The sequence below is a fragment of the Homarus americanus genome, unplaced genomic scaffold (genome assembly GCF_018991925.1).
Source record: "Homarus americanus isolate GMGI-L3 unplaced genomic scaffold, GMGI_Hamer_2.0 scaffold54879, whole genome shotgun sequence".
Taxonomy (NCBI): Eukaryota; Metazoa; Arthropoda; class Malacostraca; order Decapoda; family Nephropidae; genus Homarus; species Homarus americanus.
In genome coordinates this window covers 139,229-211,317 of record NW_024733523.1, presented here as the reverse complement: position 1 = coordinate 211,317, position 72,089 = coordinate 139,229, and the positions used below count along the sequence as shown (strand labels likewise).

The 72,089-nt window shown below is 45.5% G+C and overlaps 1 protein-coding gene across 2 annotated transcripts; it reads left to right on the top strand.

The window, feature by feature from the left end:
• The first annotated feature begins 53,449 nt into the window (after positions 1-53,449).
• On the top strand, positions 53,450-69,215 carry LOC121869832 (homeobox protein araucan-like). 2 transcript variants are annotated; one of them, XM_042371404.1, is made up of 6 exons: positions 53,450-53,766; positions 63,653-63,849; positions 64,026-64,141; positions 64,874-65,030; positions 66,502-66,673; positions 67,021-69,215. In XM_042371404.1, the coding sequence occupies exons 1-6, from the start codon at positions 53,763-53,765 to the stop codon at positions 67,614-67,616; spliced, it is 1,242 nt and encodes a 413-aa protein (XP_042227338.1). In that variant the 5' UTR covers positions 53,450-53,762; the 3' UTR covers positions 67,617-69,215. The 2 variants fall into 2 exon arrangements, with proteins under 2 accessions (XP_042227338.1, XP_042227336.1); XM_042371402.1 differs by having other exon boundaries at positions 64,026-64,186.
• Positions 69,216-72,089: the final 2,874 nt, after the last annotated feature.

Sequence of the window (72,089 nt, the reverse complement as noted above, 5' to 3'; positions counted from 1 at the left end):
ACCAACACGCCCCCCACCCACCAACACCCCCACCCACCAACACCACGCCCCCCACCCACCAACACGCCCCCCACCCACCAACACGCCCCCCCACCCACCAACACGCCCCCACCCACCAACACGCCCCCACCCAGCTTGCCCCCCACCCCCGCCACGCCTTCCCCACCCACCAACACACCCTTCCCCACCCACCAACACGCCTCCCACCCACCAACACGCCTCCCCACCCACCAACGCCTCCCACCCCTGCACACGCCTCCCACCCACCAACACGCCTCCCACCCACCAACACGCCTCCCACCCCACCAACGCCTCCCACCCCTGCTGCCCCCACCCACGCCTCAGATGATGTTTGTAAATAAAAGTTGTTATGGGAGAGAGATGACCTAAGGTGAACACCCTACTGTAATTAACTACACACACACACACACACACACACACACACACACACACACACACACACACAGGTATTAATTTACTCCTATAAAAGACATCGTTATTTAGTAGTACAATACAATGTCCCCATAACTCGTTCTTCACTCTCCAATCCCTCTCCAACCCCCCTCTCCACCCCCCTCTCCATCCCCTCTCCACCCCCTCTCCATCCCCCCTCTCCCCCCCTTCTCCCTCCCCTCTCCATCCCCTTCTCCACCCCCCCTCTCCACCCCCCCCGCTCCCACCCCTCTCCCCCAATGTTTGTATTTAGATGTCGGTGTAAGATGAACTGAGGTAGATAGTTGTTGAGTTATAGGTTAGTTTAGGTTAGGGGTGGTTAAGTGGTGGTGGTGGTGGTGGTGATGGTGGTGGTTGTGGTGGTTGTGGTGGAGGATGAAAGCTATGGAGGTGACGGTCGCCCTGGTGGTGATGGTTGATATTGTGGCAGTGGTGTTAATAGTGGGGTGGTGGTTATGGTATAGTGGTTGTGGTGGGTGTGCCCCGCCCACCTGGGGGGCCTGCAGGTACTCGGCCTACACCTTGTACTGATTAGATAATATTAGGATAATTGTTTACCTGCCTGAAGGAGGAGGAGACAGAGGAAGAGTCGAGTGGGAGGTGCAGTAGTGAAGGAAGGGGAGGGCGGAGGAGGTGCTGGAGTGGTGAGGGCAGGGGTGAAGGATGGATGGATAATAAACGGTACTAAGAAGGGAGATTAAAAGAGGGAGAGGAAGAAAGGGGGATGGGTTATTAGGAAAGGAAATGGAGTCGTTTTGTTATTATGGGAAGGGAGAGTAACTTAGTACGCGATGGGGTAGAGATTTAAGGAAGAGAATTGGAAGGGGAAGAGAGAAGAGAGAGAGAGAGGTCATCATCATCGTGGGACAGTGATGGGAAAGGTAAGAGACGTGATTTAAGGGAAAGGTGAGGTGGTGAGATAATTAAAGCGAGAAGCCCTATATTGTTATCAGTGTGTCCGTGGGAATGTTTGGCGTCTGTCTGTTTGTCTTTCACACGCATTCTTGCCCACGCTGTAGAAATGGTGGGTCAGTGGGCGTGGGCTACCTCGTGTTGGTTGGTGGGCGTTGAAAAAATCGTGTGGTCTGGATGCCGTGGGTTACCTTGTAGCAGGGTCTTGAGGGCGTGGGTTACCTTATGTGAGTTTGAAACCATGGGCTACCTCGTATGGGTTTAAGGCTGTGAACTACCTCGTTTGGGCTGCCGGTCTACTACGTGTAAGGAGGGCGTGGGCTACTCCTCCCTCCCTGACCTCACCTTCAACAGAGGTCTGAATCAGTTTGTCCGTCTATCCACCTACCCATCTGTCTGCCTACTCGTTTGTTTATCCCTGCAGCCATCCATTTGTCCCATCCATCCATCCATCCATCCATCTATCCATCCATCCATCCATCCATCCATCCATCCATCCATCCATCCATCCATCCATCCATCCATCCATCCATCCATCCATTTGCCCCATCCATCCATCCATCCATCCATCCATCCATCCATCCATCCATCCATCCATCCATCCATTTGCCCCATCCATCCATCCATCCATCCATCATCCATCCATCCATCCATCTATCCATCCATCCATCCATCCATTGTCCTTAAACATCAAAAGTAATCACCTCCTCCCATAGTGTTCGGTGTTGCTTCCACTACCACTTAATACCTTCATTTTCTCACCTTAATCCTCTTAATTAACACCCTAACTATCCTTACCTCACCCCAGAACCACCTCATTCCTAACCCCTTCATCCTCAACCCCACCTCTCCCCAAAACCAGCTTCTCCCCAAACCCAACCTCTCTCCAACCCCAACCTCTCCCCAACCTCTCCAAACCTACCTCTCCCAAACCCAACCTCTCCAAACCCAGCCTCTCCCCCAAACAACCTCTCTCCAACCCCAACCTCTCCCAACCCCAACCTCTCCCCAACCCCAACCTCTCCCCAACCCCAACCTCTCCAACCCCAACCTCTCCCCAACCCCAACCTCTCCCCAACCCTACCTCTCCCCAAACCCAGTAATAAACAAACAGAAGCCCAGCCGACGCAGAAGGAGGGAGGAGGAACATGGATGATGCAAGTAATGATACGACACAATGACAGTGAGTGTACAGGTAATGGTACAGGTAACCTAGAGCTAATAACGGTGCGGTAGGGTGTGGAAGAGCATCTAAAGGTGGTGGAAGGGTTGAACTGGGTGCTGGAGGAGGTGGAGGACTGGGAGTGGGCTGCGGATGAAGAAGAAGAGGAAGGAGGAGGAGGAGGAGAAGGAGCAGGAGGAAGAGGAGGCCAGAGGACGTCGCCCATCTTCCTAATGACCAGCCTCTACCACAATCCAAGGACCATCTGCTTTAGATAAATTTTTACACGCCACAGTTTGTTGTCCTGTGAGGGCTGACCCGCCTAGGTGGAGCTGGTGGACCATTTCCGACGCTAACTTTTGGTGGAAACTTTGGGGACATTTTATGGGGATATTTGGGTGTTTTAGGGATGATTTAGGACGTTTTGGGACGTTAAGGAGGCGTTTAGGGATGTTTTGGGACGTTAAGGAGGCGTTTAGGGATGTTTGGGACGTTAAGGGCTTTTTAGGGATTTGGGGGACGTTAAGGAGGCGTTTAGGGACCATTTTAAAACGTTTAGGGGACATTACGTGCGGATTTAGGGACCCTTTTAGGACATTTAGGATATTTTCAATGTTGAGGAGGAGTTTAGGGACATTTTAGGATATTTATGGGTGTTTTAGAATATTCAGATAAGCTTTGAAATTTGGATCTTTTAGGGATATTTCGGGACATCTGAGACACATGGGACATTTTGAGTTGATTATAGATATTGAGGAGAAATTATTTGAATGTTTTGGGGACATTTATGATGTTTAAGGCTGAAAAATGGACATCCTTGATAGGGGTTTGGGGGAATTTTAAGTAATGTTTAGGGAATTTTGGAACGTGTAAGTTTTTTATGATTCTTTAGGGGTTATAGAAATTGCACTGGTATTATTATTATGGTAATTATTATTATCGTTATCCTCATTATCAATACCATCATCTTAATTATTCGATTCATCATTATCATCACCATTACCATCATCATCATCCCACCATCTTCTTCACCATCACCACCATCTTTTCACCTTCATCACAATCACCACTACAACCACCAACATCATCTTGGCCACCAACACCATCTTGGCCACCACCATCTTCTACCACTGTCACCATCACTATCCTCTTCACCAACACCATGACTTCCCCTTTCTCTCGTTCCTCCCCTTCCTCCTCTTCCTCCCGTTCCTCCCATTCCTCCTCCTCCTCCTCTTCCTCACCTTAAGTCTTTTTTCATTCATTTTTTATCTTTCTTATTCCCCTTTTATCATTATATATTACCCTTCAATCGGTTCTTATTACCACATCTTCTCTCCTTCTCTTTCTTCCCCTCTTCCTTCCCCTCTCCTTTATTCTTCCTTACTTTCTCCTCTTATTTTCTTCCCTCCCTCTCCCCTCTTTATTTTTGTATGATTTTATTTCCTCTTTTATTCTCTCTTTCTCTTTCCCAGGTTTATTGTTTTTTCTCGTTCTCCTAACACGTTATTGTAGATTTTTCCTTATTCCTCCCTTCTCTTGTTATTTCCTCTGATTCATAATTTGCTATTCTTCTTTTTAGTTCCTTTCATGGCGTTAATCCTTCTCCCCTTGTTCATTTGTTCTCTCTCCCTCTTTCTCTTTCTCTCTGTCTCTTTCCCTTCCCTTTCCACCCTTTCTGTTTAATTATTCTCTGTTTGTTATATTCCCCACTACACTTTCATTTTCCTCTCTTTATTGTCTCTCTTTCGTCTCCCTTTGTTACCTCGTTCCGTGGGTTGTATTTTTTTTTTCAATTCCTCGTTCGCTAATGAAACAGGAGGGAAGGTTAGCTTTGGCGTCTGTTTGTTGGTATGTCGATTATAATTGGTATCTTGGCGGCCATTTTTTTTTTTTGTTGTGAATTGGTATCTTGGCGGCCATTTTGTTTTTGTTGTGAATTGGTATCTGGCGGCCATTTTTTTCTTTGTTGTGAATTATATCTTGGCCATTTTTTTTTCTTTGTGAATTGATATCTTGGCGGCCATTTTTTTAACATTGACTTTAATAGATCAGGTAATGAACACGTATGGCTGTGTAGTACTGTTTGTTTGTTTGTTTGTTTGTTTGTTTTCCTTTGTTTAATTTACTCTGTTGCTTCCTATTTCTTGCAATCGTTCTCTCTCTCTCTGCATCCCTTCCTCCACATTTTTACCTTATTTTCTTTTTTTATTAATCTCCTTTCTTCTCTTATCACGTACTCTCCCTCTCCCTTCTGTCCTTTCACTTTTTGCTTTCTTTCTTTATTGTTTTTATTTATCATTTCTCCTTCCCCTCTTGTGGTTCCTTTCCTTTCTACATCCTCCCTCTCATCTTTCGTCTCTCCCTCAGTTCTTTTTTATCGTCTTATCCTTCTTTCTCTCGTCATTCTCCTTCGACTGTCTCTCCTTTCTTCCTTTCCATTGCTCCCTTTCTCTCTCTCTCTCCATCCACCTTTACCTTTCTCCCTTTCGCTACTTATCTTCACTTCCTTTACCCATTTACCCTTTCTCTCTCCCTTCTCCCTTTATCTCCCAACTTCATCCCCCCCCTCTGCCCCTTATACCCCTTTCTTTTTATTTCTCTCTACCCTTTCTCCCACTCTCTCTTTTTTCCCTACTTCTCTCCTCTTTATTCCCTTCCACTCTCTCTCTCTTCACCTCTCACCCTCTCCTTTCTTTTCTACCTCCATATACATCTCTCTTCCTCCTCGTCCACCCTATCCGCCCTCCTCCTCTTTTCTCCCCATCCTCCCTCTCCCTTCTATTCTCCTCCCTTGCTCCCCTCCCCCTCCTCCATGGCTAGCAGCGATCTGTCACCCAGGGCAGGAGTCACACCCGGGAACTTATCACCGAGGTATTATACCAGTATGGGCGTGTGTTATAATCCACCCAGGGTTGTCCAAGATCCCCCTGCCCACCCCGACGTCACGTGCGCCACTATGAACCCCTCACGCCCACGCCCACACACGCCCATTCTTATCAACAGAGGGGCCGTACTTGATGGTGTTCAGGCCTGTCATAGCCAGATGGTCAGATGTTGGCGGTCGTTCGCATCTGAGTGTTACGAATGTGTGTCGATTTGAATGTCCGTTGTTGATGTTGGCTTTTTTTTTTATACCTCTCGACCCTTCCATGTCGAACCTGTGTGAGGGGGGAGGAGGGGTGGGCTTAGGGTGATCGGCGTTGTGTGCGAGTGTGTGTGACTGTCTGGCCGCCCGTCTGTTTACGTGTGTGTGTATGTCTGTGTGTCTGTCAGTAATCATAAGTCTGTATAATCTGATCCTCTGATGTAGAGATATACTGTTGCTGGGGTTGCTACTAGGCGGTGGGTGGGGACCTCTAGTGTTCTTCTTGTTGGTGTAAATCGACGTTAGTAAACTATTGCTCCTTCCTTAAGTTTAACACCACAACATTACTGACTATAGGAGGCAGCCAACACCACTCCCACCACTATTACCACCATTACCACCAACTTTACGACTACTACCACCACCACCATCACCACCACCACCATCACTATCACCACCATCACCACGACTGCCACCACGATACAAAACATCACATATATGTACACAACAACCTTCTCCTGCTAATAATCTCTACGGACACCTGGAAATCTACTGGTTACCTAAACAAAATATCTACCTGGGTGTTAATTACTGTGTCTATGCTACCCGATCACTGTATTGACTCACCTAGGGATTTATTAAAGATTATAGAATTTAAATGGGTTCACCAATACCTCTGATGACGTCACCGCCTGAAACTGGGCGTAGGGATATTTACAATTATATTTATTTAATCATATTTACACTACAATTATATAGGAATAAAAGTTGTTTTCTAGGTTTTAGTTTTTTATCTGTTTTAGACAATAACCGACAATAACACTGATTAAAGGATCAATATCGAACAAAACTCTAACCTAACCTAACCTAACCTAACCTAACCTAACCTAACCTAACCTAACCTAACCTAACCTAACCTATCTTTAACTTAACTAAATCCACACAGTTTTATCGTGAGAATTCGGACACAGTTGCCGTTCAGAAATCAAAGACGTGTTCAGGTGAGTTTCTCTGCTGTACACAGGTAAAGGTGTCTTATTGGGTGGCCATAATTACCTGGTTTAACGTGTGTGTGTTTTTCTCTTGTTTTTGTGAAGTGTGATGCTTGTTTTATGTCTTACGGAGTTGTTTTGTTTATTGTTGTTTGTGTTTGTTTTGTTTAATTTATACTCCCGTCACTACACTCCCGTCACCACACTCCCGTCACCACGGCACCATCACCACGACCTCATCACCACGCCCAATCACCACGTCCCCATCACCACGCTCCCATTACCACGTTCCCATCACCACGCTCCCATCACCACGTTCCCATCACCACGCCCCCATCATCACGCTCCCATCACCACGTTCCCATCACCACGCTCCCATTACCACGTTCCCATCACCACGCCCCCATCACCACGCCCCCATCACCACGTCCCCATCACCACGCCCCCATCCTCACTTGTTCCGGTCACTTGGCTCTTGAGGGAACTCTATACTGAGGGGAGATTCACTTAGATTTCCCCTTTTATTCGGCATTAAGAGAGGGGAAACTGGACACTTAATATTTATTGTGGGAATCACTTTGCTGCGGTGGCTTAGTGGGCAGTCGTGGTCTCCGTAAAGCGACTATACTAGGGGTTCGAACAAGTGTGTGAGGGGTCTTGGCTTGTGTTGTGAAGGTTTAATATCTGTAACTTGAGTACCCCCAGTTCGATAGTATGTATTCGGTCTTGGCTGTGTGGAGAAAAGTATGTCAGTGCTTAAAGGTTAGTGTTCAGGTTCGATTCTTAAGTAGCTGGGTGTGGTTGTGTGGTAAAGGTTCGGAGTGTCTTCCTAGAGTACTCAAGTTCGATCTTCTGTATTAACGATTGTGGCTGTCTGGTGGTAAATGTCCTTGCTGTACATACGTGTAGACAGACAGACAGACAGACAGACAGACAGACAGACAGACAGAGATATACCGTACCAACATTTTTTTGCGACAATAGATCGGCCCTTTGATGACCTCCAGAGAAGATAGTTAATCGGAATTAAGAAATGTATCTGAGGTGACATCCTTATTCTCACTCCTCCTCCCTTACCCCCTCCTCCTCTCCCCCCCTATAGGCCTGGTTAATGAGCCTATGGGGGAGACAGCTACAGGACGACGGGGCTGGGGACACATAAATGGATTATAAATTTGTAATGGCGGTCATGTGGCCCTGTGGACCCTGGCCATAGTGACGACACACGGGGGTAGTGGGTGCAAGATAACAATGTGATTATCCTCCCTTACCCCCCTCTTCCTCCCCCTTACCCCTCTTTTCCCTCCCCCTAACCCTCTTTCCCTCCCCAACCCTACCCTCCCCCTAACCCCTCTTTCCCTCCCCTTAACTTCTTCTTTTCTCCCCTATCCTTCTTTCTTTCCCCCTACTTCCCACCCGATCCCTACCCCTCTTTCCCTCCCTTCTTGCTCCCCTACCTTCCCTCCTCCTACCCTCTTTCTCTCCCTCTACCCCCTCTTTCCGTCTCCTCTACACCCTGCTCCTCTGTAGTAGTTATTATTATTATTATTATTATTATTATTATTATTATTATTATTATTATTATTATTATTATTATATCCATCCATCCAATAAAAACAACAACAACAATATCTGCAACAACACTCCCTCGACCATGCAACAACCAATAGACTTTCAACCTTACGTTCCTCATCCCCTCCACCCCCTCCCCCCCTTGACATAACACTTTCCTGCCCCGATAAATTCAAATTCAGGAACCCGGGTCACAGGCAGGGTATTGATTTGGGAAGAACCGGCCCCAGGGATTGTGTGTGAAACGTCAAAGCTAATCTTCGCCGCGCCCAATACGTACGTCCGGTTTTAGCGCATTACGGACACCGATAAAAGTCTCCCTAATCCGGACACCACCACCTATTGTTGACTCTGGTGTGTATATATATAAATGTGTATGTGTATATATATACTGTATGTGTGTGTGTTTGTGTGTATATGTGTGTGTGTGTATGTCTGTGTATATGAGTGTGTATGTGTATAGATATTTCCGGATATGAGAGATATTTCAGCTCTAAATTGATATATGTTTCAGTTATCCGGAAATATATCAGTTAAGGACTAATATATCACAAAAGACAAAGATATAACAAGGGAAATATACTCTAGATACGAGCATATATTTCAATTAATACAAAATATATCGCATAATGGACTATATATCAGATAATAGGAGATAATATTCCGGATAAGCGATAATAAATCAACTAACGGGAGATACAATCGGATAAAGGGGGAAGGTGAGGAAGAGACCGTTTGGCTTGTATTTAATGGGTTTTGGTGAATGGGTGAGGGACAATGGGTGGCAGGAGGAAGTTAAGGGAGGGTGGATGGGGGGGGGGGTATATCCGGGTTACGTTAACAAGGTTCAGACAGGTTACGTTCCCGAGATGAATATATTTGCGGATTTGTCAAGTAAATCTGTACAAATTGGTCCATTATGTATATTTATTTGTATTTAGTTGTCTGTTTGTTTGTTTGTTTGTTCCGTTTGTTTTTGTTTTTTGTTTTTTCTTTTCTTGTCATTTATTTTTCGTTAGATATATTTTTTTTATTTTTTTTATTTTATGGATTTAAAATATTACTCATTTTTTTAATTGTATGAACTTCTTTAATAAATATACTCTTTAAATATTTCAATAAACATCTTCAATAAACATCTTCAATAAACATCTTCAATAACCATCTTTAATAAACATCTTCAATAAACATTTTCACCGTAAAGAAGTACAGGTAGCTTTACGTTGCCAAGTTACCTCCTTCCCTCCCTCCCTCCCTCCCCCCACACTCCCTTCCTCCCTCCTTCCTTTCTCCATTCCGCCACGTTCCTTCCCTCACTTACTCGTTCTTTCTCCCTTTCTCCACCACACTCCTTCCATCCCTTCTCCTCCACACTCCTTCCATCCCTTCTCCTCCACACTCCTTCCCTTCCTCCCTCATTCCTTCCCTTATGCTCCCACCCTTCCTCCTTTCTTCCCTCTCTTCACCACTCTCTTTCCTCCCCCATCCCTCTCTCCCTCCTCTGCCACTCTCCAGGACCCCGGATGATCTCTTCACTGTCTCCTCACTCTCCCCTCCCAGACGAGACCTCTTCCATCTCCCAGTCCACTGTAGCGTCTCTCAGCTCCTCTCTAGCGTCTCTCAGCTCCTCCCTAGCGTCTCTCAGCTCCTCCCTAGCGTCTCTCAGCTCCTCCCTAGCGTCTCTCAGCTCCTCTCTCTATCTCTCTCACCTCATAGTATCTCTCACCTTGGTCTCGTCCGCGTCTTCAGCCTTCTTAACCCAGTTGCCGAGACGCTGTTCCTCGCCTTGGCTCTTGATGTTGGTGGGTGGGTGGGTGGGTGGTGGAGGTGTTGGAGGTGGTGTTGGAGGGTGGGTGTTGGAGGTGGTGTTGGAGGGTGGGTGTTGGAGGTGGAGGTGTTTGTTGGTGATGGAGGTGTTCGTTGGTGATGGAGGTATTTGTTGAAGGTGGAGGTATTTGTTGGAGGATGGGTGTTAGATGGTGTTTGTTTGAGGTCTTTGTTGGGATGTTTGTTGGAGGTTGTTGGAGGGTGTTTGTTGGAGGATTTTGTTAGGGAGTTTTTGTTGGTGTCGTTCACTAAAGTTTTCTTCTACACAGTTCTTGGCTGGGAGTGTTTGCTGATGATGTTATGAGACGTTCACTCAACCTAAACATTCCTAGCGCTTCACTAATATCCTCCTGTAGACTCAACACACAAACGTATTATTAATCAGTCGGTCCTAAATCATTGTTTTTGTTATATTTTTTTTGTATTTGGCGACGCTGAGTGATTTTTATGCATGAAATACTCTGGAGTCTTTTTGTTTATTTGTTGCTGTTCCTTTACTCCCCTTCCTCTCCTCTCTTCTCCCCCCCTCCCCTCCTCTCCCCCCCAAAGCGAAAACAAACTGGTAAACCATTATTAGTGGATTAAATATTCGCGTGTGTGAAGTCGTAGTTGTTGTCTAAGGGAGAACTTGGCGTCACCTTCTATATATGTTTTTTTTTTTTTCGGGGGTTGATAAGACTTAACCCTGGTATCTGTGTCACTCAAGTCTTAACAGATTGGAAAGTTCGTCCTGTCATTTCTTCTTCTGTGTAGATTTTTAAACCAATTGAATCATTCCCAACACGCCACCTTCATCAGTCCCCCGCTGCCAGATGATCACAACACGGCGGCGAGATATCTCAACTATCACGCCGTGTCATTTTTCCCGCGTCTTTATATCCATCATGTTCGATGTAAACAGTGTGTGACGTCACGCGTGTCAGCTGGTTGTCTCTCGCCCTCCTCACTGTATTACATCAACCCTCTGATGATGGATCCCTCAAGACTCTCACATTTCTCCCGAGATCAACGAAGGTTTCCGCGACTACCGAAGTTCCCGGACAAGTTGTGATGAAAATTCCAAGAGCGCTAGGCATTGACGCCAAGAATGTATGCAACCCGGTGATAAGCTCTCAATATGTCGCCGCGTCACGACCCCTCCGCGCGCTTTCTGGCACTGGCTTCTACCTGTTACCACGCTCAGGCTTGATGCCAGTACATCTTTCACGTTACCTTTCTCCGAGGACATTTATTTAAAGATATACAGAAGAAGTATTTTAATAGAAAGCTTTGTTCTGGCCATGTAAAAGTAATACAGTTTAGATTAAGTAAATTCAGTAGTTACAAGTTAAGGTAGATTGGGACATTATTTAACATCTAATAGACTACTCCTTCTGTGCTGTGCTGACAGGACACAACACAAACCTGCCGACAACACTCCAGTAAGCAGACACCCTTGACGAACACCCGTGAGGATTTTCTCTCCCATCTCACGAAGTCACAGCCGGGGGCGAGGATAGGGACGCAGGTGGGGAAGCGCAGCAAAGTGTCGTATAATAGGCAAAGGTAGGACACGTGTTGGCCCTGATTGGTCGGTGCTCCCATGTGAACCACCATTATGCGCGGTAAACCATGGGGAACCGCGCTGCCCCGACGCCCTGCCGCCCTGCTGTCAAATGGATGATGTTTGTGTTGTGTAATTGAATTTAGAGGCGATGGTGTGTGTATGTGTTTTGGTTTGTGATCTTGTCTGTTTTGGTGTTGTAACCGACCACCGCATAGCTAAAAATATCCCATCGTGTTGTTGTTGTTTTTTTTAAGATATTCAGATTCAGTCAACACTTCACACCTTTTCACTACACCTCAGTGAATAATACTTTGAATATCCCGTGGGGTAGTAAATCCCTTCCCTCCTCCTCACCCCTTCCTCTTCCACCAACCCCCTTCCCCTTCGACCACTTCTATTCCTCTCCCCTTCCCTTTCCATCACTCCCCCTCCCTTCCCCTCCCCCTTTAAAATATAAATATATATAAATCCCAGAAGAAATAATATCCACTCCCCGAGGCCGATACGAGAAGACACGAGGAAGCAACCACGGGAAAAACACTCGACTCTCTTCTTTTTTCTTAACCTTGTGTGGGCAGGTGGAAGAAGGTGCAATATCTGCAACACGGCGCACCTGTGGGCCCCGGACAATGAGCCGCTCCCCCTCCCCCGCTGGCAGCTCATACGGAAAATTAAGCCCTGGGAGGAAGAGCTCGTGTTTTCCGGTTTTTGGTGGGTGGAGTTCCGTGTGTGGGGAGTGTTGGGGAGAAGTGGGGAGAGGGACGAGGAAGAGGAGGACTGGTGAGGATTGGGGACAGGAAGAAGACGGAAAGGGGGAGGAGCAGAAGAGGGGACGGGAGGGGAAGGAGGAGAGAGGAGACGAAGAGGGGAGGGGAGGCTGACCCACACACCAACCTGGTAATGAGTGTATTATGGTTCGACGGAAACTGTATTGTGGTGCAGTTGTCGTTGTGGACACACCTGAGGGGAGGGATGAGGAGGAGGATTATTTCACCTGATTAACTCGACTTGAAGGAGGAAGAGCAGGAGGAGGAGGAGGAGGAGGAGGAAGAGCAGGAGGAGCAGAGGAGGAGGGAGGAGGAGGGAGGAAGAGCAGGGAGGAGGAGAGGAGGAGGGAAGAGCAGGAGGAGGAGGAGGAGGAGGAGGAGGAGGAGGAGGAAGAGCAGGAGGAGGAGGAGGTGGAGAAGAGCAGGAGGAGGAGGAGAGAGCAGGAGGAGGGAGGAGGAGGAGGAGGAGGAGGAAGAGCAGGAGGAGGAGGAGGAGGAGGAGGAGGAAGAGCAGGAGGAGGAGGAGGGTTGTCTTACCTGCATCACATAATAGTCTCTGAGGACGATTATTATACTTGCCTTTTACGTATTAGAATAGGAGTTTTACTTTTACCTGTGTTAATTAATAGACTTACCTGTGTTAATAGACTTACCTGTGTTAATAGACTTACCTGTGTTAATAGACTTACCTGTGTTAATAGACTTACCTGTGTAAACAGACTTACCTGTGTTAATAGACTTACCTGTGTTAATTGACTTACCTGTGTTAATAGACTTACCTGTACTGATTGACTTACATGTTTTAATTGATAGACTTATAAACATAATTATTACACACTCTTGACACACATACACTTCAAATTAATATATAGCTCCCAAACACACTCCTGCTAAACACAACACACACACACGCACCCGCTATACACACGTCAACACGCACCTCCTACACACACACACACACACACACACACACACATACACACACACATACATAATCCAGGCCTATTTACGAGTCAAGGTAAACCATTTAACAATTGAATAAATACATAACCTGCAACTGTTGTAATGTATCAATGTATGACCTCCCGTGTATGACCTCCCGTGCATGACCTCCCGTGTATGACCTCCCGTGTATGACCTCCCGTGTATGACCTCCCGTGCATGACCTCCCGTGTATGACCTCCCGTGTATGACCTCCTGCATGACCTCCTGTGTATGACCTCCGTGCATGACCTCCTGTGTATGACCTCCTGTAGACCTCCTGTGTATGACCTCCCTGTGTATGATTCCTCCCGTGCATGACCTCCCGTGTATGACCTCCCGTGCATGACCTCCCGTGTATGACCTCCCGTGTATGACCTCCCGTGTATGACCTCCCGTGTATGAGATCAATACAGCGACGTCCCCTGGCTTGTATTATACACTGTCTTGTATACCTCCAGTTATTATCCTTTTGTTTAGTGTGTATGAGTATTAGAATCACCTGAAGATTAGGCACCCCAGATTACCGTATTTTACCTGATGATTAAACACCTTAACACAAACCTAACCTAGCTTATCTTGACCTGACCTAACCTAACCTAACCCCTCCAGGAAATGCCGGTAAATCGTGTTAATAAAAGAACATTGTGCTGTTATGAACCATTATGTAGGCGTAGTTGTGATTTATTTATGAACAAAGACAAATTGACCCTACGCCCCTGTTACTTTCGACCCAAATTTCCCCGCCAAAAATCTGTCCTCACAAGCGATTATTCTGATTAATTTCAAGATTTTAGATATTGGATTCAGTAATTTATTTGTATTCTGGAAATTTTATATTGTATACCTTTGTCATGTTTAAAACTATCATATCCTTGTGTTTCTTGTTACTGAGGCGTCTGACCTGCAGGTTACTAGGGCAGAATCCTGGTATATTAGGAAATTCTTATATTCTGGTGAAAAAAAAAAATACCGAGAAAGGAACCAACGCTCCACCTCCCACTAGTTTTCCCCACCAATATGTTACATGGGGAAGACACCGGCTGGGGGCGTCCGGGACCCCTCACCTACTACACCAATACCCACCTTCCTCACCCCTGCTACAAGGCTCATTATCCCTCCTCACTCATCATCGTGATCTTTCCAGTACATTTTTCACCTGTATTGCCTTGCTTGAAACCTTTTTTTTTTCTTTCATGCTCGTCTGTTTTAAGGGTTAAGTATATTACAGGTGCCTTGTGTGTGTTTGTGTGGTGGCGTAGCTGTGTAGTTCAGTACACTTAGAGGAGACTGAAGAGGCATTATAGTCGTAGTTTTTGAAGCATTATTAGTGGTGAATGTTTAAATATGCGATTTTCTGCAACATTTCTTACTATTAGTTTAAATATAAGGATTTCAAAGTACATTTACGTCAGTGTAGATTAGTCCTTATTATGAAGCATCAAAGTGAAGCATCAAGTGAAGCAGGTGAGCTACAGTGACTAGTGTGTGTTGATGTTTCGAATGATGCGTCGATCCTTGTTCACGGACGTATGATGAATGATGGTGATGAACGTTGTGGAGGAGAGGGAACGATTGAACGTGTTGATGGACCCTGCATACTAAATATTACTGAACGGCTGAGAACTGGTCAACTCAAGGGCAGAAGCGGGTCGTTTACTGGGGACAGGTGAGGGTGTCTTGTTAAAGGTAGAGTCACTGGTCTGGTTTGACGCCATTTCGATTACCATCTTATCGTAACTTGAGTAAAGGGAGTAAGGTGTTTTCTCGTTCCTGGAGTGATTAGTCTATGATAATACAACTGTCTTTCGTTCCCACTCAGCCCTCTCCCACTCAGCCCTCTCCCACTCAGCCCTCTCCTCCCGCACCCCCACGCACACAATCTTCCCTGAGCCTTTATCAACCCCTCCCACGACATGCCCTCAGATGACCCATCCCCTCCCCCGCAGACCTGCCACCAAGCACCGCCATGATAGAGAATGTCTCATCATCCCACACGCTTTTGACCTCTACCCACCTGCCTCACCTCCTCCCCAGCCCCTGCCTCCACCCCACCCAAGCCTCTGCCGCACCCCACCCACTGCGCCACCCATCCCCTCAATACTCATTCACCCCCCTCCAATACCCCTCTTACCCCTCAATACCCTCTCACCCCTCCCTTATACATTCACAAGCCCCATTATATTTCCTGCACCATTATTCCATTTATATATCTTAAACACACACACACACACATACACACACACACACACACACACACACACACACACACACATACACACACACACACACACACACACACACACACACAGGTTAACCTTCTCTTTCCTCACCTCTCAACCCCTTCCATCTCTCATACTCCCTTCCTCTTTCCTTTTCCACCTCTTAATACCCCTCTCTCTGCTCTCCCTCCTCCTGCTTCCTATCTCTCTCCCTCCCCCATTCCTGCTGCCTCCTCTCCCCCCCTCCTTCCTGCCTCCTCTCCCCCTACCCTTCCTGCTGCCTCCCTCTCCCCTCCTTCCTGCTGCCTCCTCCCCCCTCCCCTTCCTGCTGCCTCCTCCCCCTCCCCTTTCCTGCCTCCTCCCCCCTCCCATTCCCTGCTGCCTCCTCCTCCCCCCTCCCTTCCTGCTGCCTCCTCCTCCCTCTTACCCCCCCCAGCACCAAGATTTCACAGGCCATTGCCTAGGCTGTGTTACAGGGCCCCCCAATCACCAACAGTGTGAATCAGCCACCAGACATCGTTGACGTGATTAACCGACCGACGGCACAGACACCCAACACCCCCCCCATCACCCCTCCCCCTCACCCACCATCACCCTCACCTCCCCCTCACCCCAAGATGGACGCTCCACACACCCCCATTCTTTATTCATTCTTCATTCTTCAACTAGTGCAAGTGAAGGGAGTGAGTTATTGCTGGGATGGGGAGGTGGGTGGAAGAGGTGGTCGGAGGTGGAGTGGGGTGTTGGGAGGATTGTGGGTGGATGGGTGGAGGTTGAAGATGAAGAAGAATGAAGTTAAGGAGGGGGAAATGGAGGAGGGAAGAGAGGGAGGCTGGAGGTGAGGGGTGTTGTGTTGTTTTTATTCATAGGTTAATGCGTGTGATTTTGTACTGCAGTGTGTGTGTGTGTGTGTGTGTGTGTGTTTTGGTTGTTCGTTTGTGTGTGTGTGTGTGTTGGTTGGTTGATTGGTTGGTGTGAGGGTTTTTTTCCTATCCGTAATTTTACTAATTTTTTTCACTCCTTAAATAACATCGTAAAACAGTGTATTTCCTCCTATCACACAAAAATATTTCCAACACAAAATCTTGACTAAAGACGAGGTGTGTGTGTGTGTGTGTGTGTGTGTGTGTGTGTGTGTGTGTGTGTGTGTGTATGCTGTGTGTCGCGTGCCAAGGAGGAGATGGTCGCTCGTGGTCTGGTGTTGTGCTGTGGCGAGGCACGGTCCTGACACCCAGCCACGCCTCCTCTAGCCTGGCCACGCCCCCCTAGCCTGACCATCCCCCTCTCTGAATAACTTGCCCTCTATAGCCTTGCCACGCCCCCTTCTGCCAGATCTTGCCACGCCCTTTCTATAACCTTGCCGCCCCATATATATACTCTGGTCAGGCTTACTCCCATCGTAACCACGCCCCCATCTAAAAGTGACCGCCTCCTCCATCTCACCATGCCCTCTTCAGCCACCCCCCCCCTCCCCCACAGTGTCAGGTAGGCACCAAGCAGAAGAATATGTCACTTGTGTCATCAGAGGGGTGGGGGAAAAATGTCATCACCTCCTGGTCGTGTCATGGTGTATGTTCATGTAATTTCAGTGTCTCCCTCCTGAGTGTGTCGTATCTCCTTCCCATCATCAGATGCTTTCTTTTTTATATTATTTTTTGAGTCACATTCGCCGTTCCTAAAATTTGGGTGGAGTGGTATAAGATCTGTTCCCCTTGTTCCCCCCTCCTACCCTCCTCCTCCCTTCCTTCCTCCTCTCTTCCCCATTCCCCTTCCTTCCCCTCCCTTTCTTCCCCTCCTCCTCCCCTCTCCTCCTGCCTTACCTCCCTTCCCCCTCTCTTCCTCATTCCCCTTCCCACTCTTCCCCTCTCCTCCCCCCCCACACCCCCCCATCCCTCCCACCCCTTCAGAAAATATTGTAAACAAAAATGTTGGGAGAAAATAATAATCTCCTTATGCACTGTGCCGCTCAGCCTCCGCCCCCGCAGTACGGACCATTCTCACGCTCATCCCGGTAGAAAAGTCGACCTTGTTGTCCCCATGTGAGGTATTAGAGCATTGGGGGAGGGTGCGGGGAGGGAGGGGGTGGTGGTGTAGTAGGGGGGTGGCGATGGCAGCAGGGGGTAGGGGATCGAGGGGGGGGAGAGGAGGTGTTTGGGGAAGGGGAGGGGCAGAATGGAACCTTCAATATTTTGTGGTTCAATAAATAATGTCGTAAATTATGCCCAGACTTCTCCTTCTTTTGTCCTCCAGCGCTGGAGATGATGGAGATGGAAGGAGGGAGAGGGAGGGAGGGAGAGGAGAGGAGGGAGGGTGATGATGATGATGATGGTGATGATGATGGTGATAGTGGGGGCTGGGCAAGCGGATGCAAATGTGGTGTCTGTGGTTGACATAGATGTATGGCATCTACACTTCCTCCACCCCCCCCTTCTCTCTCTCTCTCTCTCACTTTCACTTTCTCTCTCTCTCTCTCTCTCTCTCTCTCTCTCTCTCTCTCTCCTCTCTCTCTCTCTCTCTCTCTCTCTCTCTCTCTCTCTCTCTCTCTCTCTCTCTCTCTCTCTCTCTCACTCTCTCTCGTCTCACTCTTGCCAGGACAAACAGCCAGCAAGGGCCTGCCACCACCCCTCATAATACCTGCATGTTATCAGCCTTTGGTGGTAGTGGTTGGGTGGTAATAGTGGTGGTGAATTTGGTGGTGGCAATGGTGGTGGTAATAGTGTTGGTAGTTGTGGTGGTAATAGTAGTATTGGTGGTAAAGACCGTTGTGGTAATCATGGTGGTTGTGGTGGTGGTAATAGTGATGGCTATGTAAGTAGTAGTAGTAGTAGTAGTGGTGATAGTGGTAGGAACAGCCTCAGCACGTCCCCTCACCTACCACTCTCACATACTTAAGCTTCCTCTATTACCACGCGTTTAATCTGCATACAACTAATTATATATTCATGTGCGGGTGACTTACTGGCTGTGGCCCGCCTGACCTCTTCATAGGAGTAAATGAGAGGGTTAATGTCGGTGAGTGTTGTGGAGTTCCGTGTTCGCCTCACCTCTGCCTTAGATAATCTCCATTTTTCTTCTCCCCGCTGAGGGTCTCGGATCGTTTATTGTAGTGCTGGTCGGATCCCGCCACCTAATGAGATGATTCTTCACGTGGGGGGGAGGGGAGGAGGGAGCCAACACTTTAAATCATGCTGTAGTAGGCTAGAGTTTACACCAGCTGGAGGATGAACCACTGAGGCGGCCATTATGGTAGGTTGGTGGTGGGTTGGTGCAAGACGTCAGCTGATGCTCCTGGTTCTTACACCCGCAGGTGACATTGACAGTTGAGGTGACATGTATGACAGTAATCGTCATGGTGACACAGGTGACAATGGTCGTCATGGTGACACAGGTGACAGGGTGACACCGGTGACAGTCGTCTTCGAGGTGACACAGCTGCATCACTTTAGGACACCTGGCATGACCACGTCACTGTCTTCTCTTTGACCTTGCAATGTGTATCTCAAGTCCTTCTGAGACCTTCATGAGGACGGACGTGCAAGATGTTCACATACTATCACTCCTACACGACTAATAACCTTCGCTGTCCTCCCTGCTAGTGTCAGGAGCCAGTAGTTGCATGGCCTAAGAAGAATGACCCCCCTTCTCCCTTCCCCCTTCCCTCCCTTAATGACCAAGAGTATAATATAGTAGAGTTATATGATAATCGCCCCACTAACCTCGTTCTCGCCTTGTATTAGTGAGTTAGTTCGGGTTTCCACACATTCTGGCGACTCATTGCCTCACTGGACATCTTCCTTCACCCAACTATATGCTGTACCTCCGCGTGATTATATAAGGTGGAAAAAATCTTAATTCCTATTTCCGGAGTTGCCAGCTGTATGTCACCACCAGTAGCTGTATGTCACCACCAGTAGCTGTACATCACCACCAGCAGCTGTACATCACCACCACCAGCTATATGTCACCATCATCTAGAAAATAGACTTAACTCAGTCCATAAAAATAGTGACCGTATCCCAGCCATTACCAAGAGAAAGGGAGACTTACCTCACCCGGGAAGGTGTTGGAGGCAGGAAACCGCCATCACCTGGACAACCCAATAGAGGGGGTGGGGTGGTAGTCCTGGGATCCTCTCCGACACGCCCATCACGCCCACCCACGTCCACCTACGCCCACCCACGTCCACCCACGACGGACTGGTGAGAGTAGAAGAGGGTGTTGAGAAATTCGTCTTAGGTAATAATGGGGCAACTGAAGATTAGGTAGACATGGTTATTTCACCTCATGATTAATTATACACCTGGATGCTACCTGGGAATGGGGGGTTAGATATGTTTGGTTAGTGTAAGATAGAGTTAGGTTAGGTTAATGTAAGTTAGGGAAATGATAGGTTAGGTTAGAGTTAGGTTAGTGTATGATAGATTAGGATAGGTTAGATTAGATTAGCATTAGGATAGGTTAGCATTAGGTTAGATTAAGGTTTGGTTAGATTAGCATAAAGTTAGGTTGTACATTTGATAAGATTTGCATTAAGTTAGGTTAGTATTAGGTTAGGTTAATATTAGGTTAGGTTAGGTTATCATTAGGTTAGGTTAGGCTAGCATCAAAAACCCAACTCAGAGCAGCCAGGATAGGAGACACCAGCAGCCCCGTAGTCTTAAGATCCTGCTTAGTATAAAAGTACACCGCTAAATCGTCTTATTACATTCTCGAGAGGAAGGAAGGGAAGAGTTTTTACCGCGAGATCTTCACTTCAAAGTTTGGAAATTTTTAGTCAGAGAGAAAAAAACTAGAAATGGGAATAGGGGAAAGTTTTAAAGGTGCTGTGAATGAGGGTGTGTTGGTAGGTCAGTGTATACGGAGCAGCACGTCATTAGTCCACCCATTTATGCCTTCACGCCCACCCATTTATGCCTTCACACCCACCCATTTATGCCTTCACGCCCACCCATTTATGCCTTCACACCCATCCATTTATACCTTCACACTACCCACTATGCCTTCACGCTCACCCTTTTATGCCTTCACGCCCACCCATTTATGCCTTCACGCCCACCCATTTATGCCTTCACACCCACCCATTTATATCTTCACACTACCCACTATGCCTTCACGCTCACCCATTTATGCCTTCACGCCCACCCATTTATACCTTCACACTACCCACTATGCCTTCACAGAAACCCACTCATGCCTTCACAGTTTCACACACACACACACACACACACGCCCACCCATTTATGCCATCACGCCCACCCATTTATGCCTTCACACCCATCCATTTATGCCTCACGCCCACCCATTTATGCCTTCACACCCATCCATTTATACCTTCACACACTACCCACTATGCCTTCAGCTCACCCATTTATGCCTTCACACCCATCCATTTATACCTTCACACTACCCACTATGCCTTCACGCTCACCCATTTATGCCTTCACGCCCACCCATTTATACCTTCACACTACCCACTATGCCTTCACAGAAACCCACTCATGCCTTCACAGTTTTACACACACACACACACACACACACACACACACACACACACACACACACACACGCGCGCTCTCGCTTTTACGCCCACCTACTCACGCCTTCACACTTTTAGCCCACCCACTCACGTCTTCATGATTTTTCGCCCACCTACTCACGCTTCCACGCCCACCCACTCACTTCTTCACGCCCATCTCACCCCTAGTCAATATCCCACGCCCACTAAGACCCACGCCGGGTTGTTAAGTACCACTCAAGGGTGATTTTTGAGTAGTGTGGCGCAAGGTGGCGGGGTGAAGGATGACAGCGGGGGAGACGTTTACTGCTCTTTAACACACAGCAGCGAGGGGCGGCCCACCCTTGACGTCTTCATCCTCACCAGCTCAGTTTTTAACGTCCCTCTGCAAGTCCTCCTGACGGCTAATAGGGGTTTGCTGACGGCTATTAGGGGGTTGCTGACGGCTATTAGGAGGTTGCTGACGGCCATTAGGGTTGCTGACGGCTATTAGGGCTGTTGACGGCCTAGGGTTTTTGACGGCTATTAGTGCTGACGGTTAGGGTTGTTGATAATTAGGGGTTGCTGACGGCTATTAGGGTTGCTGACGGCTGTTAGGGTTGCTGGTTTGGCTGTTAGGGTTGCTGGCGGCTGTTAGGGTTGCTGGCGGCTGTTAGGGGTTGCTGACGGCTGTTAGGGGTTGCTGACGGCTATTAGGGGTTGCTGACGGCTATTAGGGGTTGCTGACGGATACTAGGGATACTGATAGATGCTAGAAAATGCTGAGAAACACTAGAGGCTGATTGTTGACACTAGAAACTGCTGACACATGCTAGAAACTGCTGACGGATACTACAGATTGCTGACAGACACTGCAAACAGCTGACAGACACTACAGACCGCTGACAGACACCTAGACCTTACCAAGAAGCCGACTTACACCATAGGCTGTATTGGACAGATCACTTAAATTACTTTCTCACGTCAAATCAGAACTAACGCTTATGTAAACCTCGAGACCTGTAAAGTATTTAAGTGACAGATGACCAGGAGACTCGAGTGTAAGGTAATTATGTGTAGGAATTTTAACACGTGGAAATGGCTGAAAACTGTGAGGGAGATTAGCCATTTTTAATAACATTCCAGACATAATTTAACTATTGTGTTATGTCTTATTCATCATCATATTTTAATTTAGTGGTCACCTTCCTTATCTTCCTCCTCTTCCTCAGTTCTTGGTAGATTTGGGGTTCTTCCTCCTCCTCCTCTTCCTCATCTCCCAGCAAACTAGGAGAACTTATACAGGTCTCTTATCGTGCCACCACCTGCTGAGATGACAAGGAGGACATAGAAGAGATATCTCAAACGATGGTAAAGACGTGGTCCTTATTTTCCTTCCATTTTCCTCCTCGGCTGTTGTAAGAAACCCAACCACCACCTCCTCCTCATCATCTTCCTCCTTCCTCCTCCTCCTCCTTCTCCTCTTCTTCTTCCCCTCCTTCTTCTTCTTCTTCCTTGCTCTTCAACAGCTTCTGCAAGAGGACTTATATCCTCGTAGGTCTCCCCATGCCAGCACCAGCTATCTCTCCCCCCAGTTGATGAGGAAGACAAAGTGAATATTTTCTTCTTCTTCTCTCCACCTCTCTTTATCTTCCTCTGGTGTAGAAACCCCTGGGTAAGATCGTCGTTGTCTCCCCTTCCTGCTCCTCCTCCTCTAAGCTGTGTACAAAAAATAAAGATCCTCCCTCCGTTCTCCTCCTCCTCCCCCTCCTCCTCCTCCTCCTCCTCCTCCTTCCACCTAAGGTACAAAAAATCCAGAGAAAGATCCTTCTCTGTCTTCCTCCTCCTCCTCCTCCAAGCTGCAGATACAGAAGACGTAGGGAAGATCCTGGAGGCCGAGTCGCCCCTCCTGCAGTGTTACAGAGAGAGAGAGAGAGAAAGAAAAGAGAGAGCCTCGCTACCAATCACCTCACTCCGGTTATGGCCACTCTATTGGCTCTCCAGCTCACATATGAATTTCACAGGGACGGACATTTTCCTCTTATCGTCCCCCTAATGTGAAAATTATACAGGAAAGTAAGCTAACACAGGCCACCGGACTGGGACAATGGTTCCTTCGTCAGAGTCATCGTTTTCTTTCGGGCGCTTTCCAGACCTTTCGCCTCCAGGCAGAGTCTCCGAGTACCTTATACCAACCCCTTTTTCTTTCGTTGTGAGGCGGTGGTGTGAACGAAACTCTCTGGAGGACTTTATGATGTGGGAGTCATAAGTCTTGGAGAAGCTGGACGCGGCCTGGACCTGTGTTGAACATTGGGACAAGTCTCCTTCTTGGATGTTGACATGATGCACAAAATGGACACCGCTGATGAACATTTCTTTCCCCCCCCCCCTCCCCCTCCCCTTTCTCTCTCTTTCTCTCTCTTTCTCTCTACATTATTTTGACTTTTATCGTTGATTTCGTTGTCGTGTGATGTCTTGAGGCTGTAGTTCGGTTTTTTTTTTATGGATAGATGGAGGTGTGTCGTGTAACTCGCCCCTGTCTGAATATTCCTTAGGGTTGTGTATCCTTGGAGAGATGATGATGTGTTGTGTTGTGTTGTGTTGTGTTGTGTTGTGTTGTGTTGTGTTGTGTTGTGTTGCTTTGTGTGGTTGTATTTTCACTTTGCTTATCGACTGTTATTATCATGTGTCTCTTGTATTTCAGTTCGTATTTTTCTATATAATTTTCTTCTTGTTTTCTATTCTTCTCTCATTCTTCTTTCTCCTACATTTATTTTTGTCTTCAACTTGTTATTACCTATTTGTCTGTCTTTAAGCTTCCAAAGGGATGTTGTCATTTCTCCTCCATCCCTCCTCCTCTTCCTTCTCATCCTCTTTATCTTCATTCTCCTCCTCGTCCTCTTCCTATTCTTCTTCCCCCTCCGCCTCCTCCACCCTCCTCCTCCTCCTCCTCCTCCTCCTCTTCCTCTTCCTCCCACTCCTCCTCCTCCTACTCCTTCTCCTTCAGAATTATCACCTTTTCTGAGTTTCTATTCCATCTTCCTTTATGTGACCTTCATATTATTCAATGTTTCCTCGTCTTTATAAACAAAAATTCTGGGCAGCTTATTTTGTATTTTTTCTTTTTATTCTTCTCTTTTCTTTCTTGTTTCCTGTGTTCGTAAGTTTATTGTTCTTTCTTTTGTTAGGGATTTTTTTAAGGCTATTTTTATTTTTATTTTCCCATACTATCTCCCAGCATCATCAGCCTTCCTTTGTTATCTGCTTCCGTTATTATCTTTTCTTTATTTTAATTTTTTTTCGTTATCATTCCTCTTATTTCTTATTTAACTCGGTCATTCTTCGCTAATTCATGCTCTCTCTCTCTCTCTCTCTCTCTCTCTCCCTCTATCTCCCTCTCTAAGCTCCTGAATACATAAGTCTCCTTCTCCCTGGCTCAGTAACGCACATGTAGGGCGATTCATCCCCTCCCTCCCTCTCCCCTTCCTCCGTCTTGTACACTTAGCACTTCCTTGCCCCAGCATAGTACTGGAGTGGAGGGTGGTGGTAATGGTGGTAGTGATGGTAATGGTAGTAGTGATGGTAGTGATGGTAGTACTTGGCATGTCGCATTTTTCGTGTGCCTAGAAGTGAAGGTAGGGAGTGAGGGAAGAAATGGGGGGAGGATTCTTCGCCGTGGGAAATACCAAGGAGAGGAGGAGGCGGAAAAGAGAGAAGAATGGGAGGAAAATGAGGAGGAGGAGGAAGAGGGGCAGAAGGAGGAAGAAGAGAAAGGAAAAGGAGAGGAGTAGCAAGGAGAGGTGGAGGAAGAGAAGGAGGAGGAAGAGGAGGAGGAGGAAGATGGGGAAGAGGAAGAAGAAGGAGGAGGGATTGAATACCTTCGGGTGACTCCTCCAGGTTGTTGTGTCATGCTGTTAAAAGAGTTGATGGATGGATGGACATGGAGCCACATACCTTCAATCCAAGTGTTGAGTGATGGAATAAGAGGAATTAAGCCATGAATAAACTGGATTGATGAAGGGGAAATAGAAAGAGTGATTAAGTCAAGTGAGTTGGCGGATGGATGGACAGGGAACGAGATACTGTCAAGCCAAGAGTTGATGATTGAAGGTGAATAAAATGTATTAAAGTCTTGGACATCGTTGACACATACATGGCTAATAATGGAGGGGGAGGAGAAGAAGGAGGAGGCGGAGGAGAAGAAGGAGAAGAAGAAAAGGAGGAGGAGGAGGAGGGAAGAAGAAGGAGGTGGTCCAGGGAGGTTAAAACACACACACACACACACGGTAAAAAGAGGAAGAAAAACTCCATTGAGGAACAAAGCTACACAGGGAAAGGCTCTCTCACGGTGCCGTAAATCATAAGTGTTGGCATAAGTTTCATGCCCACACAAGTACAGACAAAGGAGAGGAAGAGCTCAATGGTGCGAGGATACAAGTGAAGGCAACAGGGCACCGCGCCGCTGGCTGTATGACAACGATGGCAACCCAGGAACATGGAGCGCGGTCACGAAGATGGTGTCCAAACATTGTCCCCCTCATCTGACGGTCTGTTAACATTACCATATTTTCTTTATTCAAAGTCGGTTTCCATTAACATTTCTATGTGAATTCGACGCTTGATAATATTTTCCACATCTTAAATATGTAAATGTCTCGCCTATCGGAGCCCCAGCGAGGCAAAAAACAACAAGTGTGAAATCTGGACTCACGGTTTCGTTTCGGTACCCCGTGGAAAAGTAGGAACTTAACGATCACGGGCGGCATGTAAACACGGCCAACACGGCAACACGCGAGGAGCCAGCCAACACGCCCCGTATCAACCCTCGTCTGATTCCACCGCCACAGATCGCTAGAGATTTCTCTTAGAAATTCTTTGGCGGCCAACACCGGGAAAACAACGGAACCCTTTTATCACAAGCTATTCCACCGTCACTTTCATACAGTAACCGGATCACGTGAAGACTACACACCTCAGCGTATTTCAACTCATGATTAAACACACTAACGCTACCTGAGTGGTTAGGTTAGGTTAGGTTAGGTTAGGTTAGGTTAAGTTAAGTTAATCTTAAGGTGAAATAACCTGGGGGAGCTAATCTTGAGGTGACTCCATTAACTATGAGTTTTATATCACGTAAAGCCTTGTACAAGTCTTATAAAACATAATATATTGTCATAGAGAAAATTCCCCTCACCAGACGACACAGTACAGGATAATAATGTGGAGTTACTGACGTTTATACACCCAGTATGTCAGGTGTGTACATGAGGCCCCTACAGGTGTACACACATGAGACACTGTACACGTGACACTAAAAACAATAGTGTTTTCTTAATTAACTTTGTGTCTTGTCTTAACACACACACACATACACACACATATACACACAGACCCTTCCACACACACAGACCCTTCCACACACATACAGACCCTTCCACACACATACAGACCCTTCCACACACACGCCCTTCCACACACACAGACCTTTCACACACATACAGACCCTTCCACACACACAGAGACCCTTCCACACACACAGACCCCCACACACACACAGACCCACACACACACAGACCCTTCCACCACACAGACACACACACAGACCCTTCCACACACACAGACCCCACACACACAGACCCTTCCACACACACAGACCCTTCCACACACACCCTTCCACACACACAGACCCTCACACACAGACCCTTCCACACACACAGACCCTTCCACACACACAGACCTTCCACACACACACAGACCCTTCCACACACACACAGACCCTTCCACACCCTTCCACACACACAGACCCTTCCACACACACAGACCCTTCCCACACACACACACAGACCCTTCCACACACACAGACCCTTCCACACACACAGATCTCTTCACCACACACACACAGACCCTTCCACACACACAGACCCCTTCCACACACACAGACCCTTCACACACACACAGACCCTTCCACACACACAGACCCCTTCCACACACACACACCCTTCCACACACACAGACACCCTTCCACACACACAGACCCTTCCACATCCAGACCCTTCCACACACACAGAGACCCTTCCACACACACAGACCCTTCACACAGAGACACACACACAGACCCTTCCACACACACAGACCTTCCACACACACAGACCCTTCACACACACACAGACCCTTCCACACACACAGACCCTTCCACACACACACACACACACACACCCCCCGACAACAGCCACTCGTCCTTTCTAGTAATTGAAGTTTTGTGCAAGTATTTGGCTAGTCTCCACAGTCGCCAGTCGCTGCGGCCACCCTTGTTGACACAGAGAGTGATCCTCCTCTCTCTCTCTCTCTCTCTCTCTCTCTCTCTCTCTCTCTCTTACCTTATACTGTTCTTATTTTTATTCCATCTTCCCTCTCTTCCTCCTCTCTCTCTTTCTCCTTCTGTTCCTCCTGTCTCTTCTCCTCCTCTTCCTTTTCTCTCTCTTTCTTCATGTCTTCCTCGTCTCTCTATCCTCTCATTCATTATTCTTCCCTTTGTTCTTTTCCACGCTTTATCGCCCATTTCTCTACCCCCAGCATCTCTTAATATTCTTGTCTCTTCCCCTCTTTCTCTCTCTATTTCTCTATTCTCCTCACACACACTTTCTTCCCTCTTGTATTCCTCCTTCCTCTCATTTATTATCCCTTCTTCCCTTTCTCTTCCCCTCTTTTGTTCTCTCACACGGTTTTCTCCCCTTCTTCTTCTTCTTCTTCGTCTTCGTCTTTTATTCTCCTTATATTCTCCCCACTTTCCTTCCCTCATCCTCCCTCTTCCTCCACACATTATCTCCCCTCTTCTTCTCCCTCGTATATTATCTCCCCTTTGTTCCTCTCCCCCATTTGTCTCCCCTGTGTCGTGGTACTCCCTCCTCTCCCTCCCACCCAACCTCAACGCCCACCTGAGAGAAAGATGGAGGTGTGTGTGTGTGTGTGTGTGTGTGTGCGTGTGTGTGTGTGTGTGTGTGTGTGTGTGCGTGCGTGCGTGTGTGTGTGTGTGTGTGTGTGTGTGTGTCCAAGATTCACCATAATTCGTAATTTATTCCTAATTTTTACTCATAGTTCAGGACAACAGACTAAATAATTACGCCAATTAGAGTCTCGGGGACAGATTTGACGCCATTTTAGCTGCCATTTTGATTATCTTTTATGGTTGCCCTCTCACAACATCTAATGACACAACAAAACAGAATAGTCATGGAGCAATATTTCCGCCATTTTGAATTTGGGTTCATTGTGGACTTGGTGAGTATTTGACCCATTTAATGTGTGAGCTGAGGTAATGTCTTGGTTAGGTGGTGATGGTGGTGATGGTGGTGATGGTGATGATGGTGGTGATGGTGGTGATGATGGTGATGATGGTGATGATGGTGATGAGTTGATAATGGTGGTGGTAGTGGTGGTGGTGGTGGTGATAGTGGTGGTGGAGGTGGTCGTAGTGGAGGTGATGGTGGTGGTAGTGGAGGTGATGGTGGTGGTGGTGGTGGAGGTGATGGTGGTGGTAGAGATGGTGGTGGTAGTGATGGTGGTGGTGGTGGTGGTAGTAGTGATGGTGGTGGTGGTGGTGGTAGTGATGGTAATGATGGTGATAGTGGAGGTGGTGGTGGTGGTGGTGGTGGTGGAGGAGGCTGCTGGGGAGACAACCATCACCAGGTCTCCCACAGCCAACACCATCACCAGGTCTCCCACAGCCAACACCAAGAACTGGCAGTTACAATGTGAACACGATCAATCATCCTTATGTGGGAGTGTTGGTTGGTCATTATCACACGTTGAACGAAATGACATGTGCTAAGCCCCTAGTTGTCAATCAGGGTTTTGGGAACGTTTCGACCTGTTTCATAATGTAGTGGATCCGCCCTGACGCCACTTCTTGGGGAATCTTGCCTCGTATAGAGACACGGCCGGCGGTCATCTCCAACTCCGAGGTGTATGACTAACCCCGGTAAATCCCGGCTTAACACCCCGTGGTTAAGACCCCAGTAAGCGTGCAACATGGCAGACAATCAGATTATTTGCTATGAGAACCAGGCGACGTGACCAATCCGAGTGAGAGAGGGTAAGCATCGCGCGGACAATATGGCGGCGGTGATTACAGCGCCATCTCCCCTCATAATCTCAAGGTAAACAGAGGGAAAGCGCGGGAAACCGTGGGGAAAGGGCGGGAAACCGGTTGTGAGTGTGGGCACTATGGCCTGTCTTGTTAACGAGGGATCCGTGTGGCAGTTATTGCTCCTGCAAGTTATTTGATGCCTTGTTGGGAGTACCTAGTGGCTCCTCTGCTGCCAGATAATGTTGCTGCCGCCTGCCACTGTCTGCCGCCGTGTAAACACAAGTACTGAGGATATGTTATTGTCGCCTGATCATTCACTCCTCCCTCGTGGCTGGTGCTCTGAGGCGGCCAGTAATGGAGCTGTTGTTATATTATTATTATTTTTATTATTATTATTATTATTATTATTATTATTATTATTATTATTATTATTATTATCTTCAAATGACAGAATACATCCATTGCTCCTCTCCTCCCTCACATCATCAGTTCAGTGGACCATAGTCAATCTTTACTGTACACGCTATGGAGGAAGAACTGTATTATAACGTAGGTAAAATAGTGAAGAAAAATCAACTATAAAAGTCTCCTAACTGGATCTACAACACAACACGATATAATGTTAAGTCAGGAGCAAGAGATTAAGACAATGGTTTGTGGATGTACTACCTAACCTAACCTAACCTAACCTAACCTAACCTAACCTAAGTGACTACCATGGCGATACAGCAATGCCAAATCATGGGTTTTTTTCTATATTAATAACATCTCTTTAATTAATGCCCAAATGGTGATCAAAAACAAAGCATTGGAACGAAGGAATTACAGAAAGGTGAGGAAGAGAGATATAGTCACTGGGGGTGGGGGGGGTTACCTTCTGGGCGTTAAACATTATCAGTTAAGTCAGGAGGTGGAGGAGGTGTTATGGTAATGGACTTGACTTACAGTATAACCATCACGACACACACACACACACACACACACACACACACACACACACTTTCTCCTTTGGACATGACTGTGGTGAGTGTACCTTTGGACATGACTGTGGTGAGTGTACCTTATGGACAGGAATATACTGTACTGGCTCTCGGTTCATCAAGTCCTGACATAACCCACCCACCCACCCACTGCCCTCCCACCCATCATTGTCGCCCACCAACATATCACCCACCCACCCACCCACCCACCGCCCCACCCACCCACCGCCCCACCCACCCATCACCCACGTAGTATATGGCGTGTTATGGCATTTTTAACATTGGGAACAAAATATACTTTTGGGAGTAAATGACAAACACATTCCTCTTGTTTCAGAGTTATGGGCTTTTCATCCCAAATGTTGGCAATAATCATAACGAAATCAGTGCCAGTAGTTGTTGCTCGTTAGGACATCAATTGCCATACTCATTGTAGTAGCAGTTGGCACTTCACGCTGCAGTTATTCTCGTAATTTAAACAGCATTTATGGCAACATTTGTAGTGGCAATTGCGGCCGTATGTGTAGCAGTAATTAATTGAAGCATTTGTAGCGGGAATGGCAGTAGCAATTGAAGTGATTCCTCTAACTGTTATTGTAGCAAGGGATGAATAATTAGCGACGCTCCCGGCCGTATTAACCCTCTATAACCTCACTTAAGACCGTCTTTGCAACAACACACGTACCGTACCCAGCTGTTGTTAGCGGTCCCTTACAGGATAAGTAGCAGAACTCGCTAGGGGTGTGAGGTCGACCCCAGCGCCCCTATCGGCGGATCTGGGCTATACATCAGCAAGAACAATGAGAGGGAGGACCTGGCTCCTGGCTAATCCTGTGGCTGGCGGAGCCGATAGCGATAACCAAACACCAGCAGAATCATGCCGGGGAATCACAGCTCAGGCGTCCTGCTAAACGGATTTACATGCATATTAATTGCGTCTGGGATATCAAAGAGTGTAGGGACGAGAGATGGGAAGGAGCGAGGGCCTGGGAGAGAAGAGGGAGGGAGGGAAGAGAGAGGGCTGGGGAGAGAGATGGAAGATGGGAAGCAGGAGGCCGAGAAAGAAGGTGGAGGGGAAGAGGGAAGGAAAGAGACCATGGAGAGAGAGGGAGGAGTAAGAGAAGGAGAGAGAGCGAGAGAGAGACTTAGTGGGTGAGTGATTATGGGGTGCATATAAGTCAGTGAGTGAATAAGTTTCCCTTATCACAATGTTACCACACTATACGTCACCCATGTCACCCCATGTTATTCCACCATATCTCCCCATATTACACCCCCTATCACCCCCATGTCACCCCATGTTATTCCACCATATCTCCCCATATTACACCCCCTGTCACCCCATGTCACCCCATGTTATTCCACCATATCTCCCCATATTACACCTCCTGTCACCCCATGTCACCGTCGCCTGGTCCCTGAGGGCTTAGGTAGCTTATGTACGGCGGGTGACGTAGGAACAATGACCGGTAAGGAGATTAACTTCACTTGTCTAGTGAAGATAAGGAGTGTCACTGTACTGTCCCCGCCACCAGTTGATGGTGTCACTGTACGGCCTCTGTCACTGTACGGCCCCTGTCACTGTACGGCCCCTGTCACTGTACGGCCCCTGTCACTGTACGGCCCCTGTCACTATTGCGGCCCCTGTCACTGTACTGCCCCTGTCACTGTGGCCCCTGTCACTGTACAGCCCCTGTCACTGTACGGCCCCTGTCACTGTACGGCCCCTGTCACTGTACGGCCCCTGTCACTGTACAGCCCCTGTCACTGTACGGCCCCTGTCACTGTACGGCCCCTGTCACTATTCGGCCCCTGTCACTGTAGCAGCTGTCACTGTACGGCCCCTGTCTTTCTTACGGTCCCCTGTCACTGTACGGCCCCTGTCCGCATACGGCCCCTGTCACTGTACAGCCCCTGTCACTGTACAGCCCCTGTCACTGTACAGCCCCTGTCACTGTACGGCCCCTGTCACTGTACGGCCCCTGTCACTGTACGGCCCCTTCCACCATGAGTGACTCGCATGGTCGTAGTGTGGGGTAAACATGACCTTAACCATCTCGGTGGCGTCACTCCACAACCTGAAGAGACTTAACCTCTATCACATCCCTCACGTGCGAAAAATATTCATCCGTCAGATCAGGAGAGATGGGTCTTGGGTTGACTAAGACGTGACCAGAATGTTTATATGTTGACGTCTGTCTTCTTTAGGCTCACGAGTCGATTGGCACCACTGTTGACTCACAGATAATGGAGGGTTCCTTCCTCTCTTCCTCTCTTCCTTCCTTCCTTCCTTCCTTCCTTCCTTCCTTCCTTCCTTCCACCAAACAACCAAAAAACCTTACCTCCATCTCCCTCACGTCCTCCCTCCATCCATACTTCTGCTTCCTCCTTGCCTCCCTTCCTCTCCTTCCCCCCTCTCTAACTACCCTCCCAGTACATTCGTCTCTGTCTCTCTCTCTCTCACTCTCACACACACACACACACACACACACACACACACACACACACACACACACACACACACACACACACACACACACACACCGTCCTTCCCTCCCTCCACACACCCCAAATAATCGCAGGACTTAATCTGTGCGAGATGTGACTTTGACCGACACAATGGTATTAGTAAAAGGCCTGCCCTCTCTCTCTCTCTCTCTCTCTCTCTCTCTCTCTCTCTCTCTCTCGATTTATTCTTCTCTTCTCTTTTATTTATTTATTGTTTTGTTTTGTCTTTTTATTACTTGTGTATTTTTGTCTTGTTCTTTGTTTTCTTGTTCTCTCCTCTCCTCTCCTCTCCTCTCCTCTCCTCTCCTCTCCTCTCCTCTCCTCGCCTCTCCTCTCCTCCACAACGATGCGAAAAGCAGATCAAAAATGTCCAGAAATTTCGCTAAAGTTAGAATAGGAACAAGTGATGATAATAATAGAAGGAAAACAAATAACGAAAAAGGAATTACTTGTAAGCATTGATAATTGTGATGTCAAGAGATAATTGGTGAAGACAGACAGACAGACCTGTGGATGTGTTGATAGATAGATAGATAGATAGATAGATAAGAAGGGATAGGTAATGGAGAAAATAGAGAAAATGAGAGGGAGACGTAGAGAGAGAAAGAGAGAAGAGTGGGTAGAGAGAGAGGGGAACCGGATATGAAGGCAGGACTTTTAGTGATCCACAATAGTATTAGCGCTGAGTATCCGCCGCCCTGGTGATAAGCAGACGGTGGTGCTCTCTCTCTCTCTCTCTCTCTCTCTCTCTCTCTCTCTCTCTCTCTCTCTCTCTCTCTCCTCTCTCTCTCTCTCTCTCTCCCTCTCTCCTCTACACTGGGTTTCTGAAACATCTTCCTGTTTATGCACGACCCTCATGCTGTCAAGATTCACACAGCATCATCATCACCACAGCTGTCACACCACCACCATCACAGCATTACCACCACCACCATCACAGCATTATCACCACCACCATCACCACTACCACCACCACAGCATTACCACCACCACCACCACCACCACATGATTACCACCACCACCACAGCATTACCACCACCACCACCACCACATGATTACCACCACCACCCAGCATTACCACCACCACCACATTATTACCACCACCACCACAGCATTACCACCACATTATTACCACCACCACCACAGCATTACCACCACCACCACAGCATTACCACCACCACCACCACCACCACCACCACTATCATAGCATAACCATCACCACCACCACCACCGGCATTACCACCACCCACCACCACAGCATTACCACCACCACACAGCATTACCACCACCACCACCACCACCACTATCCTTAACATATCCACTACCACCATCACACCATTACCACCACCATCACACCATTACCACCACCATCACACCACCACCATCACAGTATCAGTGTGGGTAAAAGAAACAGTGTCTCATATAAACATCATAAATTAGCACCACGGGAGCTACATCAACACAAAACACCTGTAGTAGTAGGCACAGCAACATCCGCAAGAACAGCAATCCCAGTAACAGTAAGGCCAGCAGTACAAAACAGTAGTAACAAAAACAACAACCACTACAACAGTATCCAACCACAGCAGCAGAAGATACAACAGCAGGTGGAGCAGCAGCAGGTTGGCGACACCCCCCATGCACCACCCGCCGCTAATACCCATATTGTGGGTTTGCGCATAAAAATACCATTTCGTGCAATGTAGGTATTTTTGCTTCCCTTGTCTAGCTCTTTCTCTCTCTCTCTCTGTCTCTCCGTCCGTCCGTCAGTCCGTCAATTATGTACTGTCTCGTACGTATCGGGAAGTAGCCAATTATCGGATTACCTGCATCATAAAAGTACTTTCCGATATGCATGTTCCCCGGTCCAGAACAGGGAAGTAAGAGATGAATATGCAGGGGGGGGGTGATGAGAGAAAGAGAGAGAGAAAGAGAGAGAGACGGAGAGAGAGAGAGAGAGAGAGAGAGAGAGAGAGAGAGAGAGAGAGAGGAAAAAAAATATATATCCTTTGCATAAAACGCACCGAGCTGGGATTGGTGGCCGGCCATTAAAGCAATTTCGGTTCAGTTTTTAAACAACTCAACGATCATTAATGGATTAACACACATTAAAATTGCGCCGGGACAGGACCGGATTTCAATTCACACACAATAAAAATCATTCGCTGACAGTGGAAATAATTTCAGCTGATGTCCACTGGAAATTATATTCTATCATGAGGGCTGACCCGACAAGCTGTAGGTACACGCTCGGGTAAACACAACTATTTATATTATTAGGGTGAAACTTTCCCTCTCATTATAATACTGTTTATTCCTCTATTGTGAGACTTATTACACATGTACAATAAAGCTCATTTTATTAGTATCTTTCCCCTATAATACTCTTTATTGCTCTATCTTCGCCCCTACACACACACACACACACACGCTCATTATAGCTCACATTAACCATATCTTTCCTCATGGTAATTCCAGTGATCAAAGTTGATTTTTTTTATTGCTATAATTTTTTTTTAATTTCTTCCCTCCAGCAAACGAAGGAAAATAATAGGGATCTTTTCTTATTATTTTTTCCTATGTTTTTTTCCCTCGGCAGGTAAAAGTTTGACCTACATCCTCTGTCTTCACCTGGATGCACATAATCGCTGCTGATCATTTTGAGGTTAAAATTATATAGGTGTGTGTTTCCGCTCTCATGTTGGCACCGGAGGGGGAAGGATTGGGTGTGTGTGTGTGTGTGTGGTAGTGATGTGTGAAGCGACGACTGACTAATGTGTTGTATCTGACGAGGCTGGTGATCTCTCTCTCTCTCTCTCCTCTCTCTCTCTCTCTCTCTCTCTCTCTCTCTCTCCAAATATATTCAGAGATTTACATTCCTTTGGTTCTACTGTGTTATATTCAATCCTGTCATATCATAAATTTATCATACTCGTCCCTGACATGACACACATATAATACTCGTCCCTGACATGACACACATATAATACTCGTTCCTGACATGACACACATTTACTCGCCCCTGACATGACACATACATATCATACTCGCCCCTGACATGACATACATACGACTGACATGACTTATGTACATCATGCTTCCTCTTCGACAAAAAATGCATCAGTTTCGTTCTTGTCATCGTTTTAGTAATCTTGACCTGTCTTTTGTCCCTGTAAGTGTGCCATATTCTCTCCTGTACACACTCTTCTTTCCTCTCCTCTCCTCTCCTCTCCTCTCCTCTCCTCTCCTCTTCTCCCCAGATACCCAGGAAACACGTAAACATGAATGACATTAAAGAACAGTTCGCTTTGTTTACATTTAGTGTCCATCTGTTGGTATCCGGCAGAGGGAGGCGCCACCTTCTGTATGTTGGCTGCGTCAGCATCTCAATACCCTCTTTTCCTGATCTGCTCAGTGTTTTTCTTGTATTGAGGTAAACAGTCAGGGTATTTTGTGTGTTTTAGGTCAAGTCAAACAGTTAAGTACATTGTTACATCTTCATTTACGAGGAAAATTCACCGTGAGAGCCTTTTAGAATCAAGACTCGGGTTATACTGTACTTATAGGCGAGTTTATCATACTTATCTGTTCTTCGTATACTGTACTCACAAGTATCAAATATACATATAAGTATGACGTATGGTCGATATACTAAGCTCCTTCTATCCCAGAACAATATTGAACTAACCTACATGTTGTGTTAATGAATGTCGGGGCATTGTTGTGGTGCTGACTTAGCGCTTCCCGCTAATAATGTAACACAGTCTATAGACAAACCGCTAAATTAATAAGCGCGGGAGTGGACCCTCATTGAGTTTAATTCCGTTGGACATTATCCTCAGTGTCGTAACGTCGTTGCCATTTGTGTGTCGAGGGCAAATTGTCACAATAACTGCCGACAAGTCCGCCTGGCGACTAGGGTTAATTTACTCGCAAAATGAGATAGGAGTTTACAAGCCATTCAGCCTGGAGAGTAACGCACTGTTGCCACTCTAGCGGTCGCTCAGTTTAGCGCATATTGCCGGCGCTGTATCAGAGCCCGCCAGATAATGGCCATGGTAATGAAAGCCAGCGCTGTTAATAGCTTCATTAGAGACGAGATTCAATGATTTAATCGTCGGCCGGGAACTGGGAGCCGGATGAGGGTTCTTTCTGGGAGCGGAAATAAAATGTTAATCGGACAGCACCATCTCGGCACCCTCCTCCCTCGGCCGCCGCCTAAGTTTTAGATTAATGTCTGAGGGAGTGATGGAGGGCTGGCAATTATAATATTTTCCTCACCTCTTGCTCTGTGACGACGTGGTGGAGGCAGTTCCTGGGTACAGTGATGCCTCGCTTCTGCTTTGATGAGTTTTGTTTATTATTTAGGACCACCTGAAGATTAGCCCCTCTGTGGATTTGATGGGTGAGGGTGGGGGGGTAGGTTCAGTGTATCGTATTCCTTAAATGACTTACTGTACGAACATTAACGCCGTGAATCTCTACCTGGGTTCCAGTATCGTGTCGATTACGTGATTCTTTAGGTTACGTTTTGTTACGTTAAATCAGTTACACTACACTATATAGTGACTTTGGTATACTATAATTTCACTAACTTGGCGATTTTCGTATCTTGTGTTCGTCCGTGTGTGTGCGTAGCGTGTGCGTGCGTGCGTGCATATGCGTGCGTGCGTGTGCGTTCGTGCGTGTGCATGAGTATATAACTTTATATTTTTGTCAGTGTTTTAATTTAAAGTGTTGTCTTTGTTTACTGTTCTCGCTACAGCCTTCTTAATCTACATCATTTCCTTCGTTTCTTTAATTTTCTTCGTTCACAATAATTGTTTTCTTCCTTTACGGCATGTTTATTAGTTTCTACTTCATTTCTTCATTATTTACAAAATATTCTTCATTTACAGAATATATATAACTTTTTTATCCATATTCACATTTAAAAATTACTCCTGATACTCTACTTAAATAAGCTACGTTTAAGTATATAAGTAACGAGGAAACATCTATCACAACTCATAAGTAATATTAAGTAACTCGACAAATACCTCCGTTATACAGTAATATAAACACGTATGTAACTTTACCCTCGATCATCATTCACAACTTTTCACTTCCAGTCAAAAGATTAATAAAAACAATAACAATATTCTGGAAGGGGATTGATAATGAGGAAAAGTTTTAAACTCCGATGTGGAACAGATGTTACGTGTATGGGGAGGGTTACTGTGTGTGGACGTGGAGTTACCGTGTGTGCTCCGGGATTAGCATTGTACTCAAGGGGTTAAATCATCGTACTCAAGGGGGTTGAATCTTCGTACCCAAACTATAAAACTATCGTACTCAACCATCTCACTTATTGTACTCAAGGAGGTTAGCATCGTATACTCAGTAGGTTAAATCTTCAAGTATTCACTACCCTATTCCACTCCCACACCCTCACCACCTCCCCATCCCACTCCCACCCTTCCCCATCCCCCCCTTCCCCACCCCTCCCCTCCCTCCCCCCCCGTGACCAAGCAACAGAATCTTAAGGTGCACATCATGAAGGTCATACTTAGAAAATCACTCTTAAGTTACATTAGCGTAAGGGCGATTCTGCAGTATTAAGTGAAATAAAAATAGGTTACATTTATTTGAGGATTTGGCTATTCCATTATGGAGAGGAGAAGGAGGAGAAGAGGAGAAGGAAGGGAGAGGAGGAAGAATGAAATGATGATGAATGAATGAAAACAAGAAGATTATAAGAAGATGAAGGATGAAGAAGAGAAAAATTGAGAAGAAGACGACGACTTGAAGGAGAGAAAAATAAGAGAAAAACTAAAAATATAAAGAATAGAAGAAGAAAGAAAAAAGAAAAGATGAAGAAGAAGAAGAATAAGAAGAATAAGAAATTAAAGGATCAAATCTTAAAAGACAGAGAGACAGACAGAGAAAGAGAGAAAGAAAATCACCTCCAGGTTAGGGCCATTATCATTCACCCAATTGCACAACTCAACACCTCCGCTTCTCTCTCCCTCCATTGAAACCTCCTCATAAGGCGTGTGGATTCCCCGGCGCCCGAGCCAAGGAAAATCCCAGACAAATTAAATACCGATCGTTGGTTCCATGACACGATCCATCATACGTCTCGCGTCTCCCCCTCTCTCCAACAATCTCAATCTCTCTGAAATTACGTTCAAATGAAGAGAGATGAGACCAGCGGACCCACCCCCTCACCTCCCCCCCTCTCACCTCCCTCCCCCTCTCACCTCCCCCCTCTCACCTCCTCAATATGTCTTAGTGATCGTGGCTCGAGGAGAATCACGCCATGTTCTTATTTAATCCCCTGATATACTGCTGGCTACGGCTATCCTCTCCTCTCTCCTCCGCTGCCTTATCCCTCCTCCCTCCTCCCTTTCTGCCTCCCCTCTCCCTTCCTCTCTTCCTCCTTCCCTCTTCCCTCTCATCACACCTACCCTACCCTGCCCTGCTATCATGTCATGTCATGTCATGTCTCCCACACACACATTCTCACTCACTCAATCACACTCACATGCCTAACTCACTCACACTCACATATCTAACTCATTCACTCACTCAAACACACGAACACACACACACACACACACACACACACATAGCTCACTCACTCGCACTTTGACTCACGCTAATGTCTCTTCCCACTGTATTCTTGTGGTGTTGAGGGAAGAGGAGCCCCCCCTCCCTCTCTCTCTCTCTCACTAATGTAACCTAACTAGCAATGGGAATCAATAATGAGTAATTATAGGCCTGGGTAACAATTATAGGCCTAGGTAGTGAAATGACCTCCCTTTTTTTTTAATGTCACGGATTTTAATGGTTGTTGGTTAGATCATTTAGTCTGTCAGTCTGTATGTATTGTTTCTATGTACGAGAGTTTGGTGTGTGTGTGTGTGTGTGTGTGTGTGTGTGTGTGACGTCACCGTACCACCCACAGCTCTCGAGCACTGATTGGTAGGAAATGCTTCAGTAATTCGTCTTGTTACCTGGCCAGCGGCTTAACAGGTGAGTATAATCAGTACCAGGGAGCCATCACAAACTATAATGACATGTCCGTGTAGTAAGTCTTGGCCTCTGTAATTACCGAACAGTGAAGAATGAATGAAATTTTACTGTGAGAAGGTGAGCTGTGGTGTATATACTGATGTGCTTGGCATTTGTCTCTCTCTCTCTCTCTCTCTCTCTCTCTCTCTTTGAATGTCAGTTTGTGTGTCTGTAACCGCACATGTTTTGGAGGGAAATTGAATACGACAGATGTAACGAGGAAAAATAATCGATAATACCTAAATAATAGCAATAGCAACAATACTAATACCAATAACAACAATAATAATAGCAGTAACAACAATAACAATACCAATGACAATAATAACAATAATAATACCAATAACAAAAATAATACCAATAACAACAATAATTATAGCAATAACAACAATTACAATAGCAATAACAGACTACTTAATTATCAAGGCTTATTATCGTTTACTAATATCTCCTGACTATTATTATCACTTATCTTTCTAATGCAAGTTTCATTTATCATCATCTACTGTTGCATGATGTTGCATCGTGAGTTGCACGGGACGGACGACAGCGGTGGAGCGACGGGTCCTGCAAGAAGCGGTCGAGATTATAAACGTTTCGATGATTTTGCAGTTTTGTCCGAGGTTACAAACGTTTCTATGACTTCCTACTTGCGATACCCATTTCTGCGATACCTATTTCTACAATACACACGTCTACGATACCCATTTCTTCAATACCCACGTCTACGATACCCATTTATGCGATACCCATTTTTACGATACCCATTTCTGCGATACCCATTTCTGCGATACCCATTTCTATACCAATTTCTACAATACCCATTTCTGCGATACCCATTTCTACGATACCTATTTCGACGACATCTTTTTTCTTACGTTTTCCTTTATATATGCTGAAGTATACCATCTGCCGCCACCTACTGCATCATATGGATGGACCACCTCTACCGTACCTCACCTCACCTCACCTCATCGCACCTCATCGCACCTCACCTCTTCAAAACCAAAGTAAGTTTCAAGTGCCTTATTGTTCCTAATTGTATTGTATTTCGTTGTATTTTCTAAATTGCTTTTCTCCTGTAATTTGTTGCAATTTATTGTATTTCGTTGTATTATGTTGTATTTTATTGTATTTCGTTGTATTATGTTGTATTTTATTGTATTCTATATTGCATTGTATTTTCAGGTACTGTTTTATATTACTTGAACTAAACTACACAGGACTAACACTTAACAGGTAAGTCTATGTATTTTTCTGTTCTTAATTTATTATGTATTATGGTACTGTATTCTGTATTGCCTCTTACTGTATTCTTCAACCCAGGTAACCCTTGTTAAATTGTTTTCCGGTTTTTACGATGTTGTATTTTATTGTATACTGCATTGCATCGTGTTGTGTTTGTTTTGTATGATGTATTATACTTTCGTGTGTAGTATGATCGTGTATTGTTGTGTGTCTGCGTGTGTGTGTGTGCATATGTGTGTGATTTCATTATATACACATATTAGAAACCTTAGAACCAAGAATTACCACAACATAAGCCGGAAAAAAAAAACACGCGATGCAAAAAAAAAAAAAAAACACGTGCTTGAAAAAAGCACGAGGTAAAAAAAATCACAACAGAAGCAGAAAACACACCCACCCAAAAACATTCACAAGATACATATTAAAAAAACAGAGAGGAAAAAAGACAACAGAGGCAGAAAAAGGTTTGGTGGATCTCCCAGCAATTAAACCAGATTTGTATCAGTATGCTAATGTGACGTAAGTTTTTCCCAGCGCGTTATAGCGGTGACAGATGCGCCTACCAATAAAACATTCTCTCATTATGCCCTACGGAGAGTGAAGAGAGAGATGAGGGGGGTGATAGAAGGGTGTGGTGAGAGAGAGATCAGAAGGGGGTGGTGAGAGAGGGAGGGACATACCAGGCTGAGAGAGAGAGAGAGAGAGAGAGATCGTTGGCCGTCACTGTTAATTTATGAAGAAACTAATTTTTGCTTCAGAAGTTGGATACTATTTTTCCCATATTTATCCAGAGGCATTTTTTCCACATCTGAATACTTAAAAAATTTATATATGTGCTCTAGTTGCAAATGTCCGTTGGCGAATTGTCCAAAGGCGTTTTGTCCGATGGCGTATTGTCCGATGGCGTAGTGACCGATGGCGAATTTTCTGATGGTGAATTGTTCATTGGTAAATTGTCCGATGGCGAATTGTTATGTACATTGGTAATTGGTTATGAAAGGGAGATAAAATGATTAGAAGCTGTTATCTGTCTGATGGAGGACCTGCCTGATGGAGGAGGACCTGTCTGATGGAGGAGGACCTGTCTGATGGAGGAGGACCTGTCTGATGGAGGAGGACCTGTCTGATGGAGGAGGACCTGTCTGATGGAGGAGGACCTGTCTGATGGAGGAGGACCTGTCTGATGGAGGAGGACCTGTCTGATAGAAGAGAACCTGTCTGATAGAGGAGGACCTGTCTGATGGAGGAGGACCTGTCTGATAGAGGAGGACCTGTATGATAGAGGAGGACCTGTGTGATGGGAGGACCTGTGTATGATAGGGAGGACCTGTCTGATGGAGGACCTGTCCTGATGGAGGAGGACCTGTCTGATAGAGGAGGACCTGTCTGATGGGAGGACCTGTCTGATGGGGAGGGACTGTATGATAGAGGAGGGACCTGTGCAGTGGGGGGACCTGTCCTGATGGAGGACCTGTCTGATGAGAGGACCTGTCTGATGGGGAGGACCTGTCTGATGGAGGAGGACCACCTGATGGAGGACCTGTCTGATGGGGAGGACCTGTCTGATGAGGGAGGGACCCAGCCTGTCTGATGGAGGAGGTTCTGTCTGATGGGGAGGACTGTCCTGATGGGGAGGACCTGTCTGATGGAGGACTATGTCTGATGGAGGACCTGTCTGATGGGGAGGACCTGTCTGATGGAGGGACCTGTCTAGTGGAGAGAGGACCTGTCTGATGGGGGACCTGTCTGATGGGGAGACGCCTGTCTGATGGGAGGGGACCTGTCTGATGGGGGACCTGTCTGATGGAGGAGGACCTGTATGATAGAGGAGGACCTGTCTGATGGAGGAGGACCTGTCTGATAGAGGAGGACCTCTCTGACGAAGGAGGACCTGTCTGATGGAGGAGGACCTGTCTGATGGAGGAGGACCTGTCTGATGGAGGAGGACCTGTCTGATGGAAGAGGACCTGTATGATAGAGGAGGACCTGCCTGATAGAGGAGAACCTGCCTGATAGAGGAGAACCTGTCTGATAGAGGAGGACCTATCTGACGAAGGAGGACTATAGTCGATAATTATCACTTCACCTGAGATCCATCATAGTCTCCTGTGCCTGATCACCTGGTCGTCAACACCTGTACACGCTAACACAACCTTCAGGTATAATATAACGTAACAACACAATACCTCACGTGACTTCACAATAAATAAACTGAATTCAAACCACAAACTTCACGATTTTGTATTCATATATTTAGAAAAAGAAGAAGCAAAAAAGATGTTGACTTCTTTTAACGAAACAGAACCCACGCGTCTAATTTCGTTTTAAACTCCGAGCCATTTTACGTTATTCCAGTAGTCGGTGTACATGGAAAGATCTTTTGAAATTGAACATAAGCACAGCAATTTTCCATCATTAACGTTCTATTACTTACAAAGGCCAATTTTTTTTCTCCTACCAGCTGATACTTGACTTGAACATTACTGGAACTGCCAAACATTGTTGAGCGATCTGTGTTTGTTATTATTATTGTTATTACCACCGTGGATGGCGACTGTTAACGTTATTGTTATTAGCTTGTCGTTATCCTTACCTGGGCCTGGATTACCTTCACTGTGTTAATGTTGTCGTTTTTTGGGGGTCGTCACTGGTGCCAAGGACGATGACGATGACGATGAGGTTATCTATACAGTCTGAAGTTTGTTCCTCTCTCTCTCTCTCTCTCTCTCTCTCTCTCTCTCTCTCTCTCTCTCTCTCTCTCTCTCTTTCTCTCTCTCTCCCACGTTATGTTCAAGATATCACTTTTAATTAATTATACTTGAGCGTTATGTCAGTGCTGAAAAGAAAGAAAAAAGAGAGAGAGAGAAAAAAAAAAGAGAGAGGTGATGTCCAGTTAGGTCGTGGCCAGTGAGAGAGGAGGAGTGATGATGGACCAATTGGTAATGACGAGGAGTCCACTTGTTCAGGTTATATGACGTAAGATAAGTGTCGTTAAGGGTCGTTAAGGGTGAATTGTTAGTAAGTAACTTCAGGGGGGGGGAACTTTATGAAATTCGAGGCGCAGTTGTTATGGGATAAGAAATATGATATTTGTTTGTTTTTGTTGGGGGGGGAGGGGGGGGTGATACTGTTTGTGTTTGTTTTAATGTTTGTTTGGTTTGTTTGATTGGTTTGTTTGGGTTGGATTGGGTCAGGTTAGTTTAGGTTAGGATATTAATAGATAAAGGAATATATTAACTACCTTGATATTAATGAATCCTAAAACAAGAGTTCACCTGTCCTCACCTGCCTTCACCTGCCTTCACCTGTCTTCACCTGTCTGAGCACCTTTCTCTCTCTAGGTGCCCAGGTGTGCCAGGGATAACCCTTTACAACATACTGACCCTGAGGAAGATTATCAGGTAATCTGTTAGCATAAAGTTCAATAAAAAACAAGAACACAATATAGACTCTTCTCCCTTTAATGAAGAAAATTATAAACATTTCTTTGTCTTGTTTTGTCTTGTCTTCAGCGACTTGTCAGGTCACTTTAATATTGTCAGTAATTCCAGACGTGTAAGAATTCAGATCAGGTATTTCGTGTCGCGGTGTACGGAGAGTCGTCACGCTGTCGTCGACCCTCGTGTTGTACCAAGACGGAGGCGGATGTGTTTCAGGCGGTGAAACTAATCGAGTTGATGTGATTTGAACTGGACAGGAGTTATGGGGGGGTATAAGCAGGAGGGGAAGGGGTGTATAAGCAGGGAGGGTTGAGTGAGCTAAGCAGCAGACAAACAAATATATACACACATGCATCAGCTAATAAACACACATACAATCTCATATCTGCCTATAAACATTCACAATACACACACACACACACACACACTCGCACACACACAGACATTTATACATGAACATACAAACACACAAACCGAGGCAAACACCCATACACATTAGATCAGCTGGAAACCCGTGCAAAATCCTCCCCTTCCCCTATTCCCAAAACACACACACACACACACACACACAAACACACACACAACAAATACAAATGCTCACCAAAACCCACAACAATGCTCCGGATCACGTGAATGTCACTCCCACAGAATAAAGAAATAGAGAGAGAGAGAGAGAGAGAGAAAGAAAGAAAAAAAGGAAAAAAAAAGACAAACATGTACAAAGAAATAACTCCAAAAAGGGGAGAGAGTGAATCTGCCCTCTCGCCTCCCCTCACAGCCCCAGGGGAGTGAGGGGAAACAGAGATAATAAATATAGGGGCCAAGTGCCAAGTGATAAATAGGGGAAAACAGAATAATTGAGAGGAGCATTTACACTGTTTGGGATACGCTCTACTAGCTTGGTTAGTTGGCTAGTAGTGGCTGTGGTGGTAGTGAGTGGTAGTGAGTGGGAAAGGTGTGTGTTAGCAGGGTTGGTTGTGGTGATGGTAGGAGTGGTGGTGGTTGTGGTGATGGTAGGAGAGGTGGTGGTTGTGGTGATGGTATAGGAGAGGTGGTTATTGTGGTGGTGGTAGGAGTGGTGGTTGCTGTCGTGATGGTAGGAGTGGTGATGGTGGTTGTGGTGATGGTAGGAGGGGTCGTGGTGATTGGGAAGGGTGTGTTAGTAGGGGTGGTTGTGATGGAATTCGTGTCAAAAGAGAGGTTGGTATTAGTAATAGTGGTAGTTGTGGTAGCTGTAGGCATTATAGTGTTAGATTGGTTAAATAAAGGTGGTGGGTGGTGATGTGGTGGTAATAGTGGTTGCGATAGTGGTAGGAGTAGTGATGGTAGCAGGTATTGTGTCTGCGATGGTGGTAGTGCTGGTAGGAATGTTGTTAGTAGCAGATATGGTATGGTTGTGGTGGTTGCAACGAGAGTGATTGTGTATAGTGGTGGGTGACAAAGGTGGTGGTTGTGACAGGTATAGTGGTGATGGTGAGTGGTATAGTGATGATAAGAATAATGGTGATGGTAACTGGAAGTGGTTGTGTTAGTGGTATTAAGAGAAATTCAATAGTTATAGTGGTAATTAATGTGTTTATGTGGGTTTATGTATGTATTCGTGTTATGTATGTATTCGTGTTATGTATGTATTCGTGTACGTAGGCGTTATTATTATTTATGTATACAAACAGGTGGTCAATGCGCATGCGTGACCAATTTTATTTTTACTTTTTATTAACGATAAAATACAGAATATTTTATTTGTGCTTTTCTACGCCACAAAATTAATAATAATGGCAAAAAATAATAAATAAAAGGATTAGCCAAGTTAATAACAGCAATAACAACTAACAACAAATAACAACATCTGCTATGGTTTGGTGTAAGACAGAATATATTTCTTGGGGGGTATATATATTCCCAGTTAAGAATCATAGAAATTCGATTTTTCTAACTATATTTTTCATTTTTCATTTTCCATATCGTTTTTATTTTGTCTTTTTTATCATTGTCTCTATGAATAATCTCTCTCTTCTTCGTGTTACGGGAAGCAGAATGACAGCGAGGAAACAGTGAAAAAAATATCCCTGGATTATTGAAGGAAGACACAAGAATCCACTTTTTTCAATCGTTGTCACATTTTTATATTTTATCGTTCGACTCAAACTTCCACGAGTGATTGTTTGTTACGTGGTGGGTCAGAAACTACCTTCAGGATATACCCCCCATACCCCCCCCACCCCCAACCAGGAGGACCCCCAGGACCCTACAATACCTCCATAGGACCCCCACACGATACCTCAAGGACTCCCGTAAAATTTCTAATCTCAGTTTACAGTGATAAGTGTTACAGTAATAATAATAATAATAATAATAATAATAATAAAACCAATAAAAATATGCCGGACTGCTGAGTGACGTCACCACATTGATCACAACAGAGAACTATCGAACTTCTGTTGACATCGTAGGCTTTTATCTCCCCTCCCTCCCCCCTCCCTTACCCCGCCCCGCCCCCCCACCCCTCCCCGACCAAACGCACTGGGGTCTATAGCGGTGATGCTGCCCCTCCGTTTGTTTGTGTGTTTGCTTTTTCACTTGTAAATTTCCATAGATAAATAGGGGATATAATTGCATGTCATAGTTTGATTAGATTTGAGTACAAGTTAGGCTAGGTTAGGTTTGGTTAGGTCAGGTTAGGTTAGGTTAGGTTAGCTGTGCTGGGATGCCTAATCTTCATATGATCCCTAAAATCTCCTAATATATTTCAGAAATGATCGTCAAATACTTACTATCATGAATTTAAACAACGATCACCTTATTATTATTACCGCGAGGCTGGTCAGGTAAGGTCAGGTCAGCGTCATATACTCAGTCAGGCGAGGCGTGATAACTTAAGTTTAGGGATGTGGCTTCGTCTCTCTCTCTCTCTCTCTCTCTCGCCGGGCTGGCATGATGTGGTGGAGGTGCTTGGCGAGAAGAGTATAGTGTGTTGGTGTGGGGGAGAGGGAGGGTGTGTTGGTGTGGGGGAGAGGGAGGGTGGTTGGTGTGGGGGGAGGGGGTGTGTGGTGTGGGGGAGAGGGAGGGTGTGTTGGTGTGGGGGAGAGGGAGGGTGTGTTGGTGTGGGGAGAGGGAGGAGGGTGTGTTGGTGTGGGGGAGAGGGAGGGTGTGTTGGTGTGGGGGAGAGGGAGGGTGTGTTGGTGTGGGGGAGAGGGAGGGTGTGTTGGTGTGTGCGGGGAGATGGGTGTGGGGAGAGGCAGGTCGTGGTGTGTAGGGGGAAATGGAGGGGAGAAGATTCTGTTGGCAGGGGAAGAATTAGAAGAGGAAGGGGAGAGAATTTTCTGGCTGAGGGGAGAAATAATTATATCCTCCCAATATATCTGTTGTATTATTAACACACAAAGAAGCATTATAGTCTTGGCTGGAAATACATCAATATAACCTAAGCTGGAAACACATCAATATAACCTAAACTGGAAATACATCAATATAACCTAAACTGGAAACACATCAATATAACCTAAGCTGGAAACACATCAATATAACCTAAACTGGAAACACATCAATATAACCTAGACTGGAAACACATCAATATAACCTAAACTGGAAACACATCAATATAACCTAAGCTGGAAATACATCAATATAACCTAAGCTGGAAACACATCAATATAACCTAAACTGGAAATACATCAATATAACCTAAACTGGAAACACATCAATATAACCTAAGCTGGAAACACATCAATATAACCTAAACTGGAAACACATCAATATAACCTAGACTGGAAACACATCAATATAACCTAAACTGGAAACACATCAATATAACCTAAGCTGGAAAAACATCAATATAAACACCGTTCCAATGTCCTTTTCCAGACCAAATCGATTAACCGGACTTACATTCTCTTGGTTCATATACACATATATAAGAACCACCATATAAACAGTGTATATATACGTAATATAAACAACTTATAGGAATGGCATGATAAAGGAGGCAATATCGGGCATTGATCTTCAGGGCTATACCACATGTTGATACTTACTGTTGCACGTGTTGCAATATTGACTGTGGATGTGTAGTGATGTTGGTGATGTTGTGAAATGTTGATGAGAATGATGTTGACTTTAGCGTTTTGAGGTGTTTGTTGTGGTTGGATCTATCGATTTAAGCTTAGCTGGATATGTCGATTTAAGCTTAGTTGGAATACTGATATAAGCTTAGCTGGAAATACTGATGTAAGCTTACCTAGATACAGTGATTATAATCTTAGTTGGAAATGTCGAAGAAGCTTAGTTGAAAATAAAAGATAAACTTAACTAAAAAAAAAGAAATAAACTTAGCTGGAAATACCAACACAGCTTAAACAACAAATTTCAGTAATATAACACCGCGGTAATTTCCCTTTATATTGTCTTGGCAAGAAAAATTATCCCGACGATTTTAAGTTTCACTGACTAGCTATTGGCCATTGTCTTGTGTCTTAACCCTGTTGTTTTGATGGGAAATGGGTGTTGTTTTGATGGGAAATGGGTGTTGTTTTGATGGGAAATGGGCGTTGTTTTGATGGGAAATGGGTGTTGTTTTGATGGGAAATAGGTGTTGTTTTGATGGGAAATGGGTGTTGTTTTGATGGGAAATATCTCAATTTGATGGGAAATTTCTATTTTGTTTTGAGGGAAATTAATATTGTTTTGCTAGGAAAAAAATGATAGTTCATATATAATCTTAATCGAAAATATTGCGACAGTTTCTACGTTAAATCTACAATACTCAGATAATTATAAATAATATTGTAACGTTGATTGAGAAGTGCTAAGATATTGTAATAATAACTCTAGGTGTCTTGGTATTGTTTTGATTGTTAATTCTGCGATAGTTTGGATATTGTACATTCCCCCACAACTTAACCATAAATTCTGAGTTACTTGACCGTAAAAAATCTGCGGTAACAATATATTGACCGGCAAATTCTACGATACTATGGTAAAAATGTATTATGAGATATTGTGTTAAACTGCAATAGTCGCGAAATAAATACAAATTTTCTCTTTAATATACGCATCTCCTATACGCAATAAAATAAATATAAAATTGTTGTAAAAATAAGATTTGCGTATATTGCGTATTTGATCAGTTTTGAGACAGTGAGACGCATATTGATTTGGTTACGCACAAATTTACGCATTATTCACCATCAGTATGTCAGCGTATACTATCATCCTGCCTGTATATGCGTCTCAGAATCACACGTATGATAGCAACAGTGTATGAGTATGATTATTGTGGGTCACGAAACACGTGGCTGGGTCTATACGAATTCTGAACTGGTTTTAAACATGTTTTGACCCAGTTCATAACAGGTATCATTAACTGGTGTATTGAGGAAGGGTATTGTTATCGGTGTGTGTGTGTGTGTGTGTGTGCAATTAAGTGAGCGATTTTTTTTTATCTTGCATATCTATTGTTTTTGTTTGTACTCTTGCGTAATTGTACTTTCCTTGTTTGATGTTTTCATATTTAAGTGCTCGGTGTGTTTGTTATGCACGTTTCATTGTTTTGCGTATATACAGTGTACGTATTTCTCGTTTGTTTGTTTATGATGGGTGTATTTTAGTAATCATGTTTAATAATTCTGTATCCATATTGTGTATTTTTGGTTAGTTGATATTTACGACGTTTCGTGCTTCATAATCTGCGTATATTTATTACATACGTGTTTTATAACTGTGCGTAATTAAAGCACCAAATTTGCGTAACTATGAAAATATATAACAACCAATAGTAATTTTTTTTGTACTTGAACTCAAATATTTTCTAAATGTGCGTAAGTGATATATACGCATTTTCTACTTTGTTTCATAATTGTACGTATTAACATCATCCGTGTTTCTAAATTTTGCGTATATTTCAACGCGTGTTTCATAAGTTGGCGTATCGTAAATGGTCATATTTCATATTTCTTCGTCTTTTAGTGATCATTTTCCATAAGACTTCTAACGTACTTGTTCCTAAATGCTGTGTATATGAACGATCATTTCCGTAATGCGTATTTATAATTTTTCAATGTCCGGGTTTCCCAATTATTCCTATTTAGATCGTTCTTGTGTCATAATTTTTCGTCCTTAGAATAAAACTCATCCGTGATAATTAATTCCTCGTCCGGTGACCAAACATAAAACACTGACCGAAGTTAAATGATATGCGTAAGTGTTTCATAATTATTAAGTTAATACACATTGATATAACTTCCCTTCCAGTTTGTGTAAGGAAATTATTCAAGTGTCATAATCCATACTGTGTACTTTCTCTTCGCATGCGTCATTATGCGTATATCTATTGCGTATAAAGACTTCACTATATCTATATCCAGTGGAGATTTTTCCCTCTACAATGCGTATATGTCAGAATCTTGCATTATACGCGTTCTATTTTTCACAATTGACATAGATGCGTATTTGGGTTATAGTTGCGTATATGTTTTTTATTCGTTATACGCTTCGTTTTAGTGCGTATGGTAATTATTGATTTATACACTCAAGCGTATGTGTATGGGTGATGCCATTGTCCGTGCGTATTTATATCATTAATTTACTGATTTCATGTATATTATGTATTCAAACTTCGTAATCTTGTATGCTTGTCCGTGCGTATATAAGTGTGCGTGTCTGTCCGTGCGTGTATGTATGTTTGTGTCTGTCCGTGAGCATGTTTGTATTCTGTACGTGTATCAAGTTCACAACGGACACTAACTCTTGTCCGTTGTTTCTTGTTCGTAATTGTGTGTGAGTGTGTCCGTATGTATGATAACAGGGATACATGTGTGTCTAAAATGAATGGTGATAGGATGCATAGGCCTATGTATCTGTATTATGGTGGTAGTATGTATGTATGTATGTATGTATGTATGTATGTATGAAAATGCAGCGTCCATATAACAGCAGCGTCCATATAACAGCAGCGTCCATATAACAGCAGCGTCCATATAACAGCAGCGTCCATATAACAGCAGCGTCCATATAACAACAGCGTCCATATAACAGCAGCGTCCATATAACAGCAACGTCCATATAACAGCAGCGTCCATATAACAGCAGCGTCCATATAACAGCAGCGTCCATATAACCATATAACAGCAGCGTCAGCACGTCCATATAACAGCAGCGTCCATATAACAGCAGCGTCCATATAACAACAGCGTCCATATAACAGCAGCGTCCATATAACAGCAGCCATATAACAGCAGCGTCCATATAACAGCAGCGTCCATATAACAGCACAGCAGCGTCCATATAACAGCAGCAGTCATATAACAGCAGCGTCCATATAACAACAGCGTCCATATAACAGCAGCGTCCATATAACAGCAGCGTCCATATAACAGCAGCGTCCATATAACAACAGCGTCCATATAACAGCAGCGTCCATATAACAGCAGCGTTCATATAACAGCAGCGTCCCTATAACAACAGCGTCCATATAACAGCAGCGTCCATATAACAGCAGCGTCCATATAACAGCACAGTCACACTCTCCAAGGTGAAGTAAACATTGTATATAAAAGGCAGTGAGTGACAAAAGACTCCAAGGACCTCACTGTCCGTCCAGGCCCTCAGGAGTGACCAAGAGTCCTCCCTCATTGTGGTGGAGGAGGGACACGTTGAGGACATGTACTCAGTCGTCCCTCACAGTGTGGTTGAGGACATGTACTCAGTCGTCCCTCACAGTGTGGTTGAGGACATGTACTCAGCCGTCCCTCACAGTGTGGTTGAGGATATGTACTCAGTCGTCCCTCCCAGTGTGATTGAGGACATGTACCCAGCTGTTCCTCCCAGTATGGTTGAGGACATGTACTCAGTCGTCCCTCCCAGTGTGGTTGAAGGCATGTACCCAGCTGTTCCTCCCAGTGTGGTTGAGGACATGTACTCAGCCGTCCCTCACAGTGTGGTTGAGGACATGTACCCAGCCGTCCCTCACAGTGTGGTTGAGGACATGTACTCAGCCGTCCCTCACAGTGTGGTTGTGTTGAGGACATGTACCCAGCCGTCCCTCACAGTGTGGTTGAGAACATGTACCCAGCCGTCCCTCACAGTGTGGTTGAGGACATGTACCCAGCCGTCCCTCACAGTGTGGTTGAGGACATGTACCCAGCCGTCCCTCACAGTGTGGTTGAGAACATGTACCCAGCCGTCCCTCACAGTGTGGTTGAGGACATGTACCCAGCCGTCCCTCACAGTGTGGTTGGTGATGAGGGTGGCCAACTACCCTGGCATGGGATATGGGAGGACCCTTTTCAACACAGGAAACCACTGGATGAGAGAGCGAGAGCAGCGTTTTCATGGGTTTTGAGGTGTCCAATACATCAAGCGGAGGGGGCCTGGCAGTCTTAATGGCTGTAGCTCGTTTGCTAAACGTTGTGGGGTCATCAGACTGCTGCCCACCAGAGCAATTCTCACTCGAGGTAAATGAATCCTGTCTGGTTGGGTTAAGGTATTTAGGGTGATGATGGAAACGGTGTTGCCCTTTTTTGTCGACAGATGGAGATAGTTTCTTGCCCGGTGAGAGCCAGACGAGCTGATAGGCCAGAGGCGACCAATGAGCGTGCGTCCTCTGTTGATCGATTCCGGCTCAGGCTCAATCAATTAGTGCACACAGTAGGTATATGGGAAATGGATTTAGGTATTTTTTGATTGTCAATGCGTGAGTTAAAGTTGTTTGTAACTCTTAGGTACAAAGTTTGTTGTATTCTTTGGGCTTTCCTATCTATTTTTCTGTAATAAATTTACTATTTACAAGACAAAATAAATAATAAAAGAAGGCACCGCCTGAGTCCACTTCACCCCTCTCTCCGTGCGTCGACAGTGTCTGTATCCCGCTCCCTGATTGGTGGAGATTCGTGGAACCCCGCCCAAGTCCGCCAGACTCCGCCCTAATCCCGCCTCCGAAAGTGATGTAGCAGAAAAATGGTTGGACTACATAGTGTTCACTCGTGTTCCCGTTGTAGGACACGCACTTTTACAGCGTCAACTCTATGTAGCGGAGGTGATAGCAAGTCACCTACAACTCGTGCCACAAGTTCAACTTGTTCATACATCCACAACTTGAACGTTTACTCCCAAGGTAAAGATCTTCTTCGAGCTGAACTTACTGTAGTGAAACCCTGTGCATTTGTGTTTACGATCACCGCCGAATTATAAGTGTTATGGTGAACTGAGTGTCGGGAACCACCAGTTTTTCTCTCCAGTCCAGCGTGTGAAGGGGCTGGCGCGGGCTGTTCTGCTGGTACTCCTGGGGCTCCTCGTCGCCACCTGACCACACAAACTGTTTTAATTTTCCTCACGCTCTTGAAAATGTGGCGGTGAACCTGTGGAGGAAGTGTGGTGGTGGTGGTGATCCCAGGACCTGCCCTCCCGCACGAGTGGTGGTCAACCCCGGCGACATGTGTGAGTGTGGTGCCAGCATCAGCCAGGCCACGTCGCTACCCATCATCACCATCATCATCATCATCACCATCATCATCATCATAATCATCAACATATCAGTGTGGGGGGGGGGAGGGGGTGTGTAGGGGGTAGGTGATGTGTGTACTCAAACAAGCTACAACTTTAAACTAAACGAACACAGTTTAACGCGATGAAAATCTCTCAAAGTTTCTCAGCTTCTCTCATCTCTCACCATCAGGAAAAAAAAAGACTAACTCCCTTATCTCGTTCTCCCGTCGTCACCAGAACCAGGATAAACAAACCCCACATCCTCGCCCCCACAAGACTGTCAGCCGAGGATGACGTCCCTCCCACCGACAGTGACAAACCAAGACTCAATCAACACCCTTAATTATGGGGATTATTTTTCACCTCTCTGGTCTATCACCTCCCCGCTGACCCGACCCGATGACCCGACCCGCTGACCCGACCCGACCCCGTGACGCAGCTGTGGATCCGAATTAGAGTTGTGAGACCCGTGGAGTGTGTATCCTGTAGGGGACATTTGTGGTTTATTGATGACCAAGGCGGTAGAATTCCGTCCTTCCTTCCGTCCGCCGGTGTGTGACGGGTGGAGATGTGACGGAGTGGGATAGTGACGCTGGGGTGATGGTGTGAGTGATAGTGATGGTGTTAAAGACTTATTTATATTCTTATAAAAATCAAAAGAAATACTAGTAAATTGTTCCTTTATTTATGATATTTATTCAAGCAGCGCGACGGGGAGGAACCGGTGTGACGTCATCGCGGGTAACAAATATATTTTAATTATTATTAGTATATAAACTCATAACTGCCGTGCTTATAAAAAAAACACCCTCCTTTATCAGTACGTAGTAACTTGACTCTCTGCAGTACAACGTAAATATTATCTAAGTCTTGTTTATCATTCAGTATAAAAGATTTTCCTTCATATACAGGGTCATCCAAAAAGAATTACCCAGGTTTAATTATATAACCATTTAGAATCTAGGTGGTTGTCGATGGCTCCATATAATCCTCCTGAACCCTCAAAGCAAGCCTCTGAGAATGTGGATTTAATGGATAAAAACTTGGGGTTAATTCCGGATAAATCGCCTCTGCCACATGTTGAAATCCCGGCCCGTTGTCCCGTCGGTAAATCCAGCCAACGAGGTGGTGGTGACCCTGGCCGCTGTCTCACCGCCACTCTGCGGACTAACTCGGCCAAGTTTGAGACACGAGTAGCTAAGAGACTTCAAGAGGGAGACAAAAAGTTCATTTAGACCGTCTCGCCCCGCTGGGATTTTTGAGGTCGGGCGGCACCAACATTGAGTACAGTCTATTTTTTTTTTGTATTTTTAAGTCATTCGTGTGTAGTGATTTGTTATTCTGATATACGAGGAAGATATTATTTTTATGGTCCAAACAATATACAGTATACTCACGGGGAAGAGTATATGACTGAGAGAGAGGAAAAAATATATATATATATACTTGCGATCGTTGACAAAAACTCATTTCATGTTTTTAGTGTTTTTGTTCAGAAGTGGGATAGCGTGTGGGGGGTGGGAGGGGAGAGGTACGACGTGTAATAAACGAGGAAGCATTAATCACACCACCAAGAAGAACTCATTTAAATGCATGCCAGGGAGACAACCAGCCATTATGCGGTCCTCCCCCCCCTCCCAAACAGCCTCGACAAAGGGCCGCCTCTCGCTAAATTTTCACTCTGGGGGAACCAAATCTAAGCCAATGTTTTTCGTGTCTTATTATCTGCAGGCGTCGAGAGGTTTAACATGAATATATTGTCGTTCTCTGGCCGGTGGTGGAGATCGATGTGTCCTGTCAGGGTAGTGATGGTATCTGGGAGCGAACCCGTCATGACTTCACCTTCCTAAAGATCTCCTCTATCATTTACTGGTCACCTTCACCACTGTGTCTAGCCTTAGGTGTGTGTGTGTGTGTACGCCCCATAACAGCGCCCCGACAAGCCCTGGTGTTATATCACATTAGCGCCCTGGAGGAGCTGCTACTCGCTGTTGCTGTCCTATCAGTGTTGAACCCTGACAGCTTCCTACAAGGGTTCACCCCCCCCCCCTCCTAGTGTGACACCAGCAGTAATGTAGAGCCCCTACCGCTACAAGTGACGCTGAGCCCTGGCTACAAATGACGTTGAGCCCCTGCCGCTACAAATGACGTTGAGCCCTGCTAAGACGTTGAGCCCTGCCGCACAAGTGACTGAGCCCCTGCCGCTGCAAGTGACGCTGAGCCCCTGCCGCTACAAGTGACGCTGAGCCCTGCCGTACAAGTGACGCTGAGCCCTGCCGCTACAAGTGACGCTGAGCCCTGCCGCTGCAAGACGTTGAGCCCCTGCCGCTACAAATGACGCAAAGCCCCTGCCGCTACAAGTGACGTTGAGCCCTGCCGTTACAAGTGACACTGAGCCCTGCCGGTACAAGTGACGCTGAGCCCCTGCCGCTGCAAGTGACGCTGAGCCCCTGCCGCTACAAGTGACGCTGAGCCCTGCCGGTACAAGTGACACTGAGCCCTGCCGCTACAAGTGACGCTGAGCCCTGCCGCTACAAGTGACGCTGAGCCCCTGCCGCTACAAGTGACGCTGAGCCCTGAGGTGGCCAGGGGAACAAGGCGGTGTTCCCCATCGTTCACAGCTTCGGCTTCCACTGATCCTGGTGTCATGGCGCTTGCTGAGGCGTCCCTGATAATTCTCTAAGTTAATCTCCAATTTGGAATCCCTGTACTTTTCCCCTCTCCCAACTGTGGCTGCTTACCACCCCTCCATAGCGCCTGGCCTCCCGCTCTCTTGTCTCTACACAGCGTCCTGTCGCCCCTCTAATGCAGGCTGTCACGCCCTTCCACAGCGCCCTCTCTCCATCCCTCTTTTCGCAGCGCTCTCCCTTCCTCCTCTTTCCGCAGTCCCGTCTCTCTTCTTTCTACAGTGCCCTCCCTTCCCTTCCTCCCTCCCTCCCTCCTCTTTCTGCAGCGCCTTCCCGTCCCTCCTCAGCGCCCTTCACCCCATCGCCACCGCCGCCGCTGCCGTCCGCTGTTTCAGAGGGTGCGAATGATTACGGCGGATAGTTGTTTATATGCAAATCAGAACGACACAGATTTAACTGCGTTGTTTGGTCATTACCGCCCGCCTGTTGGGGTAATTGTCCGGGTTTATGTTTTAGCCTCGTATGTTTCACTTTTCTTTTAATTGGTTGTTTTGTAATTGACGAATTGAAACTGTGATTCGATTCATTGCATTTTTTATGTTGCTACGAGGTGGAAGTGGCACTGAGTGACGATGGTGGTGGCAGTGTGTGACGGTGGTGTGGTGGCACTGAGCGACGGTGGTGGCACTGAGCGACGATGGTGGCAGTGAGCGACGGTGGTGGTAATTGAGGTAGACAGTGGTGTTGGCAGAGGCAGTGAGTTACGACGGCAATGGTGGCACTGGTTGACGGTGATGGTGGCAGTGTGTGTTTGTGTGACGGTGGTGATGGTGGCTCTAAATAAGACACAGGCAGTGGATGGTGTTGAGTTAAGTAAGGAGTGGATGAAGATGGTGGTAGTAGTAGTAGTAGTAGTATTGGTAGTAGTAGTAGTAGTGATAGTAGTATTAGTGGTGGTCGTAGTAGTGGTAGTGGTCGTGGTAGTGGTGGTGGCAGAACTAAATGAGAAGCGATAGCATTAAGTTAAGAGCTATAGGTGGTCGTAATAGTTGTTGTGGTAGTAGTAATAGTAGTAGTTATGGTGGTAGTCATGGCCGCTGCGAGAGACGGGGTGTTGCAGGAGGGAGATGGTTCGTGTTGGGTGTATATTAATTACCAGAACGAAGGTGTAATCGGGGTGTAGACAGGTAAACACTAAGGTATATATGGTGTCTGTACTGCGAGAAATACAAACAAAATACAAATAAAAACAACAACAAATACAGACAAAACAAAAACAATAACAAAAATTAACTCGTGGTAAAGTGTGTAATTAAATGAATAATTAATTACGTATTTGTAATCAATAGTTTGATTTGTGTATGTATTTACGTGTGTGTGTGTGTGTGCGTGTGCGTGTGTGTGTGTGTGTGTGTGTGTGTGTGTGTGTTTTTCGTCTTGTTATTGGTAATTTAACATAATGAATTCAGCTTACCGACTAGAGTAAATTTTAATAGTTATTTACACTACATTATCCACCTTTCTTCACTATCATCATCATCATCGCCTAAGTATTCATCATTTCACCATCATCATCATCATCATTATCATTCTCGGTAGTAGTATCATCATCATCATTATTATCATTCTCTCCCTTTCTCACAGCTAAATTCATCGCCATCATCATTATTTAATTTTCTTAGCTCTTGGTTAGTCATCATCATCATCATCATCATCATCATCATCATTATTATTATTATTATTATTATTATTATTATTATTATTATTATTTATTTTCCTTTATTTCAGAGCTACAGGTTATTCCATTTGCCTCATCACATCACCAACCAAAACATTACCTTTATCATTACTGTCAACATCCGTCTTTATGTTCATCTCCTCATTTCTCTCCGTTCTTCATCACGTACAAGAACATTTCAACATCCATAAAATCAACACTTCACCAACATCATTTTGTGCTTAGTGTCGCCTCAACATCATTCGTAAACATCACCACAGCCTCCCCCTCCCCCCCTCCTCTCTCTCTCTCTTCCTTCTTCATCCCATCACGTACACTGAGCATGAATCGTCCTTTTTACCCGTACGTTGCCATGTTGGTGTGTCGTCCGTATAGCATCAGTATAGCAGCACCATCAGCAACAATCTCCTCACCATCGTCATGATCACAGCAGCAGCACCACACTTCACAATCCTCATAATCATTACCTGGATTACACCTTTGCCCGACAGCTTCACGATCACCATCATCATTATCCTTCCAATCAGTCACTCCATCACCGTAGTCAACCAGACGAGCCCTCACAGCCATCACCATAAACCTTCTCCATCTCTTATCTCCTCCACGCTGGTCCTTCCCTCCCTCCATCTCTATACCCTCCCTCCCACATGCCCCGTCCCATCTATGCTTTTATTCCCTCTAGCACACGGTAGCCGGGAAAACCTCTTGGAAACTGCCCGGTAGATGTGCTAACTGGCTAATTATAAGCTCCGGGGAGGGTAGGATGGCGGGCGTCCTTTGAGACAGTCCAGACACACTTGACCTGACGACCTGGAGCATCTAAAACTTTATGGCGGCAGCAACTTCGTCTCCAAACAGGATTGGGCGGAGGTTCTTGTTATTCATTTGTTTATAACTGCGGGAGTCTGTGATTACCTACCCCAGTAATGAAGGGGATTCCGTATCATAAGTTAAGGTGAGGTGGTTCGCCTGTATCCGGGAGGTGGGCGGAGTCTGGCGTGAAATATAATCATTATTTACTCGCGATTTTGAAATATAAAACAATTACGGAAGAGCATTACGACTTGGGGAGGGAAAAACTCCGCCATGGTGAAACAACCGACCGACCAGATTGGAATCGGACCATGAGAATCCAACCCAACGAAGCCCGACCAAAAACAAAAACACAGAGGATCGAGTTTATGACTGTAGGTGCTAATGGAGGAGGCGGGAGGGGGTCATCTGCGTCGTCTTCTCCTTATCTTAGACAACATCTAATTATCACGTGTAATCGAGTGGGCTTATCGGGTTCATCAGTGGGCCAGCAGCGACGAGATGGTAGCCGCGCCGCCCACCTCCCTCTTTACGACCCCGGCGCTCCTGAAGAAGGCGCTGCCGACGCTCGCCTCCCGGCACTACGCCAAGATTTTCTTCTTTCTTTTCTTTTGAGTTTTATTACAACTTTGTGTAACTAAATGGGCGTAAGTGTGGGTAGATAGGCGTAAGGGCGCTCTGATGACAGTGTTGATGTTAAAACTGGAGATGTTACCTCGGCTGGGGCGGCGGTTCATCATCGGAGTCAGCTATTATATATATACTCACTTATATGAAGGTAGAGGGGGTATATTACACAACACATACCGTATACATACACAACACATACCGTATACATACACAACACATACAGTATACATACACAACACATAAATAACACAGGCGGTAAAAGATAACATTCCCACCTCATTATTGTGGTCTTGGCGCAGTGTGTTGCCATTATGACCCTATTACCTGTACATGTTGTATTAAGAGCGACTTACACACCCGAGTATGTTCCTTGTATCATATTGGCTTACACACTTGAGTACATTGCGATGTCTTATCAATTATTTACACGCCAGAGCTTGTACTAGACGGCACAAAACTCTTCCTCCTCTCTCTACCACCGCGTCTCCTTCACATCATTTCCCTACTTGTTTCCTCTTAACATTTTGTGATGATAAATAGTTATTTTTAAATCCTCAGATATTTTTACAATCCTAATATTTTTTTTCTGGTAATGATAAAGGAATATTTTATTGTCTATATTGAGTATATTTTTTTATAATTCAATACGTATTTTTAGTTTGTATTTTTTAGCGTAATATGTGTAATATACGCTGTATGGATTTATTGCATTGCGTAAAGGATTTATTAGTTAGCTTCAATTAATCATAACATTATTTCGTTTCTGTATACTTATTACGCATTATATACATTCAAATCAATACACAAATATGAACATTACAGCTGTGTATTTTATGTTATAATTAGTGCGTAAATCCTCTAAAATGTCAACCACAAAAATAGCGATGATTTCACTTCTGTTCTCTCTCATGCGTATTGCGTATAAATTCATCAGTTTAAACCCCCGCTCCTGTGTTTATAATTCATGAACTTTTGGGTTATTTTCCTCCACCTAACTGATCAAACGTTTGCCTCTCAGATATTTACCGGGAATTGCGTTTCTCTCAGCGCCTTATTACATATTGCGTATATGTCTCAGCGTTCTGTTTCATATTGCGTATATCTTAGCCCCTTGCCTTATGTATTGCCTATTTCTCAGCGCCTTATCACATTTTGCGTATATATGTCTCAGCGCTGTTTCATGTTGCGTATAGCTTATCGCCTTGCTTTATGTATTGCGTATATTGTTTATTTCCTTGCTTCATGTATTGCGTATATTGTTTATCTCCTTGCTTCATGTATTGCGTATATAACTTATCGCCTTGCTTTGTGTTTTGCGTATATAGCTTATCGCCTCGCTTCATGTATTGCGTATATAGCTTATCGTCTTGCTTCATGTATTGCGTATAGCTTATCGTCTTGCTTCATGTATTGCGTATAGCTTAGCCTCTTGCCCCATATATTGCGTATATAGCTTATCGCCTTGTCTCGTGTATTGCGCAAGCGTATATAGCTTAGCCCCTTGCTTCATGTACTGCGTATAGCGGCTTCCCCCTACATTCATCGTCCATCTCAACCAAACACTACAGTATATAATTTACGCATATAATATATCTCCCTCCGCCAACTAGTCTATAATACAAGTAATTCAAATGTATATACTTAGTGCGTATGGCGTATATTTTCATTCCTGTAATTGATACTTGTTGTCCCATCGGTTGAGTGTTATAGGGTTATATATATATAATCTCCTCTATTATACTATATCACTGTTATAGGTTCTGTTATATGATGCCTTATTTATATGCACCTCAACAGTATAACTAGATTTATATATTAATTGTATATATACGGTAAGATTCGTATAACACCATTATTTTGCGTAGTTTACATTATCCGTTGAATTATACACCGATGGCGTATATAAGTGTTTCTGGTCATATAGGTTCAAGCGTATAAAATAGTGCGTAAATAGTGCGTCAATTCACCATCTTGTTTATAATTTAATATTTCGCGTTAAATCTTATATATGTCTCTTATAAGTTCAGGTATTATATACGCATGTTATTCTTGATGTTTGTTAAGTGGTAATTGCGTATTTGTTGTGTATAGTTTTGTATTATGTATGTTGGTATATTTATGTGTATATATACGCCCTTGGTGATATTAATAACTTATGCGTTTTTAATATCAGTAGTTTACAACACATATACATACATACATACATACATACATACATACAGTAAACACAAACACGCGTTAACAACCCTCTCTAGGTGTTATCTCTCATGTCTTGGTCAAGTTAACTGTGTTTTATCTGAAGGTGGTGTACTGTGATGTGTAGGGTGCCAGGTCTTCTCTCCCTCCCTCTCCCTTCCTGTCTCCCTCCCTGTCTCCCTGTCTCCCTCCCTCCCTCCCTCCCTCCCTTCATGCCTGGTAGTTATTGTGAAATCTTGTAGTAGTTCTCTCTCTCTCTCTCTCTCTCTCTCTCTCTCTCTCTCTCTCATACCGGTAAATAATTCATTACATACGATATTCATATATACATACATACATATATACATACATACATAGCTACATACATACATACTGTACATACCTACATATATACATACACTACACTTCACACTCATACATGTACTGTACCTGTTTATATATTTACATTGCAGGCTACATAATTCTCCCATACATATGTATACGATAACTCAATACACTTCACTAACATACATATACACAGTGCATTCATCTACACATAACCTATACATACATATATACATTGTCTACTAAAACACACACACACACATCATTTTCATTACACACACACACACACACACACACACACACACACACACACACACACACACACACACCTCTCTTCTTCCCCTCTTCCTCCCATCGTTGAAAATCCCCCATTAATTAATCCACTAGGAATACCTTCCCTCTCTCCTCCTCCTTCCTCCCTCCCTCCCCTTTCCCTTCTCCCTTCCTCTTCCCCTCTTTCTTCCCTCTTCCTTCTCCTCTCCCTCCTCTTTCCCTCCCTCCCCTCTCCCTCTCCTCTTCTCCTCTCCTCCTCTCCCTCTCTTCCTCCTCTCTCTCTCCCTCCCTCCTCCCTTCCTCCTCTCCCTCCCCTCTTCCCTCTCTCCTCCCCTCCCTCCCTCTCTCCTCTCCCTCCCTCTCTCCCTCCCCTCCCTCTCCTCTCTCCTCCCCTTCCTCTCTCTCCCTCCCCTCCTCTCTCCCTCCCTCTTCCCCTCTCCTCCCCCTCTTCACCCTCTCTTCCCCTCTCCTCTCCATCTCCCACTCCCCCTCAATCCCAAGAACGGATTTACGATCGGGTGGTCGGGTAGTTGTCTCCGGATAACTGGGCAGCCGATAGGGATTACACTGAGTTGCTATTACATTATCCGGGTCCTGCTGTAGGTAGTTCGCTGTCAGTCCCAACAAGGTGGAGTGGATTTATGGGCGGGTGGGTCTCCTAGGGGCTGATCTCCGCCCATACGCCCACTTTATTCCTCCTCCGTAGATTTATTTCTTAGGAGCTAGGAGGAGGAGGTGGTGAAGGAGGTGGTGAAGGAGGTGGTGAAGGTGGAGATGGTGGTGGTGGTGGAGAAGGAAGGTTGAGTTCTCCTACTTTAAAGTGGTTCTTGGAGATACTGAGGATTCTCTCTCTCTCTCTCTCTCTCTCTCTCTCTCTCTCTCTCTCTCATAGTGTATTTGATTTGACTTGACGACCATATATAATTTTCCTTCCCTTGTTAAATTCTTTGTATACTGTATATTTCATTTGTTTATTCTTTTAAAGATTTCTAATTTGTTTATTTTACGTTTTTATGTGTAATTTTGTATTTATTTTGTGAGTAAATTTGTACTTTATTTTGGGTAATTTTATCAAGATTTTAATTCATTATTTTTTTCATATTTCTTTTTCCTTCAATTTCTTTTCTAGTTCGAGTTTATTTCCTGTAAAATTTATTCTTTATTTTTTTATTAATTAATCAAAATATTATATTAATTTTTGTATTAATTTTTATATTTATTTTTCTGTTGTTTACAGATTGGATGACCCCTTTGGTTAGCGGCACCCAGCTGAGCCCTACGCCTACCGCGCCCACGGTCTCAGCGGCTCCTACGCCCACACTCTCGCACGCCCACCTGGCAGTCATGTACTCTCCGGCAGCCTACTCAGACCAGCCCACGCCCTACCCACTGCCTACGTTGGGGGGCGAGCAGTCCGCCTTCTATTCTCCGACGGTGAGATAAATAATAATAATAATAATAATGACAGTAATAATGTATAGAATATTGATAATAGTGAACATTTCTATAATATTAATTCATGTCAATACACAGTACCACCACACAAGCCAGTATAGCACTATATTGATATTAACTAACCTACCTTCCCTCCCTCTCCCTTCCTCCTTCAGGCAGCGGGACTTGAGCTGAAGGACTCTCTGGCAGCGTCCCCAATGGCCCCCACCTGGCCCTATCCGTCCGTCTACTACCCCTACGACACCGCCCTCGCCTCCTATCCCTTCGCCGGGTTAGTCCACCCTCCTCTAGGCGTCCTGGGCCCAGATGCTCAAAGGTTCGTACGTTAAATTCTCTTCCTCTATCTGGTGATGTGAGAACGCATCTGATCGTGTCCAAACTAACATGGCGTTGTAATATTCCTTTGACTGTACTCTTGCTCCATAGTGTTCTCGTATCGCCACTTAGGGAGTAAAATTTAACGTACGATTTTGTTGGGGAATCTGGACCTTGACATATTTTGTGATTTTTTTATTTAATTAATTATCAGATTAACCGTAGTATCCATTTTTTTGAAGTTGTCAATATTTCTTAAGACTTTACTTGTTATGTCTATCTAAGGACAAATTAAGATCATTTCTTAATTTGTTTATCGTAATTTATAAGACATAATTACAGTTAACTTGTATTTTGTGTTGGATTATGATCTATACGGCAGCTTAATCATAATAATGAGAATAATGGACCGTCAGAATCACTGCATTACCCTGGCGTACAGTCATTGCCTCTTACCGCCAGACCCTTACTATTGAGTTGCTGAAACATGACAATATACAGTGAAACCTCCAAATAACGGACTTCACTCTCCATATAATCCGTTAAATGGGGGTTTCACATTTAACAGACCCTCGATATAACGGACTTTCCTCTCCATATCGTCCGTTAAAGAGAGGTTTTACTTTATTAGTGTAAGTTACCTGTACCTGTATGACGACTACTAACCCACAGTCTTTTCCTCACACAGTTATGGCGTGGGTCTCGACGCCGCCCGCAGGAAGAACGCCACCCGGGAGGCGACGGCGACGTTGAAGGCGTGGCTGAACGAGCACAAGAAGAACCCTTACCCCACCAAGGGAGAGAAGATCATGCTGGCCATCATCACCAAGATGACCCTCACACAGGTACGACTTCCTCCTCCTGCAGGTGGTGGTGATTAGTGATGGTGATGAATGGTAGTGGTGGCGATGAATGGTAGTGGTGGTGGTGATGAATGGTAGTGGTGGTGGTGATGAATGATAGTATAGTGAAGATTGGTAGTGATGGTGTTAGGGGGGTGTGTAGTGGTAGGAGAGGGTGTATGGTGATAGAGGGAGGGTGTATGGTGGTAGGAGGGTGTATGGTGAGGTGTATGGTGGTAGGGAGTGGTGTATGGTAGAGGGAGGGTGTATGGTGGTAGGGGATGGTGTATGGTGGTAGGGAGGGTGTATGGTGTTGAGGGAGGGTGTATGGTGGTGAGGAGGGTGTATGGTAGAGGGAGGGTGGGTGGTGGGGAGGGTGTATGGTAGGGGAATGGTGTAGGTGGTAGAGGGAGGGTGTATGGTGGTAGGGAGGGTAGGGTGAGGGAGGGTGTAGGTGGGGAGGTGTATGGTAGAGGGTGTGGTGGTAGAGGAGGGTGTATGGTGGTATGGGTAGGGGAGGGTGTATGGTGGTGGGGTGGTAGAGGGAGGTGTATGGTGGTAGAGGGAGGGTGTATGGTGGTAGGGGAGGGTGTATGGTAGGGGAGGGTGTGGTGGTAGGGGAGGTGTATGGTGGTGGGTGGTGGTGGTGGTAGGGAGGGTGTATGGTGGGGTGGGAGTGGTAGAGGGAGTATGGTGGTATGTGGTGGAGGGTGTATGGTGGTAGGGAGGTGTATGGTGATAGAGGGAGGGTGTATGGTGGTAGAGGTAGGGTGTGGTGGTAGAGGAGGTGTGGTGGTAGGGGAGGGTGGTATGGTGGTAGGGGATGGTGGTAGGGAGGGTGTGGTGGTAGGGGAGGGTGGTAGGTGGTGGTATGGTGTGTAGGAGGGTAGGTGGGGGATGGTGGTGGTGGTAGGGTGTATGGTGGTAGAGGGAGGGTGTATGGTGGTAGGGGAGGTGTATGGTGGTGTGGTAGGGAGGGTGTATGGTGGTGGGAGGGGTGTATGGTGGTAGAGGGAGGTGTGTGTATGGTGGTAGAGGTGGTGGTAGAGGGAGGTGTATGGTGGTATGTGTATGGTAGAGGGAGGGTGTATGGGGTGTGGAGGGTGGTGGTAGAGGAGGGTGTATGGTGGTAGAGGGAGGTGTGGTGGTGGTGGTGGTAGGGAGGGTGTATGGTGGTAGAGGGAGGTGTGGTGGTAGAGGGAGTGGTGTAGAGGTGTGGTAGAGGAGGGTGTATGGTGGTAGGGAGGGTGGGTGTATGGTGGTAGAGGGAGGGGGTATGGTGGTAGAGGGAGGGTGTATGGTGGTAGAGGGAGGGTGTATGGTGGTGGTATGGTGGTAGGGAGGGTGTATGGTGGTAGAGGGAGGGTGTATGGTGGTCGGCTGGGTGCACTTCACGGTCTTCTCATTCACCAAGCTCTCCCGTTTGTCAATATTCAATGTGAACTCATCGTCATTCTCTCCCTCCTCGTTACAGGTGTCGACGTGGTTCGCCAATGCACGTCGGCGGCTGAAAAAAGAGAACAAGATGACGTGGGAACCCAGGAGCAAGACCGACGAAGATGATGACGACGACGATGATAAAGACGACGAAAAGATCGACGATAAAGATGACAAAGACGATGATGATAAGAAAGATGATAAAGATAGTAAGTGTTTTACCATTTTTTTTTTATGTTGTTGTTGTTTACTTTGATGACGTACCGTGTCTTGTCTCGGGGCGTTGCTGCTTAATGTTGAGTCTTCTTAGTCATACCATCAGGGGGGTGAAGCCTGCCATGTGTGAAGGAGTGTCGGATGTGACACCCTACCTGACAGCTTCCTGACGGGCCTGAGTTAAATGTCGCTCTATTGCAGGACGATCACCTCAAGGTCGACCTCACACGAGTCTTGTGATTACTTGGTTAAGGGAGAAGTTCAAGGTTGTTTCTTGACCTCGAGGGAGATAGATTTAGTTTGTTTTTTTCTTTGTTAACTTGTGTTGTTTATTCCACAGTTCTGTTCAGCGACGGTGAGAAGGACAAGAAGGATGTGGAAGGTGGGCGGTCTAGTACGGGCGCGGGCGGCACCGGCGCCGGCTCTCCTGGGATACCGCCCACCGACGTCGCACATCCTAAGCCTCGTATTTGGTCCCTCGCAGACATGGCCACGTCAGGCTGTGTGGGCGGCGGAAGTGCGGGCGGCTTAGGCGGACTGAGCGGAGGCGCTGGTAAAATGATGGGAGGGGGCATGGCGCGGGGGCTGCACCTGGAGGGGTCCCCCTACTCCCGCCCGCTGTTCCCCCACGCCTCCTACCCCTACATCCCCCACAGCGTCAGTGAGAGTCTCCTCTCCTACTCCTACACCAAGTCCCTGGCCGCGGGCTTTCCTCCCGTCAGCCTTAGCGACGTGACCACCGCCAGTCTACTGGCTCCCTCACCCCTCGTACACGACCTCTCCAGACACGACCTAGGACGACCAGAGATCTCGCGCCCTGAGGCTCTACGGCCAGACATCTCCCGCGACCTGCCCCGTGACCTACCCCGCCATGAACTGGCCCGGCCAGAACCCCATCGACCTGAACCCCGCCCGCCTATGGATAAGGACGTGTGATGCTCTCACGCCGCCCACACCCACGCCCACGTGTGTTAAATGTCAAAACTATTGTGAGTCGGCCCAGTGTGGCCCAGTGCATGACTGTGGCTCACCTCTGCCGCAGTGTGGCCCAGGGCCTCTCGTATGGTGGATGAGAGGGCGGCCCATGTGACGCCTGCGGCCCTGACCCCCAACCTGTGCCACTGGGTGGGAGGGGACACCGCGCCCTCAGTATGCCAGGGACAAGGTGCCAGTGAAGGACCGGAGGAGAGAGAGTGAGTCCCTGGGCCAGGGGGAGGGAGAGCTACAGAGGGGGAGGACAGTGACGGGACAAACATAGTGCCACCAGCTGTCTCTTGTGTCACAAAAGTTAGCTTAGCAACTTCTCCTCCCTTCAGTACCTTGTTCAAGAAAAATCTCATTAACCTCTTTCATTTTTATATTTTTCCCCCTACCCCCTGAGTGTATCACGGACCCCCTGAGTGTATCACGGACCCCTGAGTGTATCACGGACCCCTGAGTGTATCACGGACCCCTGAGTGTATCAGTGTAAGACGCCAAAGATATTTAATTTAGGATGTTCCTATAAGTTATGTACGACAAAATAGTCTATATCTCTTTGTTGACCCAGGGAGCGAACACACACCCGTGATCACTGTTGATGTTGACCTGAGTAACATATCATGTGGAGCAGCCGCCACCCCCTGTGTGTGTTATAAGCCAGGCTTGTGTGTGTGTGTGTGTGTGTGTGTGTGTGTGTGTGCGTGCGTGTGTGTGTGTGTGTGTGTGTGTGTGTGTGTGTGAGGCCCACCAGCACCCGGCTCTGCGTGCACGCCGCCATAGTGTTCCCTCGTGCCAAAGTTATGAAGTTGCGTTTGTGTCGTGACCGAGAACTGTACGTGGTCATGTTGAGGAAGTGCACATGGTAGAGTTCAAATGCTGCGCGTGTAAAGTGATCACAAATTAACACACTTTACGTCAGGAACTGAAGGTGAAGAAAAAATGAAGACTTTTACACAAATTGATTTTTTTACACTTCATAATCAACCACGTGCTCACCGCTACCACGCTTACGACGACGCCACCACGTACTGAAGAAGGCGACCGACCACGTGCAAAGGCCAGGAGGGGGCAGGACAGAGAGAGAGAGAGAGAGTGAGTGAGTGAGTGTGTGTGCAGGGGAGGGGAGTGTACAAGTTGCCTCCACGTCATTCCTTGAGCGATACTTTTGTGTTTTCCCAAAAAGTTTCAGCTCCAAAGCATTGAGATGCATGTAGATTTCTTATGATTATTATTATTATTATCATTATTATTATTATTATTATTATTATCAGGAATTTATTATATTCATGCTTCCGACTGCTGTGTTGTGACCTCTTGTACACGTGACGATAAGGTCGAATATTCCTCCTTCGGTATTAAGACGATGGGAATGTGAGCCTTATCGAGCCAGGTGTTAAGAATCATAATGGAGTAATTTGTCAGCTGTTTGTTGTCAGTCGTCCACCAGTCATGAAATGATGTGTGTTATGTAATTTAACAGTTTCATATAAGAGTGATTTTTGTACATATGTAATATACAATGATATTTGAACAAATAAATAATTGTGATACATATGTGAGTGAAGCTTCAATCACCTAACCACTCGGTGATTTTTTCCTCGTAATGTGAATTATTTTTATTTAATAGATATTTACTATAATCTACGTAATGCAATACTAGTGACACAAGATGCAATTACGGTGATTTATTCTTGGTTGTAATTATTGTTATTTTCTTGTGCTTACAGTTTCTTAGATTGTGATCACTTAATGATGATGTCTTTGTGTTTAGTGGTATTTTTGGGAGCCAGGTAATTGGTAGTTAAATATAGTTCGCCGTAATAGAGTCATTATCTTGGGGGTGTATACGCATGTTGAGACAGACCTGCATATACACACATACTGTATACATCAACACACTCCCAAACACACCCACACCCCCTCAACACCCCCCCCCAACCCCCCCCCCCAACAATCCCCTCCCCAAACCCCCACCCCAAACACCCCCCTCCCTGAAACACCCCCAAAATCTCTCTCTCTCTCTCTCTCTCTCTCTAGGTATTCGCAATAAACATAATTTAATCGATTTTTTAAAGGTTGTGTTTATTTAGTTTCATTTGCGCCTTTGCTGACCTGACTGCTGGATATTTGTTTGTTTTACGACCGTGAGGGATACCTTTTTTTTTTCCAAGAGGGTTTTAATTAATGATTATCTCTTGATCAACTTTGTATATTTAGCGTGGTATTGGATTTTGTTATCTGTCTGTCTGTCTGTCAAGCCGAGATTTTTACAACTGATGGACTCCCCAGAATACAATGAACACGAGGAGTATTGAAAACGTATGTCTCGTATATTATTTTGACCTTGACCTCTGACCTCTTCTCATTGCGTAACGATAATTATTACTTTATTTTTATTTATTCATTTATAACTTTAATTCTGGTATTCTATTATTTTTGTATTTGGGTTTTGTCTCTTATTTATGAGGAGTTTTTTGTATGTCTGTCTGAGGAAATTTATATATACAGTATTAGTAAACAAACATACACGTATTATACCAGAGTTACTCCTTCACTAGACGAGCTGTATGGTAGTTTATAATTTTGTTTAATCACCTAAATATTAATCCCCCACCCCCTACTTTAACTACTCTAATGCAAACTGGACATGGGCTAATGTTAGGTTAGTGTTTGTTGATGTTAGGTTAGTGTTTGTTAATGTTAGGTTAGTGTTTAATGGTTAGGTTAGGTTAGTGTTTAATTAGTGTTAGGTTAGGTTAGGTTAGTGTTTAATTAGTGTTAGGTTAGGTTAGGTTAGTGTTTAATTAGTGTTAGGTTAGGTTAGGTTAGTGTTTAATTAGTGTTAGGTTAGGTTAGGTTAGTGTTTAATTAGTGTTAGGTTAGGTTAGTTTGAATTGGGAGAGCTTACGTTAGGATTACGATATTTAATCTTAAAGTGAAAGGATCTTGGGGGTGGTTATTCTTCAGCTGCCCAGTGTGTTGTCTTAGTCGAGGTCACAGTACAAGAGGCACACTGATAGGTTGTCCTCTCCCTTGACCACCACTGACGGGTACTGTACAGTGTCTGGGTCCTCATTGACGATGCTTACGAGGCTGCAGGTTAGATAGGCCCCAATCCTATTAGACCCCAGTCATAATAGACCCCAGTTATAATAAGCCCCAGTTATAATAAGCCCCAGTTATAATAGACTCCAGTCTTAATAGGCGCCAGTCCTTATAGACTTTAATCCTAATAGATCCTAATCGACCCCAGTCTTATTAGGCCTTAAATTTATTATTTATCCCTACTAGACGCCATTCAACACCTTACCTTTAGTACCGGGGCGTGATCATAATGGTTACTTAAGGCTGGGACCATTAACACCCATCATTAATAATTAACCATTAACCAAACTGGGATGTACCTCATTTGTCAACCTAAACTACACTTAACATCCTGGTCGTTTATCATAAAATTATACACATTTAACATTAACGAAATATTAACAGTAAGACTTATTGTAAATATCGTATGAATTCATTAACTAAATACAATAACTATTTCCTCGATTACAATATCACGTTTCTGATTACCTGTCCATCAGTCTGTATCTATCATCCTGACTATCATCCTGACTATCATCCATACCATCATCCATACCATCATCTCAGCGTCAACACTCTTGCTACTCCCACGTAAGACGTTTTACATCCTAGACTTATCACATCCCACTACCATTTCTGCCAACACCCCCCCAAACATCACCACCATTGCCACCATCACCAGTAATACCAACATCCCCACCACCCTTGTCAACATCCCCAGCACAAGTAAGAACATCCCAGCAACACCCCACACACCCCAGCACCTCCCCCCACTACACCCCAGCACCTCCCCCCTCTACAACGGAGCAGCTGGTAAAGGGGGTGTGGGGGGGGGAGGGGTCGTGGGACATATACTCAGGGTTGGGACACACTCCAGTCCTCAATGGCTGTGCCCAGGGCGGATGGGGACACGTCTAGCGAGGCCTTAGGAGGGTCTGTGTGTGTGTGTCAGTCCGGGTACACCCATCCCTTATAAATGGAACATATGAAGAGTGTGTTCCCCTCCTTGCCACCACTACCCTCGTGCTGTCTGCCCCTTCCTCCACACACACACACCCCTGGACGCGTCTTGCTATTGATGGATTTCTCTTCCCAGGTTATCAGAATATAGATCGAATTTTCTCGGGTTTAAAATAATGATGTTGTTGATATATAATGTAGTACAGGACTTAAGGGGATGGTGGTAGACGACACCAGCGGCGGCGGCGGTCACGGGCAATAATAAGCATCAAACAAGTCACTCACACTCGCTCATTATGTCACGTGATGGTATAATTGATGGGGTAACGTGCGCCATTTTCCCTGACTCCCCTTTGTCCTTCTCTATTATTATGGCGGTCGTTT

Excerpts from the sequence above, each read along its gene's own strand:
- LOC121869832 (XM_042371402.1), top strand. Across the intron at positions 64,187-64,873 it reads CTGGGCCCAGATGCTCAAAG|TTATGGCGTGGGTCTCGACG; the intron begins GTTCGTACGTTA and ends TTCCTCACACAG. Across the intron at positions 65,031-66,501 it reads CCAAGATGACCCTCACACAG|GTGTCGACGTGGTTCGCCAA; the intron begins GTACGACTTCCT and ends TCCTCGTTACAG.